The sequence below is a fragment of the Trichosurus vulpecula genome, chromosome 4 (genome assembly GCF_011100635.1).
Source record: "Trichosurus vulpecula isolate mTriVul1 chromosome 4, mTriVul1.pri, whole genome shotgun sequence".
Classification (NCBI taxonomy): Eukaryota; Metazoa; Chordata; class Mammalia; order Diprotodontia; family Phalangeridae; genus Trichosurus; species Trichosurus vulpecula.
Window position 1 is genome coordinate 104,440,385 of NC_050576.1, and position 71,938 is coordinate 104,512,322.

Below are 71,938 nucleotides of genomic sequence, written 5' to 3' on the forward strand. Positions count from 1 at the left end.
GGTGCTGAATAGTAAGGAAAGGAGAAAAGGGAGGGAGTAAGGAAGAGGTAAAAAGGAGAAACAAGGGGGAGGAGGAGTGGGAGGAAAGTAATTGAGGAAGGGAAGAAAATTGAGTGGAGGAGGAGGAAGAGAAAACAGGAAGGGAGGAGGGAAGATGAGGGAGAGCTCAAGAAGAAAGAAAGTGGGGAGAGGGAGGACAGTAAAGGAGAAGAGAGGAAAAATGGAGGAGGTGAGCTGAAGGAGAGAGGGAGAACAGAAAGGTGAGGGGCAGAGAGAGATAGGACAGTAAGGAGAAAGGGAAGAAGGAGAGAAAATGAAGGTGAAAAGAGAAAGGGAAGAAAATTAAAATGGGGAGATATGGTTAAAAACAGCATGGAGGAGGAGATGAGAGGGAAGAGAGGGAGAGAAATAAAAAGAAAAGGAAGAGGAGGGAGGGAAATGGGACTGTGTCAGAAAAGAATCCGAGGGTATCAGCCTCCAAGAACCAAATTATCCTTCCATCTATCAAAAAGCTCAGAAAGTGGGAAAGCCATTACATATCAGAGCTGTAAAATATATTTGGCTCCACCTTTCTGCTCTGTCCCTAGGGGTTTCTCTTTCCCACCCTCCTCATTCTCATCTCTCCCCTCCCTCCCCACCCACCCCATCCCTCTTTCCTCTCTCTCTAGAACAAACAGAAGGGAGGGTGGCAGCCTGCCCAGAGAGCTACTGCAATTCAGAAGGTGCCCTGGCAGGATGAGTAATGCTAATAACATAATAGTGCTAATAATAACAGGCTGTGTGTTCATAGCACCTGTCTCTAAGGAGCTCAACGCACTCTGTCTAGAGGACTTTCAGCAGCCAGAAGAGGTTTCTCCATCCTCCACTGAGGACAGCAGCAGAGAAAAAAGGGATTGAGCTGCAGCATAAGGGACAGTAGTTAGATAGAAGAAAGAACTTCCTAATAGTCATTCCAACTTAGAACAGGCTAGAAGTAGGGGTTGTTTCTGGGGATTTTCAAAGAAGAGATGAGTCACGTCGATCGGCTGAGATGCCAGCCCCTTTTCCCTTATTCTTCTCCTGGTGCCTGGTCAGGTTGCTGTGTGCTGGTTTGCTCAGAGTTCTGACTGCCAGAAAGAAAGCAGCCAAAGCTGCCCCATGACCTTCCCAAAAACATGTTTTGCTTTTTGTCTTTATTCCGTGGCTTGGCTCAGACCGGGACCCCAAATTTCCTATACCTGAATGCTTCAGCTTTAGCATCACAGTTTCTAGCCTGTTGCTCCTTTGTCCCTAGAGAGAATGGGGCACCCTGACTTGGGGCCCTGAGATCAACATAGGACAATTTTCTGCACTCTGGGACTGGGCAGAATGGTCACTCTCAGGTCACCCCAGTTCCAAGGTCAGGTACACATCGAGTCCAAGATGATAAACAGAGTGGGAGAAGGTGGGCTTCAGGTCACCGTTGTTCTTTCTATTCCGCCCCTCCCCCCAGGATAGTATATGTCCTACAGATTCAATATATTTCAACTTGAACCATTGAACTTACATATCCTATAGGTCCAATATAATTCAACTTGAGACATCCTAAAGATGACATCCAGGAGCTAATTTGTGCAAGGCACAGTGTTAGGCACAAATCTAATGGAGGAGACTGGTCTTTGAGAGGGGGCATCCAGTCTTGGCTGTGGGCCATGCTGGTGGGATAGAGGCATTGGCTCAGCCAGGGGAGGGGGGAATAGTGGCGGCCATCGACCTTCTTCTCCAGTTCCTCATGGTCTCTGTTATTCCCTCTCTTGGCTTGGGTTTCCAGCTGACAGTTTCATAGCCAGTGTAAACACAAAGAAGGAAACACACTGTCTCTTGGCAAAACAGACTCAAAACAATACCTCTCCATCTTTCCAGTGCCTCTTCTGTTCCCAAGCTCCAATGAAAAATGTGTTTATCCCATTTTTATGTGTGCTTGAGGTCAGGCTGTGTGTGCAGATCCCCTGTGTGCATGCCCCTTTCCCCATCTGTTGGCGTCAGTGTTACCTGTGTTTGTCCACTAATGAGGTTTAGGGCTGGGAGATGGGGGTGGGGAAGGAGGGAGGGAGGGTAGTGACCAAGTCTTTTAGTTTGTTTGGTGCAGAATCACTCAGGCATTCATCACCACCCACATACATACACACATGTCCTCTGAGCACTCTCCCTATTGTGAAGATCCTTCTGGAAACTGGAAGGGAAGTGGAAGGAGGAGATTTAGGTCTTACCCTTGGGATGTTCCCAATCTAATGGGAAGATGAAACGTCTTCCTGGAACTGTAATTAACGTACAAAAGGGGATCTTTCCCCAGGAGGTTGCCGGGGGCGGGGGTGGGGGTGGAGAAAAAGGGACTTCTCCCACATCTCAACGTGGAGGAAGCAGAGTGATTTCTTCCCACTGGGACACAATTCATCTCCCAATCCTCTGGTAATTTGCACTATAAGTGGCCCTATGACATCCCACCTCTTCATGGATGAAGGACAAACACCTGGATAGCAATAGTAGCTTTGTTCAGTGGGATGGGCCTCCATGGTTCCCCTTCCCCACTACTCTAACTGTTCTGTCCCAGGCTCAAATATTCCTAGTGACAGCTCTGTCCCTGCCCTCCAAGAGCTCCCAGTATGATGGGAGAAGACACAGTCACTGTTCTTAAGGAGCTCATGATCTGATGGGGGAGATGGCCTAATAGGGGTGACACAGTGTCTTCCCTCAGAGAACTCCCAATTAAACATGAAATACAGGTCACAGGCAAAGAAAGCCCATTTTAAAACTTAGAAATGCGTAGCTGTGAAGAAATTGTTTATAAACTCTGAACACAAGTGTTCAGAATGACAGGGATGTCAAAGCTGGATGAGTCGTTCCCTAGAAGAGAGGCCTGGAAGTTATTTTTTTTTGAAAGTGCTCCTGATTGCAAGTATTTTATTAGAGATAGAGGTCTGACAGTGTGGAGTTGGGATGGAGAAGGAATACTTATTGATGGGCAGGTCCAAAGTGACCCCAACTACAGATGGCTGCCACATGTAACCAGAAAGGGGGGAGGGGAAGATTGTTATTCCCTGTCCTCTTTTCCTGGAAAAAGCAGGGGGCCCAGGGAGGGGGAGGAGGTTAATTCTTCCCCCTTTGAGGGGAATTGACTGGTGCCAGAGCCCAACAGCTATGAGCCTGGAGAGAGAAGGAGGGGCCTGAAGAGGAGCGAGCAGGTCTGTGGTTTTGGTCTCTGGCTGCTTCCTTTCCCTTCAACTAAGGAGGGAGCCAGGGTGCATACCGACCCGGTAGGTTGTCCAGGCTTGAGTGGTGTGTGTGTGGGGGAGAGAAAGGGGGCTCAGCTTTGAGTCCTGCGGATCTCACTTCTCTGTGCTGAAAGTTTGGGCACTTGGGACACTGCCTTCACGTTGGCCTGTCTCCACAAATATTAATGCTTCACATATCTATGCCACTTGGAGGTTACAAAGCACCTTCCTCACGAAGACTCTGAGAATTAGGTAGTGTCTGTATTATTACCATTTTACAGATGAAACCGATGAGACTGAGAGTAAGGGAAGTTACATGACTTGCCCATGGTCACATAGAACGTGGATGTTGGAAGTGGGGTTTGAAGGTAAGTCTCTTGACTCCAAGGCCAACACTCTTTTTGTTGCACTTTGCTGTCTCTCAACATGATAGAGGTTATGAAGGAGACTGAATTGTACAATAGTTAATGAGTGGGGTAGGGCAACCAGTGGGCAAAGTGGATGGAGTGCCAGCCCTGTAGTCAGGAAGACTGAGTTCAAATCCAGTCTCAGACACCTACTAGCTGTGTGACCCTGGGCAAGTCCTTTAACCCTGTTTGCCTCAGTTTCTTCATCTGTAAAATGAGCTGGAGAAGGAAATGGCAAACCCCTACATTATTGTTGCCAAGAAAACCTCAAATAGGATAGTGAAGAGTCAGAAATGAGTGAACAAGAAAATGGGAACGGTGGGGATGGGGTTAGAGAAACAGAAGGTGGAAATGGTAGAGGGCCTGCTGAAGTAGGTCAAACCTCTGTTATACTCTGATTGTCATCTCTGCTGCCTAGATAGTTATGAAGTCCCCTTCCCTTGCTTGCAGTTCTGTACTCCTCTCCCTTTTCCCACAAGGTTTATTTATTTAGCAACTGCTATGAGAGGACACCACCATGAAAGAAAAGAGGGCCATTGTGTCTGCCCTCTGGGAGCTTCTATTCAGCCCACAAGCATTTATAAGTACTTATCAATTATAAGTAACTTTATAAATTGCTTATGATAAATTATAAACAGATTATATTTCTATAAAATATTACATCATCATATAATTAATATATGTAACAATTACATACTTATGTAGAAATATTAATATTATAAATATCAACTATAAGTAACTGAAAATTACTTATAATTTACAAAGAATTTGTTATAGTAATTATTCAATATTAATAATATAATAATAAATATTTAGCTCTTTAAGGCTTCCAAAGCTATTTGTATTTATTATCTTATTTGAAACGATTAAGTACCTCCTATGTGTCAGCTCCTGTACTGGTCACTGAGGATATGAAGACAACTGTGAGAGGGCTTTTGTCCTCAGAGACCTTACATTCTAATGTGTCCATATATAAGATTGGCAACCCCTGATCACTGGGCTCTGGCAGGCCACAAGGGTTCTGAATGTTACAGCTCTTCCCAGGCCAGCCAGAGGTTGTAGCATGAGGTTATGCAGAATACATGCAAATTAAATGCAAACTAGTTTTCTAAGGGAGAGCACAAACAGTTGGAGGGGATTAGAAAAGACTTCTTGTAGAAGGTGACCCTTCCAGTCTGGGTGACATGACATATACATGAAAATATTGCTAACTACCTCAGACCCTGCCAGATGAATTGTGAAGTCAGAAAGCATTATAATATAAATAAGAGAAAGAGATTGCTGGGAATGGGGTGATTAGGAAAGCAGGTGTGTCAGATGGAAGTAAGGGGAGTAAGGGGAGTGGATGAGAAGAAGAAGAAGAAGAAGAAGAAGAAGAAGAAGAAGAAGAAGAAGAAGAAGAAGAAGAAGAAGAAGAAGAAGAAGAAGAAGAAGAAGAAGAAGAAGAAGAAGAAGAAGAAGAAGGAGAAGAAGAAGGAGAAGGAGAAGGAGAAGGAGGAGAAGGAGAAGGAGAAGGAGAAGGAGAAGGAGAAGAAGAAGAAGAAGAAGAAGAAGAAGAAGAAGAAGAAGAAGAAGAAGAAGAGGAGGAGGAGGAGGAAGAGGAGGAGGGAAGAAGGAGGAGGAAGAGGAGGAGGAGGAGGAGGAGAAGGAAAAGGAGGAGGAGGAGAAGAAGGAGGAGGAGAAGGAGGAGGAGGAGGAGGAGGAGGAGGAGGAGGAGGAGGAGGGGAAGGGTGAGAAGAAGGAGAGGGACGAAAGGGAGGAGAAGGGGGAGGAGGAGGAGGAGGAGGAGGAAGAGGAGGAGGAGGAGGAGAAGGAGGAGGAGGAGGAGGAGGAGAGGGGGGAAAAGGGGATGGGGAAAGAGGGGAAGGAGCTCCTCTGGATCTTAGGTGGCACCTGATATCTTCCCATGTTAACTAGATGCTAAGCTCTGTTGTTTCGAAGCTGCTGAAGCACTACAAGTATTATTAGCACCCTAAATTTAGCAGCTTGCTTCTAGGACAAAGCCCATGTCATCCCCACCCTCCTCATGGCTATGGACTTTAGCTGCATTTTGAAGGTTGTTTCAGCTGCCCAACCTGTGAGTCATTAGAACAGCCCAGAAAATTGGGCCTGGGGCCCAGATGAGCAGATTTTATTTAACTCCTTCACCCTCAAGAATCCCATTCAGTTGCAAAAGGCACACTGGCTTCAGGCACATTTCCTACTCCCTGCCCTTTCTCCTATCTCACCCCTACTTCATCCAATGGCTCCAGCTGCCTTCCTGCTCCTTCAGCTCCCTCTTAGAAAACAGAACTATGCATCTGTCTGACTGCAGCAAATGCACCCAAAGGAGCACTCCCAAACCCTACTTCTGGATTCATTGAACCTGGAAAAGAGATGGATTCTCATCTCCTCTATTCCTATCCTAACCTTCACTGAGTTCCTCCTCTGAACTTCCTGGGGCTATATCATGCAATCTGGCATTGGGTGCTACACCACCTTGTAGCATTATTTCACGTTTCAGGGCTGTGTGCAGCATGGCATAATGAATGGAATTTCTGATGGAGACAGCCCAGAAGTCTGAACCTAAGAGTCTTGGGAAGAGCAATGCTTCCAGTCCAGTGCCCTCAACCATTATCCTGGGAAGTAACACCAGTGGAGATGCTGCCTGGTACCTGCTCCTGCGGGTGCTACACAGTCACTGATACGAAAGATCCAAAAACCAGAGTCCTTGGCACCATCAAATGGCTCACCAAAAATGGCTATGATCTTATCAATGGAAATGACACTAAGAAGAGGCATTGCCACCTGCTTCACTCCTGTGCCCTAAAGATCATGGGACTTTTCAGTTAGAGTTTCAGCTGAAACCTTCCTTATATGCTGTCTTCTACTGTAAAATGTGAGCTCCTTGAGAGCAGGGACTATTTTGCATTTCTATATGGATCTTCAGAACAGTATTTTGCACATAGTAAGCACCTAACAAATGTGTTACTCAGAGACACAGACATAGATTTATATATTATATATATATATATGTATATATATATATATATATATAATAACATATAATACATATGGTGGAGAGAGAGAGAGAGAGAGAGAGAGAGAGAGAGAGAGAGAGAGAGAGAGAGAGAGAAATTAAGATGACCTGATGAGTTGGAGTCCTGCCTCTGACAAATACAGTCTGTGTTTTCTTGGACAAGTCACTTAAATCTTCCAAGAGAGAGTGGCCAATAGTATCAAATGCTACAGAGAGGCCAAGAAGACTGAGGATTAAGAAAGGAATATCAGAATTGACAATTAAGAAATCATTGATAGCTTTGAAGAGAACAGTTTTAGTGAAGTGAGAAGTCAAGGACAACAAGGAGATTGAGAACCTGGGAGATTGGAAGATGGTGGTACTCTCAATGGAAGTAGGGATATTTGGGAGAGAGGGAGAAAGGAATATAATGGAAAGCTATCCATTTTGGTTAACCTGTGTTACTCACTCTTTCCCACCAAAAGATGAAAAGGATGGGGAAAATTATTCACCATCTATTGCTTTGGAATACATAGTTCATGAATGACCTGATCAGGGGACAAGATGTGGCTATGGTAGGGGTGGGGCAGAATCAGCAATAGGAAGGAAGATGAGCTACAATCCATTTTCCACCCCCTATTGGTGGATCACACATCACTTGGAGTCAAGCCATAGCCCTCCACTTTGAAGATTACTTCCCAAGCCAACTGTCTAAGAGGCTATAGGTTACAGATAAGATGCTGATCTACATTGGGAGAAAGAATTTCCTATTCCAATGAAATCATAAGTCCAGTTCCTATCCCCTTGTCACCAATGCTAGACTGTAAGCTTCTTGAAGACATAAACTTTGTCATGTACTTCTTTGTATTATTCAGAGCACTTGCCTGAGCTAGGTGCATAGTAGGCATCTGAAAAATACTTGGCAAATGACTTAAGTAGGAGGGAGGAGTAATGAATATATGCATACTGCCCAATTAGAACCTGGCTATGATAGGCATTCTTCATCATCATTGTCAACATTGTCATCATCCCTATTAAATAGTGCTAGTAGCAATAACTTGTAATTACAACAATAAATGTTGAAAGAAACATGTAACACTTTCTATAAAGCATTTTGATATCTCGTTCTGATACTGCCCCACCCTGAAATCCTACAAAGTTGGTACAGATAACAAGAATCAGATCTGCTAGCTTCCTGTCAAAATGTTAATAAACAACTCTAAAGATTGACATTATAGGATTTTAGAACCTTTTAACTGGAAAGGATTATAGAATTCACCTCCTGCAACTTCTCCATTTTTGCAAATGTTGATATTGAGGCATAAAGAAGAGGAAATAACTAATAAAAAGGAATTAGTTAAGGAAGTGAAAGTGATGGAAAATTGTGGAGAAAGTGACCATGGTATCTCAGAGTTCATAACAAATAAGGAAGAAAATGCCAAGCATAGCTCAATATTTCCCTGGACTTTGCAAGAATGAATTTCATGTAATTCAGAAGAAAGGCAGGTAGGATCCCATGGCCTGAAAAGGACCTTAGAGATTATAGTCCAACTTTTTTGTTTTATATATGAGGAAACTGAGGCCCAGAGAGGTAAAATGTCTTGTTTAAGGTTATATAGCTATCTAGAATTGTATGTGTGTATGTATATGTATATAGAATTATATAAAGTTAGAGAATACTAAAGCAGGAAAGGACATTAAATGCTATCTGGTCCAATCTATTTTTCAGTTGAGGAATTGAGAATCTGAGAAGTGAAATGAGGTTGGCAGACAGATAGAAACCTACTTCTTTTCTGAACTAATGTCTTCCAAAATACTGTTGTTGAATATTATTTTTCCTCCTCGTTGAAACTTAAATCTTCATTTTCTTTCACATCATTAAGTTCCTTGACTTTCCTTATCTTTCATATTCATTTTCTTGTCCAATTCCTTGTATGCTTCATGATATTCTTTCTTCCTCCTGTATTTTATACTCTTATCTTGGGGAGATATTCATAGGAAACAGGAAGTTTTTTTCGAGTGATATTTGGTATCATGGTTTTGCCACCATAGAGTTGACTAAAAGATGTAGACAACACAAGATTCCACAGTGCTTATTGTTTGTTGACTATTACAGAACCAATTTGATTTTATAGAGCAAAATGTGATATTAAAAGTCCTCTTTCAACAAGGTGACTCCATCAAACTTATTCAAGATTCCTCAAAAGTTCAACCAACCAACAAGTATTTATTTATTAAGTTCAATGACAAGGATAATTTTTTTTTTGAAAACCCTCTCACCATTAATAAGATGAGGCATGGAACAAAGATACATATGCTTGCTAAAATTTTTCACTGTTGTTATGGAGGTGATCCAGTTCAGAGTCCAAGTTGAAGAAGAATTTCTTCCAGATGGTAAGAACCTTCATATGCTCCTCTTTAGATGACATTGTACTAATTAGAAGCCCTGGAACAGAGCCTCCTTGATAATATCAGTAACCACTAAAAAAGAGAAAAAAAAGAGTTTAGTGAAACCATCCACACAGGAAAAGATAAGTGGATGAAGATGTCTCTGTTGTACATGCTGTACATGTACATGTTGTACATGTAGTTAGATGAATAACCTATAGAGCTTATCTATCAATATGTATGTATACATGTGTGTGCATATACTTGTACATATATATGTATGTGTATACATATATTTGTACATGTATGTTTCTAGGCATAATACATATATTTGACAAACACTGGCAAGACAATGATAAGAATTAAAGATAAGAAAAGGAACAAGAATCGAACAAGAATTGAACAGCAGGATGGATTGCCTTTGGGAAACTACAAAGTTCTTTTATTGACCCCAAACTTCTACTAGAAACGAAGGTCCATCTTTTTGCTACCAATATTCTACTGTCAGTATCAGAGGACTGCAAGTCAAAGAACATGATTTCTGAATAATTAAAATCAAATACCACCCAAAAGTCAACAGACAGGTGTATGTGGATGTAAGTAGTCTGCAACTCATAACCAATAAGAAACTATGGAGATCTGGAATAAAGAGATGGCATCAAAGAAGTATATGATTAAAAAAATAAAGAATAGAGACTTGTCATGAGGTAAGACTAAGATAACTAAGGAATGACCAATGCACTTCATTTATTTCTTCACAATGTTAAAAAGGAGCAAGGAAAATCCCTAAAAGCTTGGCTGGCACCACTGTGAATATGACCTTGGCCATGGACAAGAGTCCCAAAGGATGGGCAGGCATGAATAAGTTTCAATCTGCATCATTGGAAGAAAGAACCATATCAGTGTGTTCATAAGAGTATTGAGTGGCCACCTAAACCCTTTAAGGTATTTCTCTAATCTCCCAGGGTGCTGAGACTCTATATTTAGAACAGATTTTCCCTTTTATTTTGGGTTCTCATTTCTATCCCTTTGGACACTTTGTTTCAATAAAAATATTTTCAATAAAGAAAGGCTCTTCTTTACCTAAAGGAAAGCAAGAGAGAGAGATGCTATTAAGAAATCTCAGACCTGTAACATTTAACTCCTCTATCTTACTTTACTGGTTTCTGTTGATTAGGTGATGATTCCTCAGGGCAGGAACTGTGGCTCTTGTAAACACCTTCCCAATACTCAGAAGACTTGTGATGACCTGAGATTTGGAGACATCAGTCTAAACAAGGTGCTCTAACTAAAGTTGTCAAAATACAGGAAATTTCCCTTTATTGTAGTTGCTAAGCTCTTCCTTATTCAACCGCAAGAATTTCCAATACAATGTATTCTAATGATTTGACTTGTTCATCTTTGTATATTTCAGTGCCTGCTATAGTACCTTTAAAGAGAAGCAGCGATCACTATGAGACAGTATGGGTTCATTAAGAACAAACCAAACTACCCTAAACTTCTTTCCTTCCCTTCTTCCTTCCTTCCTTCCTTCTCTCTTTCTTCCTTTCTTTCTTTCTTCCTTCCTTTCTTTCTTCCTTCCTTCCTTCCTTTCTTTCTTCCTTCCTTTCTTTCTTTCTTTCTTCCTTCCTTCCTTTCTTCCTTCCTTCCTTTCTTCCTTCCTTCCTTTCTTTCTTTCTTTCTTTCTTTCTTTCTTTCTTTCTTTCTTTCTTTCTTTCTTTCTTTCTTTCTTTCTTTCTTTCTTTCTTTCTTCCTTTCTTTCTTTTTTTCTTTCTTTCTTTCTTTCTTTCTTTCCTTCCTTCTTCCTTCCTTCTTCCTTCCTTCTTCCTTCCTTCTTCCTTCCTTCCTTCCTTCCTTCCTTCCTTCCTTCCTTCCTTCCTTCCTTCCTTCCACAGGGTTATTAGTCTACTTGATCAGGGACATGGTACAGATTTAGTATAACAAATCATTCAATAGTCTTTCTTGGTGTTATAGAAAACCTAGACAGATGTGAGTTGGATTGTAGTATAGATAGCTGAATTCATAATTGCTTGAACGATTGGACCCAGAGAATGGTAACTAATGAGCTCCCATCAGCCTGGAGAGAGGTTGCTAATGGGAATGAGTCATGACTCTGTCTTGGGCCCTGTTCTGTTCAACATTTTTGTGAATGACTTGGATTAAGACATTGATGACAGGATTATCACATTTCTAGATGTCAAGAAACCGAGAGAGAAAGCTAACATATTGGGTGACAGAATCAGAATCTGAAAAAGTTCATGGCTTGCTTATAAAGCTTGTAGTTTTGAGGCAAATTCTCTTTCTAAACAAAACAATAAAACTTACTATGCCAACTCCTTTCTTTGCTTCTCCAAGGAGTACCTGTCAGCCATCCTTCCAATACATTCAATCATTCATCACTGAACAAGGATATAACATTTAGAGTGCTAATGGCCAAAAAATTTTTGACCATAACAACCCATGAAACAAACGAAAAAAATTAAATGACTTATACTTCTGTACAATGCCCTCTCATTTCTGCAGTAATGGTGACAAAGTGGAATGAACGGGATGAGAGGGTACTAAAAAATCACACATATTTTAGATAGTCAATAGACTTAATGTTGATGATTAGTACTCTAAACATAATATCCTTGACCAATGACCAATATGTGAATATATTAGAAGGATGACTCACAGGTGCTCCTTGCAGAGGCAAAGAAAAGAGCTGGCAGAGTGGGTTTCATTGTTTGCTCCAAAGCTACAAGAAATATTATTTCATGGGATATTTGGTCATCCCATTCTGCTGTACTAACATAAATATTTGCAAAAAGACCATTGTGGAAATAATTGCAGCTTATAGACCAACATTAGTTGCTAAGGATAAAGTCACAGAGAAATACTATGACAAACTTGATAAGACCCTCCAGACATAATCAACATTAACTCTGAACTGATGAATTCAGTACAAAAGTAGGAAAAAGTAAGGATAGGGAGAAATACGTGGGAAAGTATGATTTAGGAGAAAGAAGGCCTTGGCCAAGGCCTTGTAGACGAAAAAGAATCCTCAAGTATCTTATAAATACTGTCTTCAGAAAAAAAAAAATTTAAGCATCAAACACGCAAGCACCAACTAACATCACAAGGAATGAAATTGACTACATTTTAAGAGACAAGACTTCTTGTCACTATGGGACTCAGCTGAGTCAGGTGGCTGTACACAGACTATCAACTTCTCAGAGCTAAGATTAGAATTTTTTTTTTAGTAAATAAACATTTTATTTATTTATTTTTTGAGGCTCATAAATCTATTTGATATATTTAGTTTTCAGCATTGATTTTTACAAGTTTGAATTATTAATTTTCTCCCCATTTCTACCCTCCCGCCCACTCCAAGATGGTGTATATTCTGGTTGCCCCGTTCCCCAGTCAGCCCTCCCATCTGCCACCCCATTCCCCTCCCATCCCCCTTTCCCTTCTTCTCTTGTAGGGCAAGATAAATTTCTATGCCCCACTGCCTGTGTATCTTATTTCCTAGTTGCATGCAAAAACTTTTTTTTTGTTTTTGAACATCTGTTTTTAAAACTTTGAGTTCCAAATTCTCTCCCCTCTTCCCTTCCCACCCACCCTCCCTAAGAAGTCAAGCAATTCAACATAGGCCACATGCATATCATTATGTATAACCCTTCCACAATACTCATGTTGTGAAAGATTAACTATGTTTTGCTCCTTCCTAACCTATCCCCTTTTATTGAATTTTCTCCCTTGCCCTGTCCCTTTTTGAAAGCGTTTGTTTTTGATTACCTCCTCCTCCTGTCTGCCCTCCCTTCTATTGTCCCCCCTTTTATCTTCTTCCTCCTTCTTTCCTGTGGGGTAAGATACCCAATTGAGTGTGTATGGTATTCCCTCCTCAGGTCAAATCCGATGAGAGCAAGATTTACTCATTCCTCCTCACCTGCCCCCTCTTCCCTTCCTACAGAACTGCTTTTTCTTGCCACTTTTATGCGAGATAATTTACCCCATTCTATCTCTCCCTTTCTCCCTCTCTCAATATATTCCTCTTTTATCCCTTAATTTGATTTTATTGTTTTAGATATCATCCCTTCATATTCAACTCACCCTGTGCCCTCTGTCTATATATATATATACCTACATGTATACATACATAGACACACACATATGTATATATATACATACATATATATATGCATATTCCTTTCAGCTACTATGATACTGAGGTCTCATGAATCATACACATCATCTTACCATGTAGGAATGTAAACAAAACAGTTCAACTTTAGTAAGTCCCTTATGATTTCTCTTTCTTGTTTACCTTTTCATGCTTCTCTTGAGTTTTGTGTTTGAAAGTCAAATTTTCTATGCAGCTCTGGTCTTTTCACTGAGAAAGCTTGAAAGTCCTCTATTTTATTGAAAATCCATATTTTGCCTTGGAGCATGATACTCAGTTTTGCTGGGTAGGTGATTCTTGGTTTTAATCCCAGCTCCTTTGACCTCCAGAATATTGTATTCCAAGCCCTTCAGTCCCTTAATGTGGAAGCTGCTAGATCCTGTGTTATCCTGATTGTTTTTCCACAACACTCAAATTGTTTCTTTCTGGCTTCTTGCAGTATTTTCTCCTTAACCTGGGAGCTCTGGAATTTGGCGACAATATTCCTAGGAGTTTTCTTTTTGGAATCTTTTTGAGGAGGCAATCTGTGAATTCTTTCAATTTCTATTTTACCCTCTGGCTCTAGAATATCAGGGCAGTTCTCCTTGATAATTTCTTGAAAGATGATATCTAGGCTCTTTGTTTGATCATGGCTTTTAGGTAGTCCAATAATTTTTAAATTCTCTCTCCTGGATCTATTTTCCAGGTCAGTGGTTTTTCCAATGAGATATTTCACCTTGTCTTCCATTTTTTCATTCCTTTGGTTCTGTTTTATAATATCTTGGTTTCTCATAAAGTCACTAGCTTCCACTTGCTCCAATCTAATTTTTAAGGTAGTATTTTCTTCAGTGGTCTTTTGGGACTCCTTTTCCATTTGGCTAATTCTGCCTTTCAAGACATTCTTCTCCTCATTGGCTTTTTGGAGCTCTTTTGCCATTTGAGTTAGTCTATTTTTTAAGATGTTGTTTTCTGCAATATTTTTTTCAGTATTTTTTTGGGTCTCCTTTAGCAAGTCATTGACTTATTTTTCATGGTTTTCTCACATCATTCTTATTTCTCGTCCCAATTTTTCCTCTACTTCTCTAACCTCTTTTTCCAAATCCTTTTCGAGCTCTTCCATGGCCTGAGACCAGTTCATGTTTTTCTTGGAGGCTTTTGATGTAGGCTCTTTAACTTTGTTGACTTCTTCTGGCTGTATTTTTTGGTCTTCTTTGTCACCAAAGAAAGATTCCAAAGTCTGAGACTGAATCTGAGTGCGTTTTTGCTGCCTGGCCATGCTCCCAGCCAACTTACTTGACCCTTGAGTTTTTCGTCGGGGTATGACTGCTTGTAGAGCAAAGAGTACTTTGTTCCAAGCTTGAGGGGATGCACTGTTGATTTAAGAGCTATTTCTATACAGCCAGCTCTGCCACACCAGCATTCCTCCTTCCCCAAGAGCCACCAGCCCGGACCTGACACAAATCTTAAGCAGGCTCTGCACTCCTGCTCTGATTCGCCACTTAATTCCTCCCACCAGGTGGGCCAGGGGCCGGAAGTAACTGCAGCTGTAGTTCTGTAGCTGCACACCCCCACTGTCCCCAGAGTGGTGGCCGAACCATGAACTCTTTACACTCTGTCCCTCCGCAGCTTTTCCCACTAACCTTCTCTGTTGTCTTTGGTGTTTGTGGGTTGAGAAGTCTGGTAACTACAACAGCTCGCTAATTCAGGGCACTAGGGCCTGTTCTGCCTGGCTCCTGGTCTGGTTGGTCCTGCTGCCACCCACACTGAGCTCTGCTCACCTCCACTCTGCGCGCAATAGACCTCACCCAGCGACCATCCAGGCTGTCCTGGGCTGGATCCCTGCTTCTCTCTGCTATTTTGTGGGTTCTGCAGTTCTAGAATTTGTTCAGAGCCATTTTTTATAGGTTTTTGGAGGGATCTGGCAGGGAGCTCACGCAAGTCCCTGCTTTCCTGCTGCCATCTTGGCTCCACCCCCCCAAGATTAGAATTTATAATAAATAAGAAGGAAGAATACTAATGAGAAAAAAATATATGCTAGACAATTGAGGTTTTACCCTGAATAATTTAAGCAAGATATTGGGGGAAAAAAGAAGATGGACAACAGAAATGACATCGACACTGACTATAATAATTTTATCTGAAAGCTAAACCAATGTGAATTAATTGCCACTAAAAGTAGGGCCTTGACTAAGGGCCCTTAATCAGCCAACATTTTATTTGCTTTTGAAATAGAGAGAGATAGCTTCCAAAGACAGTATTGGGTTGGAATATTAACTCATCTGTAACTTATACGTAGAAGGAAGATTGATGATTGTGAGTGTCATTGTCTCATAAAAAACAGAGAGAAACAAAAATAGTCTAAGCTTGGCAAGATATTCAGCTAAGCAATCATCCCAAGGGCATTCAAGCATGAGAATAGAAAGAGGACTACGAAAGAAGAAAAATGGAAAAGATTTGCAAAAACAATGAACTGCTTTCTCCATCAAGTATAATGGAAGCACCATACTCAGAGACTAACGTCACAATTGCCGAAGAGCTTACAGAGGGAAAGAAATGGCCCTGAAAAGAACAAAGATGATAAAGTGGGGGAGGGGGTGCAGAGCCAAGATGGTGGCAGGAAAGCAGGGACTTGCTTAAGCTCGCCCCACCCCAATCCCTCCAAACACCTGTAAAAAATGTCTCTGAACAAATTCTAGAGCTGTGGAACCCATGAAATAGCAGAGGGAAACAGATCTCCAGCTCAGGAGAGCCTGGATGGTCTCCAGGAAGGGTCTATCACATGGTGCTGAGAGTGAAGGGCAGCCTAGCGTGGGCTGTGCCTGGACAGACCAGACCTGGAATCAGCCAGCTGGAACAAGCCTTGGGGCCATGAAACAGTGAGCTGTGGCAGTTACCAGACTTCTCAACCCACAAACGCCAAAGAGTAGGTTAGGGGGAAACTGCGGGACTGAGTTCAGAGCAGTCAGGCTGACAGCTCTGGGGGGTGGAGGAGCTCCTCTAGTGGTGGCAGTAGCAGGAAGCTCCTGAGGCTGCCTCCAGAGCACTAGCGTCAGCGGCTTCCCAAGTCCCTGGTTCACAAGGTGGGAGGAATCTAGCAGCAGATCAGAGCGGGAATGCAAGGAGCGCTTTGTGGGCACAAAGGCAGATTCTCTTGCTGTGACCTGCTTGGATCTGAATTGCGGTCCTGGTTGGTGGTTCTTGGGGGAGAAGGAGCACTGCTGTGACAGAGTCTGGGGTGATGGTGGAGTACAAGTAGCTCTGAAAACAGCAGTGCTTGGACCCTAAAGCTTGGGACAAAGTACCCTCTACTCTACAAGCAGTCATATCCTCACAAAAAGATCAAGGGTCAAGTAGTTGGCTGGGAACATGGCCAGGCAGCAAAAACGCACTCAGATTCAGTCTCAGACTCAAACTCAAAATCTAGATTCCTTTTTTGGTGACAAAGAAGATCTAAACATACAGCCAGAAGAAGTCAACAAGGTCAAAGAACCTACATCAAAAGCCTCCAAGAAAAATATGAATTGGGTTCAAGCCATGGAAGAGCTCAAAAAACATTTGGAAAAGCAAGTAAGAGAAGTAGAGGAAAAATTTGGAAGACAAATGAGAGTGATGCAAGAAAACCATGAAAAACAAGGCAATGACTTGCTAAAGGAGACCCAAAAAAATACTGAAGAAAATAACACCTTAAAGAGCAGACTAACCCAAATGGCAAAAGAGCTCCAAAAAGCCAATGAGGAGAAGAATGCCTTGAAAGGCAGAATTAGCCAAATGGAAAAGGAGGCCCAAAAGACCACTGAAGAAAATACCACCTCAAAAATTAGATGGGAGCGAGTGGAAGTTAGTTAGTTATGAGAAACCAAGATATTATAAAACAGAACCAAAGGAATGGAAAAATGGAAGACAAGGTGAAATATCTCATTGGAAAAACCACTGACCTGGAAAATAGATCCAGGAGAGAGAATTTAAAAATTATTGGACTACCTAAAAGCCATGATCAAAAAAAGAGCCTAGATATCATCTTTCAAGAAATTATTAAGGAAAACTGCACAGATATTCTAGAACCAGAGGATAAAATAGAAATTGAAAGAATCCACTGATCGCCTCTTGAAAAAGATCCCAAAAAGAAAACTCCTAGGAATATTGTTGCCAAATTCCAGAGTTTCCAGGTCAAGGAGAAAATACTGCAAGCAGCCAGAAAGAAACAATTTGAATATTGTAGAAATACAATCAGAATAATACAAGATCTAGCAGCTTCTACATTAAGGGACCAAAGGGCTTGGAATATGATATTGCAGAGGTCAAAGAAGCTGGGATTAAAACCAAGAATCACCTACCCAGCAAAACTGAGTATCATGCTCCAAGGCAAAATATGGATTTTCAATAAAATAGAGGACTTTCAAGCTTTCTCAGTGAAAAGACCAGAGCTGAATAGAAAATTTGACTTTCAAACACAAGAATCAAGAGAAGCATGAAAAGGTAAACAAGAAAGAGAATTCATATGGGACTTAACTAAAGTTGAACTGTTATGTTTACATTCCTACCCGGAAAGATGATGTGTGTAATTCATGAGACCTTTTTCAGTATTAGGGGAATTGAAGGGAATATAGACAGAGGGCACAGGATGAGTTGAATATGAAGGGATGATATCTAAAAATATGAAATAAATGTAAGGGGTGAGAGAGGAATATATTGAGAGAGGGAGAAAGGGGGAGATAGAATGGGGTAAATTATCCCACATAAAAGTGGCAAGAAAAAGCAGTTCTGTAGGAAGGGAAGAGGGGGCAGGTGAGGCGGAATGAGTGACTCTTACTCTCATTGGATTCAACTTGAGGTGGGAATAACATACACACTCAATTGGCTATCTTACTCCATAGGAAAGTAAGGGGAAGAGGAAAAAAAATGGGGGATGATAGAAGGGAGGGCAGATAGGGGGAGGAGGTAATCAAAAGTAAACACATTTGAAAAGGGATAGGGTCAAGGGAGAATACTGAATAAAGGGAGACAGGATAGGATGGAAGGAAATATAGTTAACCTTTCACAACATGAACATTGTGGAAGTGTTTTGCATGATGATACATGTGTGGCCTATGATGAATTGCCTGCCTTCCTAGGGAGGGTGGGTGGGAAGGGAAGAGGGAAGAGAATTTGGAACTCAAAGTTTTAAAAGCAGATGCTTAAAAAAATTAATTTTTTTGCATGCAGCTGGGAAACAAAATATATAGGGAATGGGGCATAGAAAGCTATCCTGCCCTACAAGAAAGTAAGGGGAAAGAGGATGGGAGGGAATGGGGTGAAAGAGGGGAGGGATGACAGGGGAACAAGGCAATCAGAATATATGCCATCTTGGAATGAGGGGGAGGATAGGAATGGGGAGAAATTTGTAACTCAAAATGTGGTGGAAATCAATGTTGAAAACTAAAATATTAAATAAAATATATACAGAGAACTCTGTATGAGGGAAAAAAGATGATAAAGATAGCCTAGTTGGACAGAAGAGATCCATGCTGGTAGTGTTTGTGAAGGCACAGAGATACCAAATTATAAGATATCTGATGAGGGGAAGATACTAAAGGTATGGGACAGGGGAATCTCAGATGTTATTGGTAACCAAAAAAAAATGACCAAGAGAACATGAACTACCAACTATCTCATTTATACAAAGTGTTTATAAAGGTTCTCTATAAATGAATTAAGAACATCTTCAATGACAGTATTAGAAGGGAACACCCTCTCACAATTAATGGAAAGATGTAGAGAATGTAAGATCTCATTGTGCAAACTATTTTGATGACATAAAAAACATTTGACTTGATAGAACAAAATGTATCTTTACAGGCTCTCTTACAACAAGAGAGCTCCCATATATCTAGGTCATTCAGTGCTCCTTGGAAAATGTGACAACAGAAGTAAAACCCTCTTCAATGACCCTTAGATAATAAACATCAGGCGAAGCATAAAACAGGGAGGTGTATGCTTGCCAAAAATCTTCATCTGAGATAGAATTGATACAGTGCAGTGACCAGGATGAGGAGGGATTTCCACTGAACGGTGAGTACCCCAGATATTCTTATTCATGGATGATATTGTGCTGACTACATTAGCTCTAAAGACATTTCAGAGCTTCTGAGAAGAAATCTTTTATCACTCAAAGAGCTTGGCTGATGTATCCACATGGGAAACACCAAGTGGATGAATAATGTCTATTGTCTAGATTTCAATATGAATCTGAATGGACAACCTATAGTGCTTGTCCAATATGTATATATGGAACACACAATATAGATAGACAATGAATTAGGTGTAACTAAATAGGAGGAGAGTGAGCTAGATTTCTTTTGGAACATTGCAAAGCACTTTTACTGCCTGTAATGTCTAAGCTTCCCAAAATGCAAAGGCCCATCTTCTCAATATAAGCATTTTACTAGTGTGAGACATGGAAAGCCACTGCCCCTGATGAAATACAGATGAGCATCACACAGAGGGTAATGGAAAAGTATATGATAAATGTGACCAGGCAGCAACATGTAACATATAACATGAAGAAGAATAGGAGTAAATGATGTAATCAGAACATTGTATGACAAAAAGAGAAGATGATCTGTTCACATGGTGAGAGCAAGGGGGTGACAGTTGGACAATCCAAATGCTCCACTGGTGTATTCATGATTTTGGGGAGAAATTGAGGAAGGTTTCCAACATGGTGAATGAGCCCCCAGCACTGAACTTTTGTAAGGATATGTATGCAAATTGCACAGAATGGGCAGGCATGGATTGGTTGTGATCTATATTTTTTAGAGGGAACTCCTGAATTTATGAGAACATAGATCCATTTGAGAGTATTTGAATAGATTATATGAGGGGGAGTAATACATTAAAAAAACCTGGAAAGACAGGCTGCATCCAAATTGTGAAGGTTTTAAAATGCCAACAAGAAGAGTTTATTTATATTTTATTCCAGAGGCAATAGAGAGCCACTGGAACTTCAGGCAAAAGTTCTACTCCCACCTGTTCCCTGGTGCTTGAGGGAAACCAGATGGGTCCCAATCTGCAAAGTCTATACAAAAAGCTTCTTTCTATTGCCCCTCTTTCTTCTTGGCAGCACTTTGGTAAGGAGATATCCCTGTGGGAAAGTCTAAAATCGTATTAGAAGAATACCCTACTAGAGTCAGAGATCACAAAGGTTTGCTAAGGGCAAGGGCGAGGGCAAGGGCAAAGGTCTGGCTGGGTCCAGAGATCATATAGGAAGGGGTCGAACACGGCAAGAGTGCTGGGCAAACTTCATCAGTTCCATCCAGACATTTTAGGTCTTGTTCCTGTGTTGCTTTGCAAAGTGACCTGGGCCATTTTGTATGTGTGTGTGTGTGTGTGTGTGTGTGTGTGTGTGTGTGTGTATCACTGCCCTTTACAGTTTTATTATGTATAGTTCCTGTGATGATTTGAAAGGGACTTGGGCAAGTTACCCAGGTATATGATGGGAGTTAAAAGGAATTTTGTACCATCATTCAAATAAGAGATTGGACTGAGAAAGTCGAAGCAACAGCAAGAGACGGCAATAAAAAAGCGTAAGAGTTTCCCTAGGTAACTGACTGGATATAGCTGTCTGGGGACTACATCACAAAAGAACTGAAAATAGCTGCTAGGATTGTAAGTGAAAGAATCTGTCAATATCCTTCCCTCTCCACGTCCCCGACCCCGTGCCCCCAACTATGGTGGGGAAGAAACACCATCACAGCTGAAGACTTGCAGATGGTAACAGAGTAGCAGCTGCTCGGTAAAGAAGCCACATAGCAGGTGACCAGCAGGTGGCAGCAGAGGGCACCTTAGTAGAGACACCCTGCAGGTAGCTGTAAGAAAACCTTGTAAAGGTTAACAGAGTCAATCATGTAGCATTGGAGATTTAAGTTGCCTGGGCCACTAGTATTTGCTAGCCATATGTGTTCTCCATGCGTGTACATCCATCCCTATGTGTTTTCAGGCCAATATTGTCTAGACGTGTGCCCCAAACATAGACTACATGTGTATTCTTTCCTGAAGTAAACTTTATTACTAATAAACTGTGGTAAACTGTGGGAAAGAATACTTCTATTTGTATGTAGGGAAACCCTCCTCATTTATTTTGCTATGCTGTTTTATTAATGTATTTTGTATTTGAACTAATGTGTCATTTCATTGGCCTATTAAAAGTAACCACATGGGGCTGGAGTGTGGAGGGGCAGCCCATGAGATGGCTTTGAGTGGATGCTGATCCACAAAGTGTCATGCCCCTGGAACAGCTTTGTGGGGGCCCATTGTAAGGAGGCCCCTCAGTACTTCATATAAAGAGGAAGTGGCCTAGATGATCTCTAAGGCACTTCTAGCACTAAGATTCTATGTTTCTATGAGTGGTTCTTTAGAGAAGATGACTTAGGTCCTGGAGTTAATAAAGTGTGGTCAGGGTCTCAATTAGGGAATTTTTCCAGGGTGGTATTCATCCAGCAACTACATTTTGTATGGGTTTGAAATGGAATGAGCTTGTGCAGAAAGCTTTGTTGACAGAGAACATGTCCGCTTGGATTCCAAGGCGAGGAGTTAAAATTTTGATGCTGCCCTGTTCTTGTCATATGATCTTGGAGAGTCTCCTGCTCTGTCTGGGTCACAAAGTCTCCCCCTGTCAAATGGTGTGATGTCAGTCCACTATCTCTTAGCTTCTATTTATTTAGTCTATCCTATCACCTCTTCAAGAACACGACAGCAACTGCCAGCCCTGTTCAGAGGACACTTAAAAAGCTCGGTTGCCTTCGGCTGACCAAAAGGAAAGCAATTCTTTGAATCAGAATTAGTCTGGCTAAGGACCCAGCTGTCCTACTCATGCTCCTGCCCAGCCTATGGGTGAGGTTTCTTTGCATGCTTCTTTCTTTTTGTAATTCAGTTTGTTTTCAAAACATGGACCATGTTAGGGTTTCTCCAGAACCGGCTGCAGCAGAAGGAAATGTTATTAAATTTGAGTCCGTTAGAAGGCATGATGTGTGAGGATTAATTCTTTGGGAGTTTTGGCTGCCAAATAAAGACTTTATTGTTGTCATCCCCCCATTTCCTAGATCCCTCCCTCCCTTCTTCCATCCTTCCCTCCCTCTCTCCTTTCCTCCCTCCCTTCTTCCCACCCCCTCCCCTCCCCAATAGGATCTAGAGGAATAGAAACAGGGCAAACACACGCAGAGATCAGAACTTTGAGCAGTCAGGCTCACTGCTCCGAGCTCCACTGAAGGGTGGGGGAGGAAGAGGAGGAGAGACACACTTTCCTGAGATTTATACACAGAGCTAAGAGGAAGGGCGGGTGTGCACAGGTAAGGCCCAACAAGTGGGGAAAGAGGGAACAAGATACGGGTCAGTCTCCCCTCTAGCAAATTTCTTCTCAATCTTTCCAACCTGGTAACCTAAGCTGATACAATCTCTATCTTCTTTTTTCTTCCCTGATTCCTCCTTTCTATCTTGCCTTCATCCCTTCCCCTTCTTTCCTTTTTTCTTTCTTTCTCTCTATTATCTCAAATTTTAGTTTCCCTCATTCCCCCCTTTCAAATTCTCTTCCTCTTTTCTCTCTCCTTCTCACCCTACAATAAGCTATTTGTTTGTTTCAAAAGTAAAACTTTGTTGGCACAGATGTTTTCTGTGAAGCTCAGGGCTCCGTGCAATATTTCTACAAATCAGGTGTTTCCATAGAAACATGGCTAGAGAGCCTGCTTCCCCACACCTTTCACACATTGTCACACATACACACACAGCCACACGCTATACTCTCACCTCCACCCACACAAACACACACAAAGTCACATGTATCCTGTACATCCACTTCAGTTCTCTGATTCCTACACACACACACACACACACACACACACACACACACAGAGTCTTACTCCTGTACACACCCCCACATTCTCTGAGTTTGTCTCACGCTCTCACAAATGTTTCCTAAGCTGTAAAAGCAAAAGAAAGAGAGAGAAGAGAACCTTCCCATTGAAACCTCAGGACAGAGAGAAAGTGAGAGAGTCTTAAGGCTAGGCTGAGCTGCGGGGGATGAGCGGGGTGTCTGATTAGAGAGGAGGAAGGAAAGAAAGCCCCCTGAACCTTCACAATTTCTTGTAATCAGCCTTGACTTTACCTGCCTCTCTTCTCTAAACCACTTTTATTCTGTCGGAAAAGAAAGTGGTATGAATTCCAAGGCATAGCTCACTCCTGAATACCATCATTTCCAGCTCAGAGGAAGGATTAACCTTTTCTTGTCTGGTAATCAGAAAAGGCAGTATTGGTTACTACCACACACCCCACATCCACACTCTTTTTTGACTTTTCTCCTGGTCCAGGTTAGTGAGAAAATCTCAAGGTAGAGAAATAAGAGACCAAGCAGAGAGAGGAGACACCAGAATGAGTAACTGAGGAAGGTACTTCCCCAAAAGCATGGTTTTCCCCTTCCCTGGCCTTAATTAGTGTCACAGTTTCGTGGATTTGGGGGGGATTTCAGGAATCACGGAATCAAAGAGCTGGAAGGGACCCTATAGGCATCTCATCCAACCCCCTCATTTACAGATGAGGAGACCCTGAAACACATTGGAGTCACATTGAGGAGAGAGGCTAATCACTTTACAGGTGAGAAAACCCAGGCCAAGAAAAGTGGTCAGTTGGTCAAAGCAATTCATATCAGAGATGAGATTTGAACCCAGGTTCCCTGGTTCCAAATATATTGCTTTGAAAATGATAGATTATAGCTACACATTTTCTTTAACTTTTAGAGGTTGGTCCACTTGAGGTATCTTAAACAGGGATCTTTTGAGAAGGGACCAGCATAGGCAACCCTTCAGAATGGGGCTCAGAGGAGGAGAAAATGAGAATTGATTGTACGGTTGGTGGGCTGTAGCTAGAGGGAAAAGCTGGGATTTGCCACATGCTTCCTTGCCCACTTCCACTCAAGCATTGACAGCCAGTTGCTTAGGCACAGTAAGCAAGGAAGCCCTCCTAATTTAGCTGCAAAGATTTTGTTTTTCCTCACACCTGCCAATCTTCCCTCCCCCAGCCCCCAGGGGACTGAGAACACAAAGTGGTCCCATCCCTTCCCCTGCTGTTACACAGCTGCACAGAACGGTCCTTGTAATTTACAGATGGTGGTGTATTGAGCACCATATCTTTAGCATTCATGACATGTCCATGCCCATGGGAGTGACCAAGGGAATCCAACCATGCTATGGTAAATACGGGGTGGGAGGTGGGAGAGGGGAAGAACCTATCTACCATTCCTTTAAAAGAGCCATCAAGTGGTAGCTAATGTATCAATGATGTTGGAGATCAGAGAAGGGGTGTCCTGGTAAAAATAGATTGGGAGGGACCTCAAAAGAGCATTGTATTTATTCCCTTGCTTCAGGGTAGGACCGTCCTTTAAACATTAGTAGTATGCAAGAAGTAGTATTAGACTAGGAGACAGAAGACCTAATTTCTCATCCTACCTTAGTTGTGTGACCTTGGGCAAGTCCTTAACACCCTCTGTGTCCTAAACTGTAAAGTGGGAATATGAAGCCCTACCTCCCTGGGCTGTCATATGGATCAAACGAGATTATGTGTGAAAGTGCTTTGAAAATAAAAAGTGCTGTCCCAATGTAACAAGTTGTTATTACTAATGATAACATTAATGGCTAGATCATAATAATAACCACCCATGAGGAAAAAGAATCCAAGGAATTAGTGCTTTGGAATTTTTTGCCAAATTCTTCTGGGTTTTCACAATCTCTTCTGTAGCCTTGAACACTGGGGGGATGGGAAGACAGAACAAGGAAAGTTCTGGAGGGACTGACAGACGAGGAGTGGTTCCCTCTTAGGAGCAGTTTGACCCGGGAGGGCAAAAATGACCCATAGAGAAGATGTCAGGTGGTTAAGTGCTCAGATCACTGTTTCTAAAGCTTCTTCCCAACTTCTCCATCTCTTTATATTAAAAAAACTTACTTTTGGTCCTATGCTCCAGCTCCAAAGCAAACTTGATCCTGTTTACAATTCTCTCTGGCAGGCCCAGGGCAGAGAGAGAAAGTCCAAAAGTCCAAAGTCATGTGAATTTATTTTGTATTTTTTGCTCTGCAACATGTATTTGGAGCTCTATTTGGGGCAGCGAAAGCATTAGCCCCATTTTTAAAAACTGATAAAGCTACAGAAACTCCTCTTGGAATTTGCCCAAGGAATTATAGACTGAAAAGATTTTGAGTTTGAAAGAGGTATCGGAGACCCTGTAGTCTAACTCTTCATTTTACAGAATGATAAACTTTGACCCAGAAAGGGGAAGTGATTTGCCCAGGGTAACATAGCTGCATAGTGTTGGAACTAATACAGGAAGGCAACCTCATGCTTTCCGAGCTAATGGTCTTTCAATTGAACCATGCCACGTCGTTTACCTAGGGGCAAATACTTCCATTCCAATTCAACGAGCCACCATTAAGCACTGTGCTGGGGACACAAAGAAGGGAAGCAGAAAATAAGCATTTATTATGTGCCTACTGTGTGCCAGGCACTGTGCTAAGCCCTTTACAACATTATCTCATTTGATCCTCACAACAACCCAGGGAGATAGTTGCTACTATTATATAGTCAAGGAAACCAAGGCAGATAGAGATGAAGCGGCTTGCCCAGGGTCATACAGTTAGTGAGTGCCCAAGGCCAGATTTGAACTCAGATCTTTCTAACTCCAAGAAGACAAAATGAAAAATGAATCTCTCAAACATTTTAATTCTATGGGATTAAGTTTAGATTCATTTGGATTTGTTTTACCAGTGGAGTGATAGCAAAGCCTCATCAAAGAATATGTCATATTCACGATTATCTCCACACCAGATCCTTCTTCACTCTCCCAGTTCTGGGCAGCTAGGTGGATAGAGTGCCAGCCCTGCAGTCAGGAGGACCTGAGTTCAAATTCAGCCTCAGATACTTATTAGCTGTATAACCCTGGGCAACTCGCTTTTTAACCCTATTTGCTTCAATTCTTCATCTGTAAAATGAGTTGAAGTTCTAATTCACAAACCCCTTTAGTATGTTTGCCAAGAAAACCCCTAATGGGGTCCCAGAGAGTCAGACATGACTAAAACAACTTAGCAACATAGTAGACTGATGAAAAAAGGCAAAGATGGTACACTAATCAAATATGCAAATGATACAAAAATGATACAAAAAATCAGATTCACAAGTATAAGGTAGGGAAGGTACAGGTGGACAGTAGACTTCATGTAGAGGACTGTACTCAGTTCTGGGCCATACCATGTAAGGAGGACATTTATTAAGTTAGAGAGTGGACATATTAGATGATTGCTTTTCTAGTGTATTATCATTGGGATTCTTTTGGTGGATTTTAGGGATTGGACTAGATGGTCACTGAGGTCCCTTCCAATTCTCAGATTCTGTAATCTTGTGATTGGGGTATGGGAAAATGAAATGGGGGCATTGCTGCTGGAGGTTGATTGCCATAGGCTGAGTAGACGAGTGGACCTCAGAGATAGTCAAAAAACTGTCCATCTTGCCAGACATTCTTTCTCATGGTTACTTTAGAAAAGAGGGTGAAAGGACCAGGGTGGTTTCAATACACATTTGGGCAATTAGGCTTGGAATAGAGACTCTGGGACTGAAAAGAGAGGCAAAAGGTCATTCGGATCTCCTCTGGGGCAGGCTTCCTGGATGGAGAGAAGCTGGCCATTCTCCACTAGAGAGAGAGGAGCTGGGTGTGTTAAGCAATGTGTTGTAGACGGATTTTAACTTGACAATGATATAAGTTATGTTCAGGCGTATGAATAAACAACATGGTATAAAGATAGCCTTAATCCCTGTACTAACCTCAATTTCAACAACCCAGCCTGGATTTCAATACTAATGCCAGCCTCAACATTAACTCAAACCATAACCTTAATCCTAATGCCAAAAGTAAGGTCAAATCCCAGTCCCAACCTAAAACCCACTCAACTGGAATCCAAGTGAACCTTGGGCAAGTCACTTCCTCTAAGGTCCCTCCCAGCTCCAGACTGACTTCTGTGATTCTTTGATCCTGTGATTCTTCAGCATTAAGAAAATTGGGGGCCCAGAGTTAAGCAACTTTCCCTGAGTCTTAAGCATATGCATAAGTGTTAGGACAGCCTCCAACCCCGGTCTTCTGACTTCAAGACCATTGCTTTTTCTACCATGCTGCCTTCAAAACAAACAAGAAACTGCCCTCCCCCCTACCATAACCTTATCTCAAACCCATCACCAGCCTTAATCCAAACCCTGTCACCCTAGCCCTGACCCAAGCAGCTAGACAAGGTCAAGTAGGAAAGAGATTCCCCCCAATCCCAAGGCTTTGGATTCAGGAACTCTCTAAAGGGAAGCGATTCAGCATTTGTCAGACCCCTCTTGTGTTAGAAGTTTTGCTAAGTGTTTCACAAATATTATTTCATTTGATCCTTGAAACGACCCTGAGAGGAAGGTGCTGTGATTGCTATTTTACAGATGAGGAAACTGAGGCAGAGATTAAGTGACTTGGCCAGGGTCACAGAGCTAGGAAGTTTCTGAAGCCATATCTGAACTCAAATCTTCCTGACTAGGGGGTCCAGTGCTCTAACCACTGTGCCACTTAACTGCCTAGCTGCTTTGGCTTTGACAGCTGTCACTGCAAACTTCTTTTATGGGGTTAGTGTTTTCTCTGGAGGTACCCTTTCTTTCCACAAATTTCCACTCAGTATGGATTCTCAAGGAGCTTACAATCAGATTGAATGCATACAGATAGAAATACATAATAGTGAGCAGGGTAAGATGGGGCAAAGGAGACAGACAAGGTGGGGTGGGTCACTTTCAACTCAGGCAGGGGCTCTTTACCTGGGGTCCACAGATAGATTTCAGGGGAATCCATGACCTTAGATGAGAGAAAAAGAATTACAGCTTTATTGTCCACTAATCTCTAACGGAAATTTAGCATTTTCTTAAATTATGAATGTGGGTAACAAATATCATTCTGAGTCCATGGGCTTCATCGGACATGGAACACAGTAGACTAAGTACTTGTTGACTGAAACAAAGAAGGTTAACATCTCCTGAGCTAGGGAAACAGGGAAGATTTTATGGTGGCGGTGACAGTGAACTGAGCATTGAAAGAAGATTTCAATAAATGGAGAATAGGAAGTGTGTTCCAGGTAGGGAGAATCATCTGCACAGATGCAGAGAGGTGGGAGAATGAAGAGGGAGACCAAGGAACAGCTAACAGTCCAGTCTGACTGCGTCTTGCATTACGCAAAGGGGAAGATAAGGCTGAGAGATGAGCCAAGCCAAGAAGCATTTGTTAAGTGATTGCAGTGTAGCAGACACTACCAAGTGCTGGAAATTGGTGCTTGTATTTGTAATATAAGAAGAAGGAAATATAGTCCCTGCCCTCAAGGAGCTCATACTCTAGTGGGGGAAGACCACAAGTAAAAAGGGGAGGTGTAGGGAATGGTAGGAGTCCAGAGAGCAGCCAAAATGGGACACGGTTTGCCTGGATGCTGTTGTTTAGCCAATTATTCACATTTGACTATTCAGGACCCTATATAGGGTTTTCGTGGCAAATGATATTGGAGTGGTTTGCCATTCCCCTCTGCAGTTCATTTTGCAGATGAGGAACTGAAGCAAACAGGGTTGAGTTACTTACCCAGGATTACACAGCTAATAAGGATCTGAGGCTGGATTTGAACTCAGTTCCTCCTGACTGCAGTGCTGGTATTCTATCCCTCTAGCTGCTCTTGGATCTGGGGTTTGCTTGGATACTCCCCTTAAATGGAGTTTCTGGGAGTAGTCATCCAATCAGAGAGGGAGCCACAGGGGAGGAAAGTACTTCCAAAGCATAGAAAAAAAGGCATTGTAAGCATACTGAGGGAGTCATTGAATGCCAGGCTAAGGAGGCTGAAGTTCATTCTATAGGCAATATGGAGCCACTGAAGATGTTTGGGTAGCTAATGTAGTGACAGGGTCAGATTTGTCTGGGCAATAAATTCTCCATTGCCTATAAGATACTCCACTGAAATCCTTCTCTTTCTTTAAAGCTCAGCTCAAAGGCTCCCTATTCCACGAAGCCTCCCCTGACCAGCCCAGCTGAAAGTGGATCCTTTTCTCCTTAGGTTTTCCTAAAGCATTTGGTCCATTTCTTTTCCACTTGTCTCGCAAATCTCCATTAGATTCCAAGCCCCTTAAGGGCAGGGATTGCACCATTTGCAATTTTTGTAATGTCCAACACCTGGTGCGGTTCCAGCAGCTAGTTAAATGTTGTTTGAATTGAATTGAGAGAGTGAAAGTAGCCATTAAAGCTGCTAAATGTAAACACACACAACAAAACCAATGTTCAGTGAATTGGGTCTGATGAAAAGAATGACAACAAGCATCAACAAGCATCTATTGAGTACTTAGTGTATGCAGAGCCCTATAGGAAGCACAGGGTGAGACAGCAATAAAAAAAGGAAACGTGCTCTTGGTCTCCAGAAAGCTTATCCTCTGGACTGGAGGTTCTTAATCTTTTTTGCATGGACTAAACCCTTGGGCAGTCCGGTGAAGTCTACAGAACCCTTCTCAGAATAAAGTTCTTAAATGAATAAATAAAATACCTAGGATCATAAAGAAAATCAATTCTATCGATAAGGACATGTGCTTTCCCCGCCCCTTCCAAGTTCACAGAACCCCTGAAATCTATCCATGGATCCTAAGATAAGAAGCTCTGATCGGGCAACACAAACGGGAGCTTTTTAGTCCTAGGGCGAAGGTTTCTGGTTGTCAGGGACCTCTCATTAGCATCCAAGACTTATGACATTGCCTCAGCAATGTCTGTACGGTCAGATATTCCCCTTCTAGAGCCAAGCTGGAGAAGGAAGGGGCGGTGACCTGTCAGAAAAGCCTCAGGAGGGAGCAGTTTATCCTGAGCAAAATCAACAGAAATAATGGGCCTAATGGGGCCTGAGGGGATGGGAGAAAGGAAGAGGATAAACTCTTAGGTTCCTGTGGTTAAGAGCAGCTTTTCCCTCTGTGAGGCATCGAATTAGCTCAGGGGGACTTAGGAACCCCCTGGAGTATGGCGACAGAAGGAGAAGGATTATAAAGAAAGGGCCTGGGACAGGGAAAATCTGGGGCGCCATCCAAATGCCCTAGAGGCTGGCTAAAGACTGGTGGCATTGGGAGAAAGAGATAGCTAGGATGCCATAGCGTTGACATAAAGCTTCGAAGGACCCACCTGCTGTGTGAGGATTGGTTAAAGGTTAGTGTTGAGAAGACTCAGGAAGGAGAAGAATTTCAAGGGTGGGAGAAGGGAATAGACTTTCCTCCTTGGCCCCAGAAAGCAGAACTAGAAGGAATGAGAAGAAGGTTGAAGAGGTCGATAACCGGAGGGCTCTCCAAATGGGGAATGGGATGCCTTGGCACGCTGCGGGTTTCCATTCAGGGGAGGTTTTTAAGGAGAGGGTGGTTGAATGCTCTTCAGAGTTTTGTCAGAAGAATTCTTCTTTAGGGATGGGTTAGGTCAGATGACTTTGGAGGTCTCATCCAAATCGGAGATTCTATATTTCTGTAAGAGGGTCCAATAGTTCAGTAGCACCGGGCTGTGGTCCATCAGGGAAAAGAGTAATGAAAACCTCCCCCCAGACTGGTGCTGGGCTTTGGGGGAAGTGCTGGCCTCCTTTCTGCCTCAGAGCTGAGATGAAGTTGTGGCAGGGTCCCAGGAAGGCTGGGAGCTTCTGGATGTTAAACACAGGTATTAGAGAAGATTTCAAGGTTTGCTTTGAATAAGGCAGCAACTTACATAGAACTGTGAATTTGGGATCATCCATTTGGAGTTGGAAGGAGCTTTCAAAGCCATCAGGTCCATCCCTCTCACTTTATAGAAGAGAAAACTGAAGCACAGAGAGGGTACATGACTTGCCCAGGGTCACACAGCTGGTGGCACAGTTTAGATGCAGGTTTTCCTGACTCTGAGTCCAGGGTCCTACTATCCAAAAAGGTTAAATTCTCAACCTTTTTGTGCAATAGACCCTTTTGGCAATCTGGTAAAACCTATGGATTCCTTCTCATAATAATATTTTTAAATGCATAAAATAAAGTACATAGGATTACAAAGGAAACCAATTCTATTGAAATGCAATTATCCAATTTTTTAAAAGCAAGTTCATGGACCCCCAGGTTAAAAATGTATGCACTAAAGCAAGCTTTAGCCACATTAATCCTACCAATCTCTTTATGTTACAAATAAGGAACTGATTCCCAGAGAGAAGAAATTACTTGCCTATGGTCACAAGGCCACCTGTGGACCTGGGATTCCCCTCCTAGTTCCCATCCTTCCGATCCAATCAATATTAGGACTGGTCAGACGAGGAGCTGCTGAGAGGTTGTCAGAACTGGAAGGGAACGTTTAGGCCTTCAGAGATGAAATGACAGACCCAGGGTCACATTGCTGGTTAATTCTAGAGGGGAGACAAGAATCCATAGGTTTCCTGATCCCCAGGCCATTGATTTTCTTACTACTCCACTTAAGAGCTCCAGATCCTGAAGCTACTATGGCTAATCCTTCCTTAAGTATCATCTGTTGCAGTCGGTTCAGTTTTGTGTATGTCTGTATGTTTTGCCATAATCTTAGAATTACACCAATAATAATTGACATTTAAATAGTGCTTTAGAGTTTACAGAGAACCTTATGTACATTTATCTCATTTAAGCCGTACATGGCAGCTATTCATAGGGGGATGGATTTAGAGCTAGAAGGGATTTTTGAAGTTATCTAATTCAAGCTCTTCCTGACCAGTGAGAGCCAGAGAAGTTAAGTGATTTCCTCCTAGCCACACAGCTGGTAAGAGTCAGTACCCAGTACTAGAAGAGACTGAGGGATCCTCTAGTGCAAACCCCTCATTTTAGAAAGAAGGAATTGGAGGGTTAGAGTAGGGAGGGGATTTGCCCAAAGTTACATGAAGAGTTAATGCTTTGATTGGTATCTAGAAATTAGTGAAAAAAACTTTGGTGGCAAGAGGATGGAGGGGAAGTAAGGAGGTAGCCATGGATGCCAGGGACTCCTTGGTGGGGAAAGCCCTTTAAAAGAAGATGAAGAATCATCTTGGAATCCCGAATGAGCCCCCTTCCTCTTGCCCAGGCATGGTGTGCATGTTCATGGGCATGTATGTATGTGGGAGAATGCATATATGCCTCTCTGGGCACGTGTGTGTTTATGTGTGTGAGAAGGGTGAGCCAATACACGTGGTTATGTAATGCGAGAGGATGTGACCCTAGCCTTGGAAGCTGGGCAGTGGAGATCTGTAGTCACTCTGCAAGTGGCCAGTCTTTCCTCTGATTGGAACCAGCTGGAAGGCGTGCTACAGAGAAGGGGTGGAGGAAGAACGACCAGATGGAAGCCGAGGAGAGAAAATAAGAGGAGTAGAGAGGAGAGAGGGAGAGGAAGAGGTGGGAGGGGGAGTGAACAAAAGACAGTGGGACACAGAGAAGAAACAGACAGATGAGACAGAGAGGGGGAGAGAGAGAGAGAGAGAGAGAGAGAGAGAGAGAGAGAGAGAGAGAGAGAGAGAGAGAGAGAGAGAAGGAGGAGAAAGGGAAGGGAAGAGAAGGGGAAAAGAGAAAAGAGGCAAGAGGTGCTTTTTGGGAAAAGTACACTGTTAGCAGTTATCACCATGACCAAGAATGAGTTGGAGACTCACACAAGTCTGTCCCCACTTTGATCTTTTTTTTTTAATTCTTTTTTTTTCAATTAACAGGCATTAATTTCTTCTCCCTCCCCCATCTACCCCTCTGGGGAAAAAAGAAAGAAAAACAAAATCCTTGTAACAAATGTGCATAGTCAAGTAAAGCAAATTCCCAAACACCTGAGTTGTCTGTAACTCTAAGGCAAAGCAGAGGCTTTCCACTATACCCTGTGACTTCTCGGGGACCACAGCATGCTTAGGAGGCTTTTGAGAAATCTGGCACAAGTAATTCAACTCTTTCCAGGGAGCAGCTAGATGGTGCAGTGGAGAGAGAACTAGGCCTGGAATCAGGAGGATTCATCTTCTTGAATTCAAATCTGACCTCAGACACTTACCTTGTGTGTGTGTGTGTGTGTGTGTGTGTGTGTGTGTGTGAGAGAGAGAGAGAGAGAGAGAGAGAGAGAGAGAGAGAGAGAGAGAGAGACAGAGAGACAGAGACAGAGAGACAGAGACCCTAGGCAAGTCACTTAACCCTGCTTGCCTCAGTTTCCTCATTTGTAAAATGAGCTGGAGAAGGAAATGGTAAACCACTCCAGTATTTTTGCCAAAAAAACCCCAAATGGGGTAGGACACAAAGAGTAGGACACAACTGAAATGACTGAACAACAACGATTGGGGAGTGAGGAAGGAGAGGCAGATCTGGATTTGAAATAGGACTCCTTACTGAGGAGAGATGCTCCAGTGTCTGTGCAAAGAAGCCAAATGGAGTGGAGCATGGAGTGGGGCTGACGGCAGGTAACTGGGGAGATGTTCTTCATGTCCCTTCCCAGCCACCTCACTGATGCTGGGAAAACTTCTCAACTCAGGAAGGGAGAAGAGAGGAAGGAGTGAGGCTTGGAAGGCCTTGCTGTTTTACCAGTGGCCTCATCCTTATTGATATTTCCCCACCGTCAGTTGGACAGAAGCCACTGGGTGCTCTCTGGGGGGTCGTCTGGGCATTCAGATGCAGCTGCCAGCTGGCAGAGGCCTGCTGAGGGCTGGCAGCACTCCTCTTCCCTCATCTGTGGGGCCCCTTTCTCCTTCTCTACCACTGCAGCCATCACCAGAACTGGGTAGCCCAGAAGTCCATCTTGTGGAGGGAGCCAGTTTGCCAAGTGTATGTAAGCTGCCTCATAGGACCAGCCATGGGGGCAGGGGTGGAGTGGGGAGTGATGAAGAGGGATGGTCTGCTTTCATGGGTAAGTTCTTCTTTGGGTTAGGTTTGGCCCCCCAGAGCAGACACCAGTTCCTGGCTCTACTACCCAGTTCGCTGAGGTGTCCCACTTGGTCCCTTCCTGCAGGGATCATCTGCTGCTCTATTACTAAGTTCTCCAGGGCCCAGGAAAGGGGAAGGAGGAGTTTGGAGAAAAGGCTTCACTGTGGTATGGGGGGAGCGTGGAGGTGGCAGGCCTGTTGGGAAAGTTAGAGGACTGTCGTCAGTGCTGATGGAGACAAACCTAGGTCACCTAATCTTTGAAACAGACAGCCCCTCTTCCCTGTATCTCCCATCTTGTGAGGCAGTCAGCACTCCTAAGGCCTTCCCCAGCACTCCTAAAACCTTCCCCTCTGTTAGTCCTCTTCTAATGAAGGCTACTTGGCCACTTTCTTCTAACTCTTCTATCTGCTCCAGATCAACTTCAGGGCTTAACCAGGAGGGAAAATGCCCTGGAGGAGAGGTAGGGCAGTAATCAATTGCCAGGGGAAGGCAGTTCACTCCCCTGGAGGGCTTGTAACTATCATTCTGCCTCACTGCGGGCTAGTCTGAAAGGTTGGCAAAACCAACCCAGTTCAATCCAAAGAAGCATGGATAAGGCACTGTGCTTGACTCTGAGGTTATTAAGACAAAACAAAAAAATATCCCCTCCACTTACATCCTAGTGGGTGGATATAATACGCAAGTTGATAAGGATAAATACCATGATGAGAGGAGAAAACATGGCTAGTCAGACACATAATTGTGCTCATTTCTGATTGGCATCATGTGTCAACTACCTGACTTCCTTTTTCTCTTTCTCTTGGAGTGTTTGACAACTTAGATGCGATGTGACCCTCAGGAGGTCCCTGAGAGAATCCCAGTGGTTAGGGAGGGGTAGAAAGCAGGGCTAGGAATCCCAGAATCTCCAGGCTAGCAAAACACTCAACTTGTCTCTCTCTCTGACTTTAGACAGCACTGCTCCACCCCGAACAGGGGCCCCCCATTGGTGGAGTAAGACTCTCCACTTCTCAGTCTCCTGTGCCAATGTTCTCCCACTGCCGATGGCCAGAAAGTTCTTCCTGACATCTGCCTTCAGTCTCTCCTTCTATGGTAGCCCATGTTCTTCTTTTCTTAGTAGAGGTGGATTGCCACAATCCCAGGTCAGAAAGATTGAAAGGGCCTTTTCTATCTCACATCTTTCTGTTTGTTTTTCCAAGGAACACGATGTCTGAGGGAAATTCTGAGTCTGTATGCTACAGGCAAAGACTGGGGCTGTGTGAGCCAAGTGGGAGGGGAGCAGGAGGAGCAGCCCAGAGCTGCACTGAGCAGGGCTGTGGATGGTTAGATGCCTATGGTACCTTTTCACCAAGCAGCTCCTGAAAGAGAAAGTTACCTCTGTTCTCCAGGTCTCAGCTGCTTCATCTGTAAAAGGAAGTGGTTCACCTAGTCCACCTTTTATGTCACCAACCCCTTGGTAATCTATTGTCATGGACTCAGAAGGTTTTTAGATGCATAACATAAAATACATAGAAGTAGAAAGGAAACTAAAGATTAGTGAAAATAAAGATGTCATTTTTTTCTCGTTGAAGTTCACAGAACCCCTTGAAATCTATCCACTTACCCACTGGGGTCCATGAATCCCAGTTAACAACCTTTGAGCTGGATGATCTCTAAGGTGTCTACCAGCTCTAATACCTAGTGATTCATACTATACCACTACCCTTCTCTTACTGAGGTTGGGAGGGAGAGACATTTTTTTTTTCTTTCACAGATGGGCAGATGAAAGGTTAGACAATGTTTTTGCAACCTTGGAGCGGAGCTGAGACTCCTGATTCCTAATGGTCTAGTCACCGACCTCCCCGGAGTGACTCAGGCATGTTCCCAAGAGGCCAAGGACACTGAGCAGAGTATCCAGGGACTTAGGCCCTCTCTCTTCCTTCTCTTCTGGAGAAAATAGAGAAAACACAGGTTCTCCACCCACCCCTGTCTCTGCCCTGGGCCAGGATTTCACTATGAGTCCTCTCCTATTGTCTTTTGGGGAATCCCAGTTACAGAGTTGGCCATTTTCTTTGTCAAGGTGCCTTAGTCTAATCTATTTCATATTCTAATAAGCCTCCTATATCTCCCTACTGCAGGTGAATGCTCTGGACCATGAAGCCCTCTCTCTGCTGGGCCCTCCTTCTCCTCTTCATCTTGTTCTCGGGAGCCCATAGCCAAGACAGGCCCCCCAGAAGGCGACCTAAACCCGGGTCCAGACCCAAGCCTACACCCAGAGTCCCTCCTCCATACAGACCTGGTCTTGAAGAGCCCACTGAACCCACAGACCTGCCTCCTCCCCTCCCTCCAGGACCCCCATCGATCTTTCCTGATTGCCCTAGAGAATGCTACTGCCCCCCAGACTTCCCATCAGCCCTTTACTGCGACAGCCGCAACTTGCGAAAGGTACCAGTCATCCCATCCCGAATTCACTATCTCTACCTTCAGAACAATTTCATCACGGATCTCCCCATAGAGTCCTTCAAGAACGCCACTGGCCTGAGGTGGGTCAACCTTGACAACAACCGTATCCGCAAGATAGACCAGAAGGTGTTGGAGAAGCTGGAGAGTTTGGTCTTCCTCTACATGGAGAAGAATCAGCTCCAAGAGGTCCCCATGGCCCTGCCCCGAAACCTGGAGCAGCTAAGGCTGAGCCAGAACCAAATCAACAAAATCCCTCCAGGTGCCTTTAGCAAGCTGGAGAACCTGGTGCTCTTGGATCTGCACCACAACAAGCTCAGTGATGGGGTCTTCAAGCCTGACACCTTCCAGGGCCTCAAGAACCTCATGCAGCTCAACCTCGCTCACAACATTCTGAGGAAGATGCCCCCCAAGGTCCCCACAGCCATCCACCAGCTCTTCCTGGACAGCAACAACATCGAGAACATCCCCAACGGCTACTTCAAGGGCTTCCCCAACCTCTCCTTTATCCGACTCAACTACAATCAGTTGTCTGACAAGGGGCTCCCCAAGAACTCTTTCAACATCTCCAACCTGTTGGTCCTCCACTTGTCTCACAACAAGCTCAGCAATGTGCCGGCCATCAACAACCGGCTGGAACACCTGTACCTCAACAACAATGAGATTCAGAGTGAGTAACGGATGCCACGAGGGGAATGGATGTGAGTGAGGAGGGGAGTTAGACCATAAACATTTATCAGAGGCCTATGACGGTCCAGGCTCTGTGCTGAGGCAGGCAGCAACAATTTGTTAAGGACCTACTGTGTGTCAGGTACTGTGCTAAGGCAGGGAGGTGACAAGAATTTATTAAGCGCTTTCAATATGTCAAGCAGTGTATGCTGGGCTCTGGGCCAAATATAAAGAAAGGGAGGGAGGGAGAGAGAGAGTGGCAGAGAGACAGAGAGATGGAGAGAGACAGATGGAGACAGAGAGGCAGAGACAGAGAGACAAAGAGAGAGAAAAGAAAAGGAGAAAAGAGGAGGGGAGAGAGAGAGAAGAGAAAAGGAGAAGGAGGAGAAAGAGAGAGAGGTAGAGACAGACAGAGACAGAGAGAAGAAAAGAAAAGAGACACACAGAGAGAAAAGAGGAGGAGAGAGATACACAGAGAAAGAGATAAAGAGAGATAAAAGAGAAAAGGAGGAGGAGAGAGGGAGGAGAGACAGAGAGAGAGAGAGAGAGAGAGAGAGAGAGAGAGAGAGAGAGAGAGAGAGAGTGTTACTTTTTAAGTACAAAATAGAGGATGAAAGCCAGAAGTTTGTCTGAGAAAGAACTAGGAGTTTTACTGGATTACAAGCTCCATATAAATCAGCCATGTGATCCTGGATGGCATTAAGAGAGACACAGTGTCCCAGACTAGGGAGGTGATAGTCCTATCATGCTCATTCCTAGTCAAACTATATCTTGAGTATTGTGTTCAATCTGGGCACCACATTTTAGAAAGCACATTGATAAGATGGAGAATATCCAAAAGAGAATCAGGATGGTAAAGGGCCTTGAGATCATGTAGTATGAAAATTAGTTGGAGAAACTAAGAATGCTTAGCCTTGGAGATGAAAAGATTTGAGCCAGGGAGAATAGCTGTCTTTAAGTGTGTGTAGGGCTGCCATAAGAAAGATGGATTGCACTTGCTCTGCATAGAGGACAGAGCTAGGAGCAATATGGGCAGAAGGTACAAAGAAACAAATTTAGGCTGGATGTCAAGAAAAACTTAACAGAGCTGCCTACAAGTGGAAGCAGCTTCTTTGGGAGACAGTGGGCTCTCCCCTACTGTGTCTGGACCACCACTTACTGCTGTTAGTTGTAGGGATTCTTGTTCAGGTGCAGGTTGGCCTAGATGGTCACCTAGAGTCTATGATGCTATACCAGTGGTCAGATGGTGGCTCTCATTTGCATGGTTGTTTTAAGGTTCACAGTGTTGCCTTATACCACTCCCGTGAGCTAGATAGCTCAGGAGCTACAATCCCTGCTTTACTGTGGAGGTAACTGAGAGTCAGAGGACTTAACATGACTTGACCAAAGTGATGGGTAGTAATTGGCCAGGCTGGAGTTTGAAACCAACGTCTTCCAACTCCAAGATCAGTGCTTTTTTCACTACACCACAGACGCCTCACTAAACTACAGCTGCCTCTCCAAGGATGACCCAGGGGAAAGAGAACAATTTTTCCCATTCAGGAATTCTGCGTAGATGGCTGCTTCTTTCCCATGCTCTATAGGGGTGCAGTTGAGTATTTTTTTCCGAGTGTGGGGTAACATTAAAAGAAAAAAACAATAGAATGACTACTTCATGCCAGTCATTAAGACAATTTGTTTTTTAAAAAAGTCCCTGCCCTCTAGGAACTTACATTCTATTGAGAAACAATAGAACATACGTACATAATAAAGTGTGTATGCAGTATCCTTTCTGGAGTCACTTCCCTAACAGAATCCTAATAGTCACAGTTCTCAGAAAATATCAGATCACTTATCTTGGCATCCTAGGGGTAGCTCTGAGGTGTTGTAGCTTCAAACGCTGAAGTTTTGAGCCCCCACTAGTGTGGTCTCCATTCTCAATCTGATAATTGAACTCCATTAACTTTTGGAAAAGGGATTTATAGAGAAGATATAGCAAGAAGGGGACAGCTAAGTGGTGCAGTGGATGGAGTGCTGGTCCTGAAATCAGGAAAACTCAGCTTTCTGAGTTCAAATCTGGCCTCAGACACTTACTAGTGTGACCCTGCACAATCACTTAACTCTGTTTGCCTCAGTTTCATCATCTGTGAAATGAGCTGGAGAAGGAAATGCCAAACCATTCCAGTATCTTTGCCAAGAAAACCCTAAATGAGGTCACGGAGAGTCAGACATGACTGAAAAGAACTGATCAACAACAGCAGTAGCAAGAAGAATTGGTGCAAAAACATTCTCCTATAAGTTACTCGTTTCTCCTTGCACTCCTAAGGAACCTGGGAGAGTGGGCTCAAACTTGAGTACAAGGGTAGTGAGTTCCATGTGAAGAGAACATGTGTGGCAAAGGAGCACTTCACAAGTTCTGGCACTAGAAGTCTTTTTTCCCATTTGTGGAGTTCTTACAGAGTTCCCCTTTGATGCAGCTATCTGTTGGGCTTCAATGCCTTTCTAAAGTCCATAGCCAGCATTGTCATTTCAAGGAGGCATAGTTCCTGAAGCTGCCACTTTTTACTCTCTGTCTGCTGGTGTTTCCTTTGTTGTCAACAACTACAGCTCTGGTAGCCACTGCATGTGCCTCTAGTCACTAGTGGGACCTTTTATGGCACCTCTGGGTCTTTCAGATTCACCAGGTCACCTAGTCATTCCCATATCAGAATACTCATTCACCTAAGATCAGAAAATAACAACCACAAAAGAAATAGAGACACTACATGTTTACAGATGCATCAGAGACATGTGGAACATAGGGCATTCCTTCTTCCCCTCACCCACCAGCTCAAAACAGTTCTCCTTATGCCAAGTCACCAAGAAAAGAAGAGACTGGTGGATCAGTGGTTTATAACTTTTATATGCACACTCAGTCCTGTCTGAGCCCCTCCTGAGTTATCTCTTCTACTGGCTCCACAGCCAATTAGCGGACTTTTCATCATCACACAGTACTAGCCCCTTAGTCATTCACAACCACAAGTAGGCTTACCAATGTTTCTACATGGTTGTTTAAACTGAAACCAGAGAATATCTGCCCATGATTCAAGGACTAGAATAAGGCAAGACACATCTGCCTATGCTTCAAAAACTGGCCCTTATTACACTGTATGGTCACTCCACCTTTGCTACCTATACAAAGTTAATACAAAGTAATGGGGGGTATACTAGCAACTTGGGGGATCAAGAGAGGCTTCAATCACATAGGAGGCAGCAAAATGACTTTGATGGGAGATAGAGGTTCCCAGAAACAGAGGTGAGTACAGGGCATTCCATCCCGCCTGGCACAGTCTGCATAAAGATGCTGAGATGGGGCAGGGAATGTTGTGTATGGGGAAGAGCATTTAGGCCAGTTTGACTGGAACTAGAATGGAGAAGGGAAGGGGGATGGCCATAAGCATTTATGTAGTGCCTACTGTTTGCCAGGCACTGTACTTAGCATTTTTGTGACTGTTGTTTTCTACAAATATGTCATTTGATCACGGTCCCCATCCTAGTTCAGATCCTCATCACCCCTTGTCCTGAATATTGCAATAGCCTCTTAATTGATTTCCCTCCCTTCGGTCTCTCCCCTTTTTCATCCCTTCTTCCACATAGCTACAAAATTAATATTCCTAAAGCACAGGTCTGACCATGTCACTCCCATGACTAGAAAGCTTAGTGGCCACTTACTGCCTCTAAGATAAGATAGAAACTTCTTTGTATGAGGAGTTTATATTTAAAGTCAATATGGCTCCAACCTATCTTTCCAGACTGATCTCGCTTACTTCTCCTCATGCACTCTACCTTCTGGCCAAACTGGCTTATTTGCCATCCCTCATACGCACATTTCATCTCCCTCTTCTGTGTCTTTGCATGGGCTGTGCTCCGTGCCTGGAATGCCCTCCCTCCTTACTTCTGCCTCATAGAATCCCTAGCTTCCTTCGAGGCACGCTTGGATGCTAGCCCCTACAGGATGCCTTTCCTCATCTCCCTAGTTATTGGTACTCTCTGCCCCCTCCCCAATGCATTGTATTGACTTTCCATCCATTTTGTATAATACTTTTGTATTACGTGTTGCTTTCTTGTTGCATCACGTGTTGCTTTTCTCCCTGCGAAATGCAAGCAGCTTGACAGCAGGGGCTATTTTGCTTCTGTCTCTGCACCCCCAGCACAACTAGCCCGGTGCCTCCCCTATGGTAGATGCTCCATTAATGCTTGTTGAACCGAATTGAAAGTAACGACTCAGTCCTGCCAAGGGCATCAACACCCTCTCCTAATCCGAGGCTGTCTCGAGGCAGCTTGTGAAAACGAGGACAGAAAGAGTCTCGGTACTGCTGTTCAAGCTGGCCCATTATGCTACAATCCCAGAGCCAAGAGGATTGGAGCCAGGAGAGCAGATGAAACAATCTCTTGGCCAAACCGGGAGGACCTTAGGGTCTGTTCTTTCCCAGATGGTTTTCCTTATGTGTTTATCCTCGTGTTCTGTGTTGTGTCCCTCAAGGAAGTCCATCCACTGGATTATGCTCTAAGTTGTGCAAAGTCCAAGGCCCAGAGAACACCAAGGGATTGTATGACTACTTGTGTCATAAAGTCAGCTATAGGAGTATCCATGATGCATCTACTTAGTCTTGTGGCAGCTGGGTGGCAGAGTGGATAGAGGGCTGCGCCTGGAGTCAGGAATGCTTGAGTTTAAATCCAGTCTCAGATGCTTCCTAACTGATTCTGGGCAAGTCACTTAACCTTTGTCTGCCTCAGTTTCCTTATCTGTAAAATGGAGATAATGATCATATAATATAATAATAACAATAGCACCTATCTCAGGGCTACTGTGAGGACCAAATGAGATAATATTTATAAAGCTCTTAGCATAGTGCCTGGCACATAGTAGGTGCTTAATAGATGCTTATTCCATCCCCCCCTTGTCTTTTCTCTCTAGTGTGCCCATATCAGAAGGCATAATACCCTTGCAGTAACATAAGCACTCCGTGAAGTCTTCTCCCTCCCTCCTCCCCACCCCCCATGTCTCAGTGGGGACTAAACAATGCAAAGCTCTGGGGAACAATTGTAACAGATAGGTGGTAGCTGATAGGATTATAGTCTGTGTTCATACCCTGTACAGGTTACACTCCCAGCTTTCCTTCAGCAATGACTCCATCGAAGCCAAGCCTATGATTGTATCTCCACCTACATTCCTGGTACAATGTGGCAGAGATAGTGACTTTCTTTGGGCATTGTCATCAGATCTGATAGACTTGAATCCAAGTTCTTCCCTTAGAACAGGCAGTGGTGATATTCATCATTGGGAAATTAGAAGAGGTTGTATTGACGGGGCAGCTATGTGAGACTGCCTTGGACAGAGAATCCCTTTTTTGCTGTTGTTCAGTCCTTTTCTTCACCAATTTATTTGGGGTTTTCTTGGCAAAGATACTGGAGTGGTTTGCCATTTCCCCCTCCAGCTCATTTTACAGATGAGGAAACTGAGGCAAGCAGGGTTAAATGATCTGGCCAGGATCACATAGCTAATGTCTGAGGTCAATTGGAACTCAGGTCTTCCTGACTCCAAGCCCAGCCCTCTATCCACTGCACAGCTCAGGTGCCACCCCTACCGAAGAACTTTCCTCATCTCTATAGTTATTACTGCTCTCCTCTCCTCCTCCTCCTCCAAATGCAGTATATTTACTTGCGTACATTCTGTATAGGGAAATTCTTTAATGCTTTTTTACATTTGGAAAACCTCATAAGAAGCAGGGTGCTGCAGATTCATCGTGAGGCACATGCTGAGATCCAAGACTGTTACCCATGTCATCAATGATTCCTAGGAATCAGCACTATATCCCCTCTCATCTGGACTATTGAAATAGCCTCTTAACTGATCTCCTTAGCTTCAGTCTCTCCCCTTCTAATCCATCCTCCACAGAGCTACAAAATTAATACTCCTAAAGCACAGATCTCACCATGTCACTGCCATGATTAGAAAGCTTAAGTGGCCACTTATTGCCTCTAGGATAAGATATAAACTTCTCTCTATGAGGAGTTTCCATAAAAGGTCTCACTGGTGACTAGAGGCAGTACGTGACTCCCAGAGTTATAGTTGTTGATAGCGAAAGAAATACTGAGAGAGCTCTTTAGAAGGAGTTATATGGAGATCTCTAAAACTAATTGTCAAGGCACCCCATTTCAGATAGCCTGATGGGTCTGATGCACGGGCATGATGCTCATGCAGGTGAATGAATGGAAGAGGAAGCAAGCTCTGAATTGATGGGAGTAGGCAGAAGGAGCTATGGACGAACAAGCAAGAAAATCCTGAACCCATGTAGCTGAGGGTCAGCCATCAGTGCCAAGCTTCTCAGAAGTAGTGATACCAAGGTCAGCATGGCTTGTCTTTCAGAGGCAATGTCCCTGATCACCTAACTTTGTATTGCTGTCAGATCTAGGGTTAGGACCAAGAGAAGGGAATCCTAGGAAAAGTAGGAAAGAATTGGGATTAGTCTTATGAGTGGAACAGAGATTTCAGTACCTCTGGGTGTGACTCTACTAAGCCCATTATAACTCATATTTTTAGTGTGATGCCCTTGTCATCTGGCCTGAGAGCACCTAAGTCTAGAAACCACAGCAATGCACCTCTCCTAGACTGGGCTCACTGTAATGACAGTATGCATCTCATCCCCAGAACTCTACCAGATTGATAAGAACCCAATTACATAGGGTAGTGTGCCACATGACTCCAAGAGTTAAGGGAAGCTCCCAGGGAGGAAAGAGGGGACCAACATTCTCTTGCCTGTCTGCAGGTTGGACCAAGAAGTCTTTAGTACTTAGAAAGAAAGAAGGGATTCAGAAATAAAACAATTCCTGAATGTAGAGACTACCCAAAGAAAAGATATTCATTTCTGTTAGCAGAACCTTGAAGATACAAAGCAGGCAAAGAGGATGATTTGAATTGTCCTTAGCACTGCCCGGTCATTAGAATTACCAGCTTTTCCAGCAAGAAATTACCAGCCCCCTCCAACCCCCCCGCCAAAAAAGAGGAGGTAGACTGCCAGAGAAGGGCATACTTAGGTACACCATATGCAAACTAACTAGCTGAGATTAAGGCAGTGGTCTGGCAACTGTCTTATATGGTAGGGAAGGCAACCTACCCACCTCAGACAGGAGAATAAGAAGGGGATGGGCCTTAGAGGTGAGCTCTGTTACTACAACCAGAAGGGAAGGGCAGCAGATATGTGGGGACAGGAAGACAGCAGCTGCTGCTAATAGCTCTGACATGAGCACTAGCTTTTTTCTTACCCTAAGGATGACTATAGGTAATATAGAAAATAAGGAGATAAACATATTATATATAAATAAGTATAATATATAAAATAAGGAGATGAAATAAGGTTGCTATTTAAGTTGCCCCTTTATTCATCCATTACAAAATCATGTCTGTTGGAAGGAAGAAAAGAAAGAGTCCAGTGAGATTTGGGGGTGGGGGTGGAGATAGATCAGAACGGCTCAGGGAGGATCTGCTTGATCTAGGTGGCTTTCCCTGTGTGATACGTATCACTAGTCTTGTGTGCCAGACTGTGCTGTAGACTTTCTATGGTCTTCAGCAGAGAGAACAACAACCACTGGGTGAAGATGACAAAGTCAATGACAGTTGTGTCTGGAGCCATCCCTACCAAGCACGGTCCTGTTTTCTTGGCTGTGTTTGTGTCAGAGGTCAAGACTCTGTCAGATTGCACTCAATGTAATAACTACATTCTCAATAATATTTAAGATGGTATAGTGAATGGAAAGAGTCCTGGAATTGGAGTCAAGAGCTCTGGATTCAAATCCAGATCCTGACTTTTAATAGATATGAAAGTGTGGACAATTATTACCCTCTTTAAGCGTTGGTGTTCTGCTTTACAAAGTAGATAAAAATACATGCTTCATAAGGTTGTTGTGAGGAAAGTGCTTTATAAATGTTCAAGTGCTGTAAAACGGTATCCTTTTGTATGGCACTGTATGATTTTCAAAGTATTTTTATACATGCCATCTCCCTAGATCCCTTGACAAAAATGTAAAAACCTTAAGGATATGGACTGTTTCAATTTTATCTTTGTATCCTTGGCATCTGGTACAGACTCATATTTAGCAGGTTCTTAATAAATGTTTGTTGCTTGATTAAATGTCACTGAAATCTCGTGAAAAGGTGAGCCAGGTTTCCCTATCTAGCAATGTCTAGCACTCCCATTTTATAGATAAAGAAACTGAGGCTGAGAGAGGATAAGTAACTTGGCAAGATCACCCTACTAACAAATGGTGGTCAGAACTAGAACCTTTTCTTCCCGTTATATTTAGCTATCTCTACTCTGGATTAAATCAGTGAAATAAAGAAAATGCATCACTAGCAGCAAGGTGTTTACATTCAGGACATCTAGCCCTAATATTCTCTGGCCAGAAGGCGGGATGGTGAAAGGAGACCGTATCTCCAGATTCACAACCATTTCCGATCAGACTTAGAGCAGGTGCAGATTTGTTAAGCAGAGGGGAGCTGGGAGGCAGGTGGACATTCAATGGTTTGTAAGGGAGGGAAACCAGACATCACAGGCTGTTAGAAATATGTGCCAGGGGAACCAGGGTACAGAACCCTGCAGCATATGGAGGAGTAGTTATTCTTAGCCTATTTCTCCTGGCCACCCAGGGGCAGAGAGAAAACTGTAATACAGAATCATCATTTCCTAACTTTAGCTCTCAGGCAGCATACAGCACATTCATGACACTTCATCAGGGACATGAATAATAGGGACCACAAGTACAAACCCACAAGGAAACCTACCCAGGAAACATCAGACTCCCCCCCCACCTTCAAGTCACCCAGAAATCCTGATTCCAGCTGTTTCTATGCTGGAATTTCTTCCCCATCCCAGTCCCAACCCATGTCTACTATCTTCTTCCCTTGCCTTATCATCTCCTTTTTCTTTCTCTCTTCACAGAAATCAATGGGACCCAGATCTGCCCCAACAACCTGGTTGCATTCCATGACTTCTCCTCAGACTTGGAAAATGTGCCACACCTCCGCTACCTACGACTTGATGGGAACCAGCTGAAGCCACCCATCCCACTGGACCTGATGATGTGTTTCCGGCTTCTGCAGTCTGTGATCATCTAACTCCCACCTTGAAGCCAACTGAACTTCTCTGAAGAGACTTGAACACCTTTCAGTCAGGGGTGGTGCATGTCCCCACTGCCTGACCTCCATTACCTTTTCTACCTTCTCTGGGCTTTTCCTTTCTCCACCCATGTAGGGTTCCCTAAGGAAAGGAGGAGGACAGTTCTACATTCCTTATTGCACTTCCCTTCCCTCACATGGGACTATGAAGTCTAAGAACTTATTCTTGACCCACCAGGTTCAAAGCACCGTTTCTCCTACATATAAGCACCCAGCCCAAACTTCTTGCCAGAAGCAGTCTCCTTTTCTCGGAGCCCCTCATCCACCTGGAAGTGTCAAATTATATGTGCTTTACCCAACCTCTTTCTTACTCTCTTCCACCCTCACTTACTCTCATCCCCACCTCACCATCCCAATAATGGTCTGGCCCATGAAATTGCATCTAGATTATGGCATCTCTTTTGAAACAAGTCTCGAAGACCTTGACCTAGGAAAGGAGATATGTCTTCCCAAACAGGTCTAGATAACACCTTTTATAGCTGCCCATTTAGTATTTCTAGCCCAGGAGAGAGAAGAAATCTGTATCATATCATCTCTTCTACTGCTTTCTTCTCCCAGGATTATGCAGGGTTTTTATATCCACAGTTGTTTCCTCTTCTACTCCCCATCGGCATCAAGCCCAAAATGGGAAGACATTTGCCCCATTGAAATAGCCTCTTGTTTAACAGGAGTGTCAAGGAATGGCCAAGAACTTCTAGAAAGAAGTAGATCTGGTATTCTAGCAAGGGCTAGTCTCAGGCAACCTCATCCTTCCTTGTTAGCTTTTGAAATGGATAGATAGTCTCATGATGATGTTAGCTGAGGATCTGTTTGCACTTTCTGAGAACTATAGTCTGGAAACTTCCTCCCTCCTCCCATATGTATATCCTCTCACATCTTGTGTTGAGAAAGTGTAGGAGCAGAGAAAGAGCAATGAGTAGAGGGGAAGGTGGGAGGAGGGAATTATGAAGTATCTATATGGAATGGGTTGGTAGGGTTGGGTGAGGCAGAACACAGGAATAGAAATGGAATTTGTGGAAGAGCAGTGCCTCCAAATCTCCTTTGACCACCCACAGTGAGACATCAAATGCCTTCAAAGCACCCAATTCTCACATTATTGGGCTTGGTCATTCACCAATGCCAGCTTCATCATCTGGTATCTGTCTATGTGGCCGTGAATTAGCCAAATTAACAGCTGGAGACTGCCACCACCTACCCAATATTTCTACTACTCAGAGTGTAGCAGAGAAAGTAAGGAGAAGGGGAAGGACAACTGGATACCTCCCAGAAGCCTCTTCCATCATGTGGAAATGAACCTCCATGTCTAAGATGAGACACATTAGTGACACCTAGTGGTCAGTGGAGGTCAGTGCTGTGAGCTCCATTCTTTGACAGTACTTTTGGTCTCTTGTTCTTTGTCATGGTCAGTTAGTATAAATGCTGGTGATTTCTTTTTTTTTTTAAGGGTCTTGGCCTGGGACTAGGTTCTGACTTCAAAGTGACAAAAGAAGATATGTATCACAGCCTCCCACCATATCCACATCATGGAAGGCCATGGGCATCTTTGAGCATTGGCTCTTCCTGCTTGTGATTGTGACAAGCGGTCAGAGGTGATCACAGAGAAATGATGCCTAGCATGAGAGTCAAGTTCTGGCAGAGGCTTCAAGGTCAGAGATATCTTGTCAGAATAGGTTCTGTTTTACTAGCACTGATCTTGTAACACCAGCTGGGGATCTGAGAGCTCCAGTTTGGGGTCCATTTTTTCAATCTGTTTAAGGATCTATTTTGAGAACCCATTATAAAAATTCAGTTGGGACCTAGAGGAAACTAATTAAAAATCTTATCTTTCCCCTTTCATGACTGATTTTTCAATGGGATAGGCCCTAAGCTTCCATTCCCCTTCTCAATAATTTATTCCCTCTTCCCTTGCCTAATAAGCATGTTCCACTCTATGGGCCTCTCCCTCCCACTTTCTTTCCTTTCTTCTTGTCTGGCCCCCAGATTAAAGGCCTTGGCTGGTCTCCAAGGTATACCTAGGGTACTGACAAGAGCACCTCAGTCTTCCTTCCTTTGGAAAAGATACTTCTCTCCTGGTTGTTACTATCTCTCCTAGGTTTTTTTGTTAGATGGTCTTGCTCCACCTCTTTTAGTACAAAGCTGTTTTCCCCTTTGTCACATTACTCCAAGTGGGCTTAGGTTATTCTGTGTGTGTCTCCCTCCTTTTCTCCATCTTCCCACTACCACCATCTCCTGAACTCCCCCTGTCAATGGTGTTTCATGCACACTTTGAGAAATCATTTAAGTTCTAGAATATTTTTAACCTCCCAAAACCAAACACCATCAGCTTTCTCTTCTTCTCTTATCTATGGCATTACTCACTCAGAGTTATTTCTTTTACCATTCTTTCTCCTCTATTTGATAAGGGGAAGATTGCATTTTTAATCTCCTCAGAGACTTTCTTTCCACTGAAAGCTCTCATAGGTAATGCCTGTGGCAGAATTACCATTCCAAATTCCTTAAGTAAGTCATTTTAACTCTCCAGACTTTGTTTCTAATGCAATCCATGAGTTGAAGAGGATCTGAAAGGTCCTCCAGTCCAACCACTGTGTCAAGATTCCATAAGCTCTGATGCAGGAGCACCTCAAGAAGGTATTGTTAACAATGCATCTGTCATTGATCTCATAAAAGAATCATTATCTCTCAACTTCATCCTTAAGCAGCTTGAAGAACATCCTGGTTCATTTCATGAAGCAATGAATCACAAACATATGGGAAACTATCCAGGAAACACCAGATCAACCCTTTATCTTCAAGCCATACTATTCTTCCACTGAGATCTCATCTAACTCTCATCCTCTCCCTCCTATCAACTAAGCCTACTGTGCAGATATTCATTTTGTAGACATAGTACTAAGGCTATTCATTTTAGGAAAACTAGTCCTGCAGGCAGTCTCAAAGTGGAAAAGAGGCTAATTAGGACTATTTGCAGGAGCTACTGACTTCCTTGTCCTACACCTCAACTTCCCTGTCTTCTTGATTGTGGTGGTACCCTTATGGAAAGGTGAATCCCCTCTTTAGGATCTCATGTTCATCTGTCCTTTGCTTGAATACATCTGTCAACAAAAAACTGAGTACCCATTGTCTTTTCAGATTGCTATAATTGCCTAAAAATTCCTCCTTTTCTTGAGCTGTTCTGCCTCCTTGTGATATTCATGGGATCCTAGTTCTGCCCTCTAGGACCAAGCAGAAGAAGTCCAATCCCTCTTACATACAAGGTCCTTCAAACATTTGAAAATAGTTGCCATTCTCTTCCCCCACCCCTGAATTCTCTTCTTCTGTCTAAGCGTCCCTACTTCCTTCAACCTTTCCTCATATGATTTCATTTTGAGTCTTTCTACCCTCCTGGATACCCCTCTCTGGACACATTATAGTTTGTCAGTGTGCCTCCTCAAATTCATCATCCAAAACTGAACCTATTGTTTCTAGTGAGATCTGATGAAGAAAAGAGTAGCATAAGGGCCATCACTTCCCTTCTTCTGGACATAATGCCTTTCTTGATGCAGTCCAATGTCCCATTTCATTTTTTGGGCTAGCATATTACATCATTGACTCTCATTGCCATTCACTAAATCTCCAAATCTTCACATGAGCTGCTACATAGTCATGTCTAGCCCATTTTGTACCAAAATGGAACACTTTCTATTTTTCTCTATTAAATTTCATGTTAGATTTGATCTATTATCACAGTCTCTTGAGGTCTCTTTGTCTCTGCTTTTAAAAACACAATGCATTTGCTTTCCCTCCCTGTTCATATCCTCAGCAAATTTGGTAAGTATCCCATCTATGCCTTTTTCCTTGTAAATTTGTTGAACCAAACAGCATCAAGGACAGATCCTTCTAGCAAGCCACTTAAAAGATTTCTTCCCATGTTGACATCAATCCATTAGTCAACACTCTTTAGGTCTGGTCTTTGAGTCAGTTATAAATTCACTTACATGTTCTTTAGTGAGCCCACATATTTCTCAGTCTTGTCTACGAGGATATCATTAGAACCTTTGTCAAATGCGTTGATGCAATCCAGATATGCTGTCATGAGGATCTCCTGATCTACCAGGCTAGTTAGTAACCCTGTCAAAAAACGAGAATGACATGATTTGTCCTTAGTGAATCCAAACCTGGTTCAGCTGACAAACCTATACATTCAATACCCTGAGATATACTTTTGCCAGGCCTTGGACACTGCACTTACTGGTCTATGGTTTTCGATACCAACCTTTTCCCCCTCCTTTGTGAAAACTGGCACATTTAATCATCGCCAGTCATAGCACTTCTCCTATTCTCCATGACTCTTCTAAGACTATTAATGACAATCACACACACAAGAAATGTAAATACTCTATGCTATAACTGTGCAAAGAAAGTGTATTGTCTTGTCTGGAAAATGGTAAGGTTGGACTAAATGATTTCTAGTGCTAATATTTACCCATTCTAGAATCTACTTTGGCTCTGGGTTTTAAATATTCCTTTGGTTAGATCTATGATTTAGGATCATGGGGATTGAAAATTCTAGAACCATATATAATATTAAAACTGCATGGGGCCTTAACGGTCACCTTGTCCATTTCCCTCATTTTGTCATTGGGGAAACTAAGAGACTAAATGCCCTGCCAGTGGTAGTTGGTGACAGAACTAGAATTAGAAACTAGTTCTCCAGTACTCATTATTGTTACACACATCCCATCCTCCCCACCCCCTCTTGCCATTTTTAGACATTTTCTTGGTAGCCTTTGGTGTGGGCAACCCACCTTTTTTCAGGATAGGAGGGCAAACTTCTATAACAGTATTTGTGAGCTGCACCTCTGCTCTCCTTCCTAGCAACACAGGACATCCCCAATTCCTTTAACTGGGCTTGATACCACAGGGATTTAACCAAAGTGGGATCAAAGAACCATGCTTATGAATCCACCCTGCTTTCATGCTTTCTGGCCATATACTCAACCCTGCAGATAGTAGGTAGTTAATAAATGCTTGTGGATTGAACTTATAGTGAAGTGAGTGTATCCCAGCACCTGGTTCTCACTGCTTCTCATCCCAGTCAGGAGGTAGTACAGATTGGATGTCTAGTCATACGGTAATGGGAGCTACAGGCTTTCAGCATCAGGCTCCTCTCCATATAACTTATTGAAAGTGTTTCCCAGTGATGTCCCTGCCCTGTTCTCTTTTGCCATCATTCCATAGTCTGTCCGGGTGACACTCATTTTGACCCTCAGCTCTGTCTTCCAACAGAGCCCTACCTTAGACACCAGAGTGGAGATGAGTGGAGGTAGAGGAGGGGAAGGATTATGAAGGAGAGGCTGTGACTCTGTACTGTGAAGCTCCAAATGTGATGGGGATAGACCACAGAGGAAGAGAACATGTCAATATTGAGTTGTGCATATAGAACACACCTATCACACACACACACACACAAAACAAGTGGAAGTTAATATTGTGAATAGTCTATAAGCTTTAATCAATAACTATTTATCATAAAGAGCAGCCACTATATTTGTGACACTGAACTAAACCCTAAGGGTAGTTAAAGACAATTCTCAAAACTTAATCCCTGCCTTCCAGAGGTTTCTAATGTATCTCTCTTCTTTTCTTCTCTTCATTTTATCTCCATCTCCTGTCCTCTTTGGTGAATCCAGATGCCATTTTACATAAGACCTCTTCCCCTGGCTATTAATTAATTAGTAGATTAAATTAATTAGTAGATTAAGTAATTTACTCTTTTGGTTCCAATTAGTTCCTCTAAGATTCCTGTTTAAAGTGAGCACATTACTGTGGATATAAGCAGCCATGCTTCTATGGCTAGATCAAGGCCCTTCCCTTACACATGACTTTTAACCTCTGTCCCTCTCACTTGGTGGTCAGGTAAGCACTACTCTTGTGGTCCCCAGGAGGAGGGAAGGAGGGATCTCTACATGTCCCATACAAATCAGAGCTGATTGATTTGAGCATAAACATAAGCCTCATGGCACTATACTCTTTCTCCTCCTCTTTTTACTCCTCCTCCTCTTCCTCCTCAATTTGTGCCCTTGTTCCCAATGGCAGTAGCAAGCTGGACAGCCTCAAAGATAAGCTTACTTTAGAGCCAATCACATCTATTGCTTTCTCTCAGATGCCTTTCACCTCCACATCTTTGTAGACAAAAGCCTCTATGCTGTATGTATACAAATATAACATGTGCATGTACTTATCCATTGTACGTGTATCCACTCTTGATCATGTTAACTTTGTGGAGCTTTTTTCCCTTCTCATATTTTCCATATGAGTGGAAATAAAACTGTATGAAAGGAATCCTGCCTGATTTTGTTGGTGTTGGTAAATCATCAGATTTACTCCCTGCTCCCTGATCTTATCCTGTTGCTACTGCTGCCTCTCATCTCTCCCAAGGAGACAACAGGTGCAAAGATCCCAGACTTAAGGAAGTCATAGGAGTAAGGCAGTGACAACTGACAGGACTCCTGGGTCTGCTCTTTTTTTCCCCACTTGCCATGGTATAGAAGAAAGTCTGCTCAATTTGGGGCCAAAGGACTTGAGTTCAAATTCTGGCTCTTCCATTACAATCTGTGTGACCTTGGACAAGTCACTTAACTTCTTAGGGCATCAGTTCCCTCATCTGTGAAAAAAGGGAATCAAACTAGATCACCCCTCAAAGCCCTCTCCAGCCCTATATCTATGATCCTGTGACATTTTGTATTATATCTTCAGGCTTTCAAAATATTTTATATATACTCTCCTTTGAGACTCCCAGCAATCTGTAATAGGAGGCTGAGAGAGTTGCCATAGTCACACAGTCAATAAATGTTGGAAGTAGGATTTGAATGCCGTCTTCCCAATTCCAAGGCCAGCATTCTTATCTGCTGTCACTCTGTCATTCTATGTCCTTTTCTTGGTCACTGGTCCCCAAACATGCAATGTTTAGAGACAGTTCTCCATCATGTCTTACCTGAATCCCTCTTGCTGCCTTTTCAGCCCAATATTTCAGATTCTCCCAATCAATAACCATTTCTACAGTGTTTTCAAGTTTACAAAGCACTATCCCCACAATCCCATGAAATTATAAAACAGGTTATTAAATGGATGGGCTGTCAATGGAACATTAGGAGCCAATTTATATCTGTTTTATAGAAGAGGAAACTGGGTCTTGTCCAGGGTTTCTCAAGTAGTAAACATCAGAGGTGAGATTTGAACCCAGATTTCCCAACTCCAAGTCTGGCACTCTTCCATCACATTATGTTGGTCAATGTTTGTTAAGTGCCTTCTCCAAAACTTCTTCTCTTAAATCCCCTACTGCTGTTGAGGGCACTATCATCATCCCAGTCCCCCAAGCTCACGATCTAGGTGAGATCCTTGCCCTCTCACAACCCTATCTCCAATCTGTCTCCAAGTCCTGATTCTACCTGCAGAACATCTCTTGTATACACCCTCTTCCCTCCTTGGGCATTGCCACCACCCTGGTGCAGGTCTTCATCACATCACACCTGGACTATTGCAATAGCCTGCTGGTGACTTTATCTAACTCAAGCCTCTCCCCACTTCAGTTCATCCTCCATCCAGTTTTCAAAGTGGTCTTCCCAAAGTGCAGATCTGCCCATGTTATCTCCCCCAAACCCTGCCATTCAATAAACTCCAGTGGCTCTCTATTACCTCCAGGATCAAATATAAAATCCTATTTGGCTTTTAAAGCCCTTCACAACCTGATGCCTTCTTACTTCTCCACTGCTTGTAGACCTTACTCCTTTTACACATCCTTTGCAAATCCAATGACACTGGCCTCTTTTTCTATTCCTTCAACAAGATGCTGCATCTCCCAGCTCTGTGAATTTTCACTGGAATGCCCTCCCTCCTTTCCTCTCCCTCCTGGCTTCCTTTGAGATTCAACTCAAATCCCACCTTTCCTAATTCCCCTTAATACTAGAACTTTCCCCTCTTTGATTACCTCCAATTTTTGATTAGAAGGGTCCTCCCAGCTCCAAATCCTATGATGTGGCAAAATCCTAATCATAGATTAATGAATGTGATACCAGTGCCTACCAGTATCCTGAAGTCGATGGATTCAGAGTGGGAAGAGACCTCAGAGATCCAATTTAATACCCCCATTTTATAGAAGAGGAAGCTGAGACCTAGAGAGTTGAAATTATTTTCCTAAAGGTACCTACACCAAAGACCACTGGATAAATGTCCAAATGACCTCTTGATACAGGGCCTGGATTCGATCCCATATCTACTGGTTTAGGATCTTCTTTGCCCAGTCCTCCTTAATCTTGGTGCCTTCCTTCTGAGACTTGCCCCAGTTCATGCTATACTTGTCCATGGTTGTTTCCATGCTGTCTCTCCCATTGTGAGATCCTTGAGAGCAGGGATTAGTTTTTTGTTCATTTGGTTTTTCATTTGTCTGTTTTGCCTTTCTTTGTATCCCCGGTACTTAACACAGTGCCTGGCACATAGTAGGTGCTTAATAAATGCTAGTTGATTGATTGCCTACTACTCTGACTCCAAGTTCAAGTTAGTTGCTAGAAAAGCCCTTTTGAAAGGCCTAACCTTGATTTCATGTGTGCTTAGAGGAAGGAAGGAAGAAAGGAAGGAAGAAAGAAAGGAAGGAAGGAAGGAAGGAAGGAAGGAAGGAAGGAAGGAAGGAAGGAAGGAACTAGTGGGAAGTCAGGAAAGGGCCAGTGGCACCAGTAGATTGCCGAAGGAGTCTCAAAGCCTCAAAAAAAATCTCAAAGTTCAACGTTATTGTAAGTGAACAAGAAGTGGAAAAAAAGAGGAAAATCCTGGGTAGGGCTGATCTGGATCACAGTTTTAAGAGCCTGTCCCCTTCCTGTATAGGGTCATTTCTTCACAAAGAAGGACACAACCGAAAACAAAAATCAATGAACAAAACCAGTGATATGTTATCCATATTGCTTGGTGTGGATTACAAGAGTTCTCAAGGTTCAGAAAAGGTTAGCATGGCTGGCATGCTCTGGTCAATGGAAGGGGCCCTTCTAGAGGTAGAAGACTTTGGTTCTACTAGAGACATGAAGCAGGCTAGCTGTGCAGCTTCTGTAGGAGGAAAACCAGGAGAATTCTGGGCTTAGACCAAAACACCTGTCTGGTCATCTTCTCTCACCACTACTCCCTGCCCAAGTACATGCCACAGTCTCTCTGTCAATAGCAGAAACTGCCTCCCTTATGTACAAAGGGCAGGAAGGATCCTGCACATTTCTCCCTATCCCCATTTCAAGTTAAGTTAAATCAACAAGCATTTATTAAGCTCCTACTATTTGCCAAGTGTTGTGCTAAGCACTGGATGTACAAAGAAGGATAAAAGTCATCCCTGCCCTCAAGGAGCTCCCATCAGACTCTAATGAGGGAGACAAATGAAAACAACTATGTATAAGCAAGGCACATATAGGAGAAGTTGGAAGTAATCTCAGAAAGAAGGCACTACCATGAATGGGGACAAGGAAAGGCTCTTTGTAGAAGGTGGGATTTTAGCTGGCACCTGAAGGAATTAGGATCAGGGCAGCAGGAGATGGAAAGAGGAGAGAGAGCAGGCCAAGCACAGAGGACAGCCATTTCAGAGGGGCACCTGACAGGAGCGGCTAGCCAGACTTCTTTCCAGGCTGCCACCTCTGGTCCATCATCTTGGATCCTATCCCTCCTAATGAGAGCTCTAAGTTTGAACCTGCCCTTTCCACCCCTTGCCCCATGGCCCTCATGCTCAGTGAGGCCAGTGCTTCCTAGGGTAAGGTCAGATGTTTCTCACACATGCACATGTCATTACATATATATGTTTCTCCTCCACCATACACACATATAGCCCTCCCCACCTCCCACAAATGTATGCAAGTCAGAGAGAGTGATTGATTTTTAGGGTGTATATTGGTGGGCGCAGAGTGAGTGTGTGTGTGCATGCGTGCGTGCGTGCGCGCGCGTCCGTGTGCGTGTGCGTGTGTGCGTGTGTGCGTGTGTGCGTGTGTGCGTGCGTGTGTGCGTGTGTGTGCGTGTGTGTGTGTGTGTGTGTGTGTGTGTGTGTGTGTGTGTGTGTGTAGGTTAGAGACAGCATAAGATTTTGTCAGACTGTAGATAATTGCAAGAAGGGTGTGGGAGTTTGCCTGTGTGAGTGGTTCTGTGTGTGAGTGTGGCAGCAAATTTGTGTCTTCATTTGAGTGTGTGGGAGAGAGCTATTAAGAGGGCAGGGGCACAGTGACATGTGTGTGTGTGTGTGTGTGTGTGTGTGTGTGTGTGTGTGTGAGAGAGAGAGAGAGAGGGGAGTGTGGGCAGGTATGTGTCACTGAGAAAAGTGTGTGTGTGTGTGTGTGTGTGTGTGTGTGTGTGTGACAGAAAGAGAGATGGTGGAGACAGAGACAGAGGGATAGACAGAGACAGAGAGACAGACAGACACAGAGAGAGAGAGAGAGACAGAGAGAGAGAGACAGAGAGACAGAGAGAGAGAGATTGAGAGAGACACAGAGAGAGATGTTGAGAAGAGAGGAGGATGGGCAGTCTGCTACTAAAAAGAGCATTGGGGGAGAAGATGGCTGCCAGCACAGCCATCTGCTGCTACAGGTCCCTCCTTCTGCCTCCATGTCCTCTCCTCAGCTTGAGGAGAGTCCATGATGGCCAGTCCCTCCCAGCTGAAAGCTCCAAAGGCAGAAGGGAATCATACTACCCTGATTACCAGGTTCAGGTTCTAGGCCAAGTGCCCTCCCACACCAGCTGGTGCCCATAAACGAGTTGACAGACTATCTGTTTAGAGGGTTCTCAGCCACCCAGGTTCAACGTTCTGAGAGACAATGGAGAGTTGTGGGAAACTCCTCAGCCTGGGGCCTCAGGTGCTAGCTCCCATTCTATCACTGCTTAGCTAGTTAGATGACCTTGGACAAGTCCCTCCATCTCTCTGCTTTGATAGCCCCATCCAGAAAATGAGGCATCTGAGCTGGAGGATCCTTGAGATGCCTTCCAGCTCAGAAATTTTATAATAAGCTCCCAGGAAGAGCCAGAAAATGGTTGTAAACTGGTAGAGAAGGCCATTTAAAAATACCAAAGTACTTTGTATAGGCTTGTGAGACCTTGGAGATAATTTCAGCTCTATGTGAATGGATGGCAAGTAGCTGGTACAGGGCAACTGTGGAGGGAAGGAAAGAGAAGGGGAACATGGATCAAGCGAAATCTCTCCCCATGCAGATTTTCAGGAAGAGAAGCTGCATGACCTCCTTCAGAAACTCCCTGTAGCATGTCCAAGCTTATCCCATCAGGAAGTGTTTCTTAGTATCTAACATGAATTCTCCATGCTGCCATTACAAGCTATTCTGTCTCATTCTGCCTTTAGTGAAAATGAAAAAATGGTCATTCACTCTCTGCTTCGGGATTGCCTCTGTACCATTCTCTTCTATGCATAATCCTAGACCCTTCATCCTATCCTCGGGGGCTGTGTGGACTCCTAGAGTTAGAGTCTCGTTCTGCAGAGTTTCTAGTTTAGGGGAGGCCAGGCTCCCTGCACTTTTCAGTGATAGTTGCTTACTACATTTATATAGTACCTTACAGCTTAATTAGCCTTAGGAAACGTGATGGAGCAGCCTTGAAATTTCCAGGCTGGGAGGAAACCCAAGGATTGAATGTTTTCTAGAGGAAAGCAGCAGAGAAAGTGGGAAGCTTGAAACTTAGACTCCCAGGACCACCTGACTCTAGTTCTATGATGATGTGGGATCCTCCCAATCTCAGACAAAACCTGTCCTGAGGGCTGCTCTCTCAAACTGGTTGCCCCATTTGAAGGCTAAAAGATGAACAGAGACAGACAGACAGAGAGTCTAAGAGGCACAGAGACACACAAGACAGAGACAGAGAGGATAATTCTCTCCGGTTAAGCAAAGGAATGAATGGGAGACCCCATGGTAACTGGGTGGATGGGTGGAAATGGCTGGCAAGGAGGACTTGATAGGCTAGTGGTAGTGATGAAAATTCTGATTGGCCACACTTCTGGCTGGGCCTTCGACCCCTCCTCCCCTGGTTTCTCTGTACAGCCCCAAATCACACACCCAGTCAACCTTTATATCCTAATCCATCAGCTCTGTAGAAGCTGTGGGGCTCTGGTCCAGGGCAGAAAAGCCAGGGCAGGTAGGTTGAGCTCTTTCGGGGTTTGGGGGTCTCCGGTTTGGGTTTGAAAGGGGAAAGAGCTTGTCTTAAGAAGGGGAATTGAGTAAGACTGCAAAAGCTTTTTTAAGATTATTGACACTTGGGTAGATGTTACATGATGGATCTCATATTCTGTCTAGAGGTTTTCTTAAGGTCATTTGAACTTAGGCTGGGAAAGGAGGGGATGGGAAGAGGCAAGGGAAGGAAGCCTTCTTACTGTTGTATGGAGCTGACCCAGGAAGGCCAGTAGTAAAGGGACCAAATTTGTGTTTTCTCTTTGCTGACTTTTTTGGTGGACTGGTTTGTATGGACTACAGCAGGTATGACAGTGTCCCCAGGTGTACATAGATATTCAACCCATAGAAGGATGCATAACATATATGTACAATGTATGTGAGTCACCCTAGTATACAGTCATACTCTAATATTTGTATCCCTACCCAATTACATGGCCACCTATGAATAATAAAGATATTTGACATACCAACACACACATATAGATACAGATACACAGAAACCCAATCTCTGAGTTTATTTATTGTATCTATATACATATAGTAAGCATTTAATAAATACATTTTGCCTGATTGACTATATATGGCAACATATATGTGGTATTGTTCATTTATAGTCTGTGTGTACCTATGTACACATGTGATGTGCATATGTGTATTTATGATGTACATATCTACATTGCATAGTGGTAGATATTTACAGTATACACACACACACAGTATATACTATATACAGTGTAGGTCTGCCTACATTTGAGCAGTATATATTTATGGTCTCCTACAACTCTAAAACACAATGAGATACGTGTTTAGATATATACATACTCCCAGGTATGCAGAAAGGGGGATTCCCATATTGAAAGCTTATGTCTTTTTCTTTAAAAAGCCTCCTTCTTATGGTGAGGGTTTTTTTCTTCTGTAACTAGCATTCTCCATTTCTAAGAGGTTTGAAAAATCCTAAAACCTCTGGTTTTTGCCTCTTTTTACATCCCTAGTGCTTAGCACAGTGCCTAGAACATAGTAAGTGCTTAAAAATGTTTATTGATTGGTTGCCTCCATAAGAATGCAAGCTTCCTCAGGGCAGGCACTGTCTTTCATTTGCTTGTGTTTGTATCTTTAGCACATAGTAAGTGTTTAATAAATGCTTTTTATCCTTCCTTTCTTCCTTCCTCCCTCCTTTCCTCTCTTCCTCCCTCCCTCCCTTCGTTCCTTCCTCCATTCCTTCCTTCCTTCCTTCTTTCTTTCCTTCCTTCCTTCCTTCCTTCCTTCCCTCCTTTCTTCCTCTGATTGGCATAATTAATTATGAATTTTCTCTAAATCTCTTTCACAATTAATGAGAATATCCTCTGCATGCATGTCTGTGTTTTTGGGTGGAGGGAGAACAAGTATTGGTATGCTTGGGGGTGTGTGGGTGGATGTGAGTGTGACTGCAGGGATTTGAGTGGATAAAGTGAATACGTGCCTGGAGAGAATTTCAACCTAGAATAAGATTGAGGTAACTGACCTCTACTACCCCTCCTGACTTACAGATTCTCAGCATCTATGACTGTTACAAGTAAGAATATACACTGTTTAGTGAGAGTGACTCTGTATGTTTATTTATGAGAGACATTTACTCTTCTACTAGGTGCGGAAGTACACCTCTGGGAGTGGAGGGAGGTGGGCATGACGATTCAACAAATTCAAATTTGGCAAACACGTTTTAAGGCTTACTATGTGCCACAAACTCAATTAGGCACTGGAGATACAATACAAAAAGTGAAATCATTCCGGCCCTCAAGGAACATATATTCTATTGGGGCATATAACATGCAAACAGATGATTAAATAGAAGACAATTTGAGATAAGAGAGGACGCTAACTGGGAATCCGAAAATGCTTCACATAGGAGATAGAGTTTAATGTCTTGTATGGATGGTTCAGTGATAGACTTCTCATCTGCCATGCAGAAGGTCTGGGTTTGATTCCCAGTCCAAGCATAAGTGAATTTTCGAGGCAGTAAATATGGTGCAGTGGATAGAACGTTGGGCCTGGAATCAGGAACACTCACCTTATTGAGTTCAAATCTAGCCTCAGACACTTACTAGCTGTGTGACCCTGGGTAAGTCACTTAACCCTGTTTGCCTCAGTTTCCTCATCTGTATAATGAGTCGGAGAAAGAAATGGTAAATCACTCCAGTATCTCTGACAGGAAAACCCGTAATAGGGTCAGGAAGAGTCAGACACGACTGAAAAAAACAACTGAACAAAAGAGATAGAACTTGAGCTGTTAAAGCAAGAAAAGGAGCAGATGAGACAGAGGTAAGAAGGGTGTGCATTCCACTCCAGGGATAAAACCAATGCAAAGCCACTGATCTGAGATGGAATGTCAAGTTCAAGGGAACAGCTAATAGGTCAGTTTGGCTGGAACACAGAGTGCCTGGAGGGAAGTATTGTCTGGAAAGGTAGGTGGAAGCCAGCCACTGGAGGTCTTAATTTTCTCATTAAAGTAGGAGGTGAGGTCCTTTACAGAGAGCAGAGTAGGGAAGAGGGAAAACAGGGTTTGGAGGCTTAGAGACAGAAGAAGTGGGTTTAATGATCATCTCTATTTAGACAACTCATCAATCTATACCTCCAACTTCAGTCTGTCTCCTGAGCATCTGCCTTGAATCACCAATTGTCTATTGATCATTTCAAACCAAATGTCCCCAAGACATCTCAAGCTCAAAATGTCCAAAACACAATTCATCATTTTTCTCTCCCCACCCGAAGTCCTCTCCTCTACCAAACTTCCTAATTTCTGCTCAAGACAGTGCTATTCCTCCTGTATCCCGGGTTTGTTTTTCTTGAGACCTCACTCTCACTCAACCCACATAACCAATCCATTGTCAAATCTTGCATTTTCTACCATGATAGCATCTCTCGCACCTGACCCCTTCTTTCTGGTCACATGGTTACCATCTTAGTTTAGGTCACATCACCTCTTTACTGGACTATTGAACTGCCCTTATAATTGGTCACCCCATCTCAACTGTCTGCCCATCCCAATCCCTCCTCCATCCAGTTGCCAAAGTGATCTTCCTCAAGCACAAATATGACCATGATACTCCTCTCCTGGATAAGTTCCAGTCACTCCTTATCACCCTTACAATAAAACTTAAGCTCCTCTGTTTGACTTATATTGCCTTTAAAACTTGACCCCAACCTGTTTCCATCCCCATTAAATATTACCCGCTCTGTGTACTCTGCAGCCAAACTGGCCTTCTCTCTGTTCCTCATACACAATACTCTGTCTTTCCTCTCTATGCCTTTTCAATGGCCATCATCTCCCTCCCCACCTCAGCCTCAGAGAATCCCTCATTTCCTTAAAGATAACACTCAAGCACCACTTTCTATGCGATGCCTTTTTCTGACCAACTGCTTGCCAACCGCTAGTGCCCTCTGGTCCTGACGACCTTACATTTATTTTGTATTGATCTGTTGTGCATATGTTTACATATGCTTGTGTTATTTCCCTTGATAAACTCTAGGTTCTTTGAGAATAGTAATTATTAAAAAACATTTGTCTTGTATTGCCTTTGTCTTTTATTCTTATTGTCTAATACTGTGTTGGGCACAGAGTAGGTGATTATTAAATGCTTGTTGATTAATTGAATGAACAAATGAATGAATTTTCACTGCAGGGAGTGTGTTAGATAGCCAATCAAGGACTCATTTGAAATTAGAGAGCATAACTTTGTGGTGCACCCGGTAGAAGTCTTTGGCAGATTTCAGAATGACATTAAAAGTAAACAATGCAGATGGTGGGGTTTGGCAGAGCACGAGCAGTGATAGGAACATTGGGACAGGAGATTCAAGGCTAGAGGACAACAGATAGGTAAGCTCATTGGCTATATGGTCAAGCCTGGGAAGGGAGGAAAAGTGAAGCCAGAGCAGAGATGATGGACTGAGAAAACAGGAAGGGGTGGAGACACTGAAGATTTCAGTGGAAGAAAAGTCATCAACAAGCATTTATTAAGAGCCTACTATGTGCCAAGCACTGTGTTAAGGATACAAAGAGGATACAGGGATATCTGAGGATACAAAGAAAAAAACCAGAAGGGTAAAGCAGGAGAGGAGATGGAAAAGCAGGAGATTGTGACCAGAAAGGGGCATTTCAGAGCTTAAGATCATGGAGGTTGCCTAGTTACGTGTGATATTGAGATCTAAAACATGACCATCTTTGTGGGTGGCAGAGGTGGAATTTCAAAGACTGATGACTGGGGAACGAGGGGTCCTAGGGAACATCATTGTGTATATTGAACTTCCCAAACATGAATGTAGAATTAGGGATGAAGAAGACCGAACTCACTGAGGAAGGAGAGGGAATGATCTGGAGGCCAGCAGAATGGAGACAATAAATCAATGAATCGATAAACCAGCGTTTGTTGCCATAGCCAGGGATGATTCGGGCTCCAAGAGGGAAATAGATGAATACAGTGAAGCTCAAAGAAGAAGAGGTCATTGGGTAATTGTGGCAAAGGTATAGGCAGCAGTTAAGAGTATGGAGTACGCCTATGTCTTCTCCTGGCCTAGTGCGTCAGGAAGCATCAGAGAAGCACCCAGTACTGGAGAGAATGGTCAGGGATGCAACACCTTCCAGAGAGAACCAGGATTCAGGGGCAGCTAGGTGGTGCAGTGAGTACAGCGCTGGCCCTAGAGTCAGGAGGACCTGAGTTCAAATCTGGCCTCAGACACTTGACACATTTACTAGCTGTGCGACCTTGGGCAAGACACTTAATCCCAATTGCCCTGCCTTCCCTCCTCTCCCCACTCCAAAAAAAGAGAACCAGGATTCTTTGAATATAATAAGATGGAGAGAGTATAAAAGGATAGAAGGAAGTTTCTGAGGACAGAAAAGAAGTTCAGAGGGCACAGGGGCAGGGAAGGAAAGAATGGGCTGGGAAAAGGACAGGGAGAGGTAGGGCTGAGATAATGGAGAGTGATAATAAGAAGGAAAGTGGTTTGCCTCATCAGTAAGCATTTATTAAGCACTTATTATGTACTAAGCCTTGTATTTAATAAATGCTTGTTGACTGAAGATACAAAGGCAGAAATAAGATAGCCCACATTCTTAAGGGAATTACACTCTATCAGCAGCAGTGTATCATCACCTGGTGACACGTCCTAATTACTATACAGGACTTAAGGGAGCAGGAAGGATTTTGCTAGCCATAGTACTGGGGAAGTGCCAAACAAATGGGATTCCTGTCCTCCAGATCTTGTGCTGACAGAGGGCAACATCAAGATGCACCATCTCAAATACCACTGAAGGAGATGAGCCAGCAATTTCAGGTCTCACTTATGGGTTGGTAAACATGTGGTGATCAGATCGTCCAGACAACTTACTGAACTCACACTTAGGGCTAGTTTCTTTGGGTCATACCAAGGTAATGGGAAATACTGCATGATGAGAAGATAACCTACATTTGTAGGGTTCAGATAGAGCTGGGACCTGAGCCCTGCTTCCCCAACAAGGATCTAAAGGGTGAGAGGCATGGACTCTCTATGGTAACTGAGGGGTACGGCTTATGTCAGAAGGTTTGGTGAAGCATGGTGGAGCAGTTAATGCCTTCACTACCCCTCCCACCACCACCACCATGGCAGATGGTTTGGCCCAGTGGAATGAGCACTAGCTCTGAGGTTAGAGGACCTAGTTCAAATACCACTGACGATCTGCATGATCTCGGACAGATCACAACTCCCTGCCCTCAGTTTCTTCATCTGTAAAGTGATGGCTTCTGAGGTTCCTTCCAGCTTTTAGTCTATGTTCTTATGGTCCATCTTGAATAAAAGGTTGAGGAAAGACTTCAAAGCCTGCAAAAAGTGATAGCAGACCACTCCACCTACAAGTGTGCCTACAGTGATAACATTTGTGAGGGCACGGTTGAGTGTGTGTACGTGTATGTGCGCATGCACACACACGTGCACATTGTGTGTTAGAGAAGCTTAAGGGCATTTGTGTCTGTGATTAGAGTGTGGTTATGGTTGTGGTGTTCCCTCCCCCATATCTCAGGAAATCCTAATTTCCTGAGGGAGAATAGATGAAGGGGCAAGGTACCTACTGCTGCCTGGGTGGTAAATTAGACTATTAGCTCCTAGAGCTGAGGGATCATTTCACTTTTGTCTTTATAACTTGAATCAACCAACAAGTATTTATTAAGCACCCAATAGGCAGCTAGGTGGAGAAGCAGATGGAGGGCCAGGCCTAGATGTCAAGTCTTGGCTCCGACACTTCTAGCTGTATGACCCTGGTAAATCATTAAACCTGTTGCTCTCAGTTTCCTCAACTGTAAAATGGGGATAATAATAGCACCTACATCCCAGGGTTGTTGTGAGGATCAGATGAAATAATATTTGGAAAGCGCTTAGCCTGGTGCCCGGTTCATTGCAGGTGCTTAATAAATGCATATTTCCTTCCTTCCGCTTATGGGCTTGTCACTGCACTAGGCGCTGGAGATTCCCCATGCCTAGGCTGGCACCTTGTGCTTTTGGGGGGGGGGTAGGGAGGAGGAAGAGAAGGCCTTGCCCAGACATAGGATTTTGATAGGCTCGGGAGCCTTCAGAGTGGAAACTCCTGCATACAGGCAGAAGGCCAAACCCCTAGCCTCAGAGAACTACCCGAGGCACTGAGAAGATGAGTAATGTGGCTATGACCACATAGTTAATATTGGATCGGAAGCAAGGCTTTCTGAATCTAAGGGCTTTTCCCCCATGCCCAGGCCATGTTGTTGCTCAAGGAATATTACAAGTCTTACTTTACATATAATACGTGCTAAGTTACACAAACATTTAATTGAGTTGACCCAACCTCACACTCCTTTCCCCTTTCCCCACTGACAGCACCATGAGGATCTCTGCCCTCCTGGGGCTGATGGCCCTGGTCATACAGGAGATGGAGGCTATGCCACCCTGGATGGATGGAGGGGTGAAGCAGCAGCAGCCCCAAGATGAAGGGACAGCTTATAACAATCTAGAGCTGGGAAGCTATGACCCAAATCTGGATAATTATGACCTGAATAGCTATGAAGAGCAAACCATAAAGAGTGACTATGGAGACCTGACCCCAAAGGTGAGACTCCCCTAGGTCAGACTCTTTGCTGAGTCTGTCTAGGCCTGAGGTGCAAGATGCCTGCCTCCCTGTCCCAGCTCACAATGTAATTACTATAGGCCTCTGGCTCCCTCTCTGCACAATAAAGGAGGGCCTTTGGGTGCCTTGGAAGTTAGGCGCCCAAGGTGAGGCTCAGCAGCTGGAGAGCAGCGAGCCCTTGTTTGCTTTGCCAGCTGTCATCAAATTTAGTGAGGCCTATGAGAGACCCTCTTTTTCCCCTTCTGCCTTGAAGGAGAATTGCAAATCCTGTCCTGTTGGGGATCAGTGAGTGGTGGAAAAGGCCTCATATTCTCTCCAGTAAAGGAGATGGCACAGATCGTTTGCACCCAGCCTGTTTCCTTTCTTGTCTGATTTTTTTCTTTTAAATGAGAGGCTCTGGGGTACAGTGGAAAGAGTACTGGATTTGGAATTGTTGAAATGGGTTTGAATCCCATTATTGCCTTTTTCTGGGTTTCAGTTTCCTTATCTGTATCAGCTAGGTGTTGCAGTGGAGAGATTGCTGGGCTTGGAGTCAGGAAGACCTGAGTTCAAACCCTTGAGAGACTCGAAAGTGGTTACAGAGCCTTTCCTCTTGTACAGCGAGTGACTTCCCCTCTATTTGCCTCACTCTCCCCATCCACAAAATGGGGATGATAGTAGCACCTACCTCTAGGTTGTTGTGAGGATTAAATGTGCCTGGCACATAGTAGGTGCTGTATATATGTTAGCTATAATAATTATTATTATTATAAAGAGCTTAGCACAGTGCCTGGCACATAGTAGGTGCTATATAAATGTTAGCTATTATTATTATTATTATTATAAAGCGCTTAGCACAGTGCCTGGCACATAGTAGGTGCTATATAAATGTTAGCTATTATTAAGCGCTTAGTACAGTGCCTGGCACATAGTAGGTGCTATATAAATGTTACCTATCATTATTATTATTATTATTAAGCACTTTGCACAGTGCCTGGCACATAGTAAACACTATGTAAATGTTAGCTGCTTTTATTTATTTGTTGTTTTAGCTATTTTTTAACCACCTGTGCCTCGGCCTGGTCCAAGAAGTCCTCTTCTCTCCCCTAAGCACAAAGCCCCTCTCTGACAAGATCTACCCTTCTAGAAAATAAAAAGGAAACAAGTGGGTACACATTGATTAGGGAACGGCTGAACAAATCCTGGCTTATGAGTGTAATGGAATATAAGTACATCATAAGAAACAAAGAACATGAGGAATTTGGAAAAAACATAGGAAGATGCATGGTGAAGCAGCAGAACCGGGATGCCAATCTGCACAATAACCACAATAATGTAAATTAAAAGAACTGATGCCACGTCATTGTAATGACTGATTGTAGCCCTGGAGAAGAGATGAGAAATCCACTTGCCTCCTTTTCTTGGAGAAGTGGGGGACTATGGGCTTAGTAAGCTACATACACTATCAAAGGCAATCACTGTGTCAGTTGGTTTTGTGTCACTCTCCCCTGCCTTTGTTATAAGTGAAGAAGTGGGGAGAGAAATCTGGAAATGACTGTGATATAAAAACAAAGAGCGTCAATACAACTTTGCTTTTTTTTTTCGATCTACCCTGCCTGCCCTTCCCCACTTCTGTGCGGCATTTGTGCTGTGGCTCAGACTAAAGTGGTCACCCTGGCCCCTTCAACCACGAGGGTATCCACCAAGACAGTGATGGCCACCATGGCCCCAAAGACGTGGACTGCGATCACCACCCCTTCCATATCTAGCCTGCTTGACAATCTGACTGCCCAGGGTGAGTACCTGGTCATAGCAATACACAGCTGGAAAATGGGAAAAATTGAAGGTATCATTGGCAATGGCTGAGCCAATGTTAGTGAGGGGAGAGAGAGACAGAGAGGCAGATAGAGAGACAGAGACAGACAGACAGAGAGACTGGGGGGTGGGGGAGAGAGAGAGAGACAGAGACAGAGAGACAGAGACAGAGAGAGACAGAGACAGAGAGAAAGACAAAGAGAGACAGAGACAGAGAGGCAGACAGAGACAGACAGACAGAAACAGAGACAGAGAGACAGACAGGCAGCTAGAGAGACAGGGGACAGATGGAGAGAGAACAAAGGGAGAAGATATATGTTGTCTGAAGACCTGGGTGGTGGTCAGAAGACTCTGAAGTCAGTAAGAGATGCCAGAAGAACCACTCAGGCCTAATTAACAATGACATAAGGGGAGCAGGAGTGAGTAGTAATTAGATTAGTGACAATTAAAAACCTGTAAAGAAAGAGAAATAACTTTATGGTTGTCACTTGGGGGTGATGGCAAATGAAGCAGTTAACTTGGGGAATGATGACTTTTCAGCTTTTAATTCTTCTCGTATTGACTCTCCATCCTTCCCCCTTTGCAAGGGCCAGCTCCAAGTATCTGAGCTGTGGTTTTGTTGGTGGCCAGAAGCTTGTCATTGTGCAATAAGTAGGAAATGGCAAAGAATGACTTGGGGGGAATCAATTGTTCACTCAACAAGCATTCATTAAGCTCTTTGCCAAATATTGTGCTGAGTGCACATGATACAAAGAAAAGGCAAAATCAGTCCCTGCCCTCAAGGAGTTTACAATCTGCTGGGGAAGACAGACATTCATAGGTATATAGAAGATAGGATCAGCAAAGGCCTCCTGTGGAAGGTATTCTCCATCATAGCCTCCTTGGAGACTTCCTTAGGGATGTTTTCTCCCTGAGGGGATTAGGAGATGTCTAGCTGGCATAGGCAAGGTGTTGTTAGCGGATATTGACAGGTGAGGACTAACACGGAATGGGTGCCCAAGTTATGAAAGGGATAAGCATAGCAAAAGCATCAGCACTGAGAAAGGGGCATGGTGACAATCCAGGGAATTAGTCCCTGGAGCATCTGGGACAGACAGAAATGGCATCAATCCTGGGGTTCTCCCAGGAAGAATTCCAGCACAGTATAAGCTCTAGGTGGCAGGGATTGTTTTTTGTCTCTGTGTGCCAAGTGCCTTGGACAGAGGCTGGCACATAGTGTCTAAGTAAATGTTTGTTGAATGAATGAATGAGAGAGGAGTGAGGCCCACTGGAAGGGTGGCACAAATGGATCTCTCTTATTCTCCACCCCTTGGCCTTCTGTCTGACCTAGGATTGCCCACCTGCTTGGTCTGTGTGTGCCTTGGCACCTCTGTGTACTGCGATGATGCTGACCTGGAACACATCCCTCCTCTTCCCCAGGAGACAACTTACCTCTATGCCCGCTTTAATCATATCAGCCAGATCCGGACAGGAGATTTCAAAGGGCTAAGTATGCCATTGCCAGTATGGGTGAGGGAAGGAAAGGGGAGTCAAATACACTGGGACGAAGAACTTCACTCTATTTTCACCTAACTCAAGGCTTAGTTTGTCCTACTATAAAATGGGGTTAGTGTGAGTTTTTCTCGACTATGTCTCCCTGAATGCCTCAGGTGGTTTTATTGGTTTATTCTCCTTCATTCTGCCAGAAACCTTAGGAAGTCTGAAAGCAGAAATAATATTAGCTCTCTTTTGGTGGGGTGGAGTGGGTGAAGGGGTAGAGATTGAGAGCCCAGGCACAGGGAGGTTGTATAACTTTCACAGAGTTAGACAGCAACTTCAATAGGTTTGCTTGTCCCAAATCCAGGCAGTGAGTCAGTAGTAACATTTGTTAAGCTCTTACTATGTGCCAGGCACTGTGTTAAGTTCTAGGGATACAAATAGGGAAAAAGAAAGATAGTCTCTGCCCTCAAGAAACTTAAAATCTAATGGGGGAAGATGACAAAAAGAAGGAAGCTGAAAAAGGGTTGGAGTAGGGGGGAGAGTGGGAAAGAGGAAGTACCCAGCACAGTCATGGTGTTGTTGTTGTTCAGGTGTTTCAATCTGACTCTTCATGACCCCATTTGGAATTTACTTGGTAAAGATAATAGTGGTTTGCCATTTCCTTCTCCAACTCATTTTACAGATAAGGAAACTGAGGCAAACAGGGTTAAAAGAGTTGCCCAGGCTCACACAGCTAATAAGTATCTGAGGCCAGATTTGAACTCATGAACATAAAGTCTTCCTGATTCCAAGCCCAGTGCTCTATCCACTGTACTACCTGGCTGCTCTGGGTTATGGAGCTCTATGTCACACGTACTCTATATTTGGAGAAGTCCAAAGGAGAGGAGCTAGCTGGGAAATGTGGCCTAGTCAACAAGCCAATTTGACAAGCACTTATTAATCACCTACTAGATGCCCTGTGCTAAGTGCTGAGGATACAAAAGAAAAGCTACCCCCACCCCCACCCCCTGCCCTCAAGAAACTCATAGTTTAATAAGGGAGACAACATGCAAACAACTACGTACGAAGAAGATAAACTTCATATATGTATATATAATACATATATACATATATGTGTATAAAGATATATACATACATATATATTATATAGATATGTGTATATAATTTGAAGATAATGAAGGTCCTAGCAATAAGGAGAAATGTGCTTCTCACCCCGGATAGGATTTTAGCTAGGACCTGGAGGAAGCTAGGGAATCCAGGAAGCAGAGATGAGAAGAGAGAGTATCCCAGATACAGAGGACAGTCAGTGAAAATACCCAGAGTTAGGATATGGAGTGTCACCTTCAAGAAATACCACTGCACTTAGTGCCAAAAGACTAGGGATCCAGTTTCAGTTCTAACATTTATTAGTGACATGACCTTGGACAAGTCCCTGGCAGTATGGTGCTAAGAGTATTAGATTTATAGTCAGAAGACCTAGGTTCAAATCTTTCCTTTGCCACTTAGTAAATGACCTTGGGCACGTCTTTTTCCATGTCAGGGCCTCAGTTTCCCCAATTATAAAATACAGGGTTTGGACAAGACGATCTCTAAAGGTTCCATCTAGTTCAACATCCTGTGATCTTAACTGTCTTGTTCTCCAATCCTCTGTTTCCTCATCTATAAAGTGAGGACAATAATTCTTGTATTCCATCTCTCACAGGACTGATGTGAGGGATGTTTCAGAAGCCTATGATGGTTTACATAAATGCAAATTAATATGTCTTTGCCTCTGGGCAGGACTGCATTGAACAGTAATGGAAATATTTTCAGAGAGAGATTCCAGAATATCGCCTGTAGTGATATAGAAGTACTCTTCCTTCCTTCCTTCCTTCTTTCCTTCCTCCCTCCCTCCCTTCCTCCCTTCCTTCCTTCCTTCCTTCCTTCCTCCCTTCTTTCCTTCCTTCTGCCCTCCCTCCCTCCCTCCCTTCCTCCCTTCCTTCCTTTCTTCCTTTCTTCCTTCTTTCCTTCCTTTCTTCCTTCCTTCCTTTCTTCCTTCCTTCCTTCCTTCCTTCCTTCTTTCCTTCCTTCCTTCCTTCCTTCCTTCCTTCCTTCCTTCCTTCCTTTCTTCCTTCCTTTCTTCCTTCCTTTCTTCCTTCCTTCCTTCCTTCCCTCCCTCCCTTCCTCCTTCCCTCCCTCCCTTCCTTCCCTCCCTCCCTCCCTCCTTCCTTCCTTCCTTCCTTCCTTCCTTCCTTCCTTCCTTCCTTCCTTTCTTTCTTCCTTCCTTCCTTCCTTCCTTCCTTCCTTCCTTCCTTCCTTCCTTCCTTCCTTCCTTTCTTCCTTTCTTCCTTCTTTCCTTCCTTCCTTCCTTCCTTCCTTCCTTCCTTCCTTCCTTCCTTCTTTCCTTCCTTCCTTCCTTCCTTTCTTCTTTTCTTCCTTCTTTCCTCCTTCCTTCCTTCCTTCCTTCCTTCCTTCCTTCCCTCCCTCCCTTCCTCCCTTCCTTCCTTCCTTCCTTCCTTCCTTCCTTCCCTCCTTCCTTCCTTCCTTTCCTCCTTCCTCCTTGCCTTCTTTCTTCCTTTCTTCTTCCTTCTTTCCTTCCTTCCTTCCTTCCTTCCTTCCTTCCTTCCTTCCTTCCTTCCTTCTTCCCTTCCTTCCTTCCTTCTTTCCTTCCTTCCTTCCTTCCTTTCTTCTTTTCTTCCTTCTTTCCTTCCTTCCTTCCTTCCTTCCTTCCTTCCTTCCTTCCTTCCTTTCTTCCTTCCTTCCTTCCTACCACATAAAGCTCATTTTCATTGCTTTGGTTCTGGATGGAGATGGAGAAGAACTGGCCAACATCCTCCTTGTGTTTCTAGCAACTCTAGGTGAGAAGGGGCACACATAAGGTTTAGAAAGGTGATTCGTTCCCATTTTTCCCCCACTGTCCCCAACTACACATACATTCCTTTCTTCCACATCTCAATAGGAAAACTAAAGCGGATTGACCTCTCAGGCAACTCCATTTCCACCATTGAAGATGATGCTTTCCTGTTACCTGCC

At 43.6% G+C, this 71,938-nt stretch overlaps 2 protein-coding genes across 2 annotated transcripts in view; both read left to right on the top strand.

The window, feature by feature from the left end:
- The first annotated feature begins 22,359 nt into the window (after positions 1–22,359).
- On the top strand, positions 22,360–52,705 carry LOC118846047 (proline and arginine rich end leucine rich repeat protein). Its single transcript, XM_036754211.1, has 3 exons — positions 22,360–22,493; positions 36,201–37,192; positions 46,149–52,705. Exons 2-3 carry the CDS (start codon positions 36,205–36,207, stop codon positions 46,322–46,324), a joined length of 1,164 nt encoding a protein of 387 aa, XP_036610106.1. The 5' UTR covers positions 22,360–22,493; positions 36,201–36,204; the 3' UTR covers positions 46,325–52,705.
- Positions 52,706–65,410: 12,705 nt separating this feature from the next.
- Positions 65,411–71,938, top strand: part of OPTC (opticin) — an 11,184-nt gene continuing 4,656 nt past the window's right edge. The window contains exons 1-4 of the mRNA XM_036758246.1: positions 65,411–65,635; positions 67,292–67,427; positions 68,778–68,936; positions 71,865–71,938. The exon at positions 71,865–71,938 is cut by the window's right edge and continues 126 nt beyond it. Of these exons, the coding sequence (XP_036614141.1) occupies positions 65,411–65,635; positions 67,292–67,427; positions 68,778–68,936; positions 71,865–71,938 (594 nt within the window). The remainder of the gene's footprint in view (positions 65,636–67,291; positions 67,428–68,777; positions 68,937–71,864) is intronic.

Bases quoted from the DNA above. Each gene is read 5' to 3' on its own strand.
- LOC118846047 (XM_036754211.1), top strand. From the start codon at position 36,205: ATGCTCTGGACCATGAAGCCCTCTCTCTGCTGGGCCCTCCTTCTCCTC. The intron at 37,193-46,148 runs GTGAGTAACGGA...CTCTCTTCACAG, and splicing joins CAACAACAATGAGATTCAGA to AAATCAATGGGACCCAGATC.